This window comes from Chrysemys picta, chromosome 12 (genome assembly GCF_011386835.1).
Source record: "Chrysemys picta bellii isolate R12L10 chromosome 12, ASM1138683v2, whole genome shotgun sequence".
Lineage (NCBI taxonomy): Eukaryota > Metazoa > Chordata > Testudines > Emydidae > Chrysemys > Chrysemys picta.
In genome coordinates, this window is record NC_088802.1 from 43254748 (window position 1) to 43308074 (window position 53327).

Below are 53327 nucleotides of genomic sequence, written 5' to 3' on the forward strand. Positions count from 1 at the left end.
CCTGTGACAAGTGGGTGTGAGGATTCAGTTTCCAGCCAACCTTGTGTAGGCTAAGTTAGATGGGCTTTTGAGAAGGGGACTAATATTAGAGAAGAAAAATCCATGGCAAAAGACAAGGAAAAAGGGGAGCAGTATCTATGGTGAAAGAATACTGGGACAATCTGAAAGGAAGGTTGAGTTTTGCTGGTGAATCAAAGTTCTCCTATTTGACATTATACAACTTTTAATGTTTTAGTCTGTGCAATTTTTGTCATTATGTATCTGCTCCTAAAATGCACCTCCCACAAACTTTATGTATTAAAAATGTACACTTTTTTTTTTTTTTGCTTCATAGCCCAAGTATGTGTTGAAAACAGCTGGATATGATGAAAACCATTGTATTAGCAATACCTAAACTGTAAAGACTCAAGATCAGCTTTGATGGAACCTATCCAATAGCCTGAGACTATCAACTGTAGGTCTCACATGTGCTAACATCAATGCCATGGGTGTCCCCCATCACCTCGATAAATTCTTGGATGAATTTCCATATGGCAGCTGTGACAACGGTCACTATCAGCCCTTTGGATCCAGCAAAATATACTGAGATGACATTGGTTCCCTGATGTGTACCTGGATTTGAAATACCTGAATATCCCTGGATATTTTTAAACATGGCAGCAATGACTTGAAAGGGTCAAATAATCAATAGGATTCACAATAGAATACTTTACGTTAGTCCCAGTAGATCTGTTAAGTGATTTTGCCAAATATCATATCACATTCTTCCCCAGTTCAAGGATCTGAAAAATAAACGGTTTGAAATTGAGTCAGATTCTGCCTGGGGTGTACAGGCAGGATAGGCCCGATGACTATAGCGGAAGCTACTAAATTTGAAAGAATTAACCTCACCAGATTTGATTTATGCCTACAATTTCTTGAGAGGAAAGCCAGGACAGAATTCCTTCAGGTAGGAGAGTTCTGTCCTTCACAATTGAACTAGCCCCTTATAAACATTTTATATAATGTACTGGTCCCTTCACTAGCAATGGGATAGGGTGAGACTAGAACAGAGGTTCTCAAACATTGTCAGCAGACCACCAGTGGTCTGCAAGCTCCATCCAGGTGGTCTGTGGATAGTTCCCTCTAAGGTTCGTGTCTGAGTGGCCGCACATGAGAGAATGAATGGCCACCCATCTAATTAGTGGAGGCATGCAGGTGTGGCTCCACTGATTAGTTGCCTGGACCTTGGAGAAGACGCACATGTAAGGTGAGGTGGTGACCTTGGGGGGAATAGAGCGCAGTAGGGTGAGAAGAGGGAGTGGGGAGAACTTGGGATGTGCAGGGCTGTGGCGACCAGAGAAAGAGGTGACATTCCAGGGCTGCGGCTGCCGGGGAGAGACAGCCCTCCTTCCCAGACTCAGCTTGGGGCTGCCGCAGCAGGGAGGAGAGGGCACATCCAGCGCATTAGAAAGGTAAGACTACTGATATTAAAATATGAGTTGTGTGCTTTTATTTGTAGAACAAAAAAAGTTAATTTTGGGATTTTTTATAGAGCGCTTTTATCCAAAGTGCTTTACAATAGTTAGCTAACAGTACAAACAACATTTGGAAAGATCATTAAGTGGTCTGCTGAGACCCTCAGCAATTTTCAAGTGGTTTGTGGACAAAAAGTTTGAGAATCACTGGACTAGAAGGTTTGAAGAGGATCAGTGTAATGATACTATGTAGGGACTTTGCTGCCCTAGGTGGTAATACTGTGAGAGTGTGGGGGAATAATATAGGAGTAAATGGGAAGAATTATAGCATTACAACCACGAAGTGGCGTACAAGGCCTGGTCTACATTAGAATTTACATCGGTATAGCTATGTCTCTTAGGGGTGTGAAAAATCCACACCTCTTGAGAAATGTAGCTATACCAACCTAACCCTGGCTGTAGCCAGCACCAGTTCAATGGAAGAATTATTCTGTTAAGTGTTAATGGCTCTTGAGGAGGAGGACTACAGCGGGTGCAGTTGTAGTGTTTTAGTGTAGACAAGGCCTAAGTGAGAGTTATATGGAAGAGGCACAAGGGGGTGGCTGGGGGCAGCAATGATGGGTGGGTGTGTGGGTGTGTGGGTGTGTGTGTGTGTGTGAGATCTCTAAAGGCCAGGGACTGTGTGGTGCTCCACATGTGGGTACAGGGTGGCATATAGAAAATGTATGTAAGGGTGTACATACCTATGTATGGGGATGCAGGTGTACCTAAGGGGCATAGTGGTCCGAGGATGGCTTTACAAGGGGGCAGACAGAGGACTGTGTAGCAAAGATGGGGGAGGGTGGAGGAGAATTGAGAGCCTACACGGTGCTGTGCAAAGGGGCCTGAATAAGGGGGTATGGGACACATAGAAGTGTATGAGGGCCACAGTAGAAATGGGGATAGGAGGCCGGCTAGGGATACAGTTGAAGCAGGGGCTGTGTGTGGGCCCAGAAGGGGAAGTCTATGAGGGGAGTGTGGTGACCCTTGGAGTGACTTGTGTCAGGTGTGGGGCCCCCTTGGCACATATCTAGGGGAGTTCAGGGGGCCCACCTAGGTCCAGACATGCACAGTGCCCAAGGCTGAAGAAGGCTGCTATGGGAGGGTGGAGGGATGTGTGGTGGGGCACCTGGGCAAATGGAGGCCGTAGCAGCAGACCGGCGGCCATTTTGAGAGGACAATACACTCCGCACGGGCACGGCACAGCCCATTGCGCCCGGCGGGGCGGGGGACGCGCACGCAGGGCTGGGAGATGCCCGTGCGCGCGCACGCTCCTTCTCTCGGCCGTGTTATGTAACGGATCAGCGCGCTCCCGGCGGCCGGACCCAATGAAGCCTGGGCTGGGGGGCGGCGCGGGGGCGCGCACGCAGGGTAAAGCGCGGTCCCGCGGCAGTGCGTGCGCGCTCACCCTAGCCTCCCCCTCTCTCTCTCTTCGCCTCGCTCGGTCTTTCTCCCCCCTTTGTGAAGCGCTCGGAGCGGCCCGGACCCTGCTGCCTTGCCATGGCCGACGAAAAGCCCAAGGTGAGGGAGGAACCCCCGGGCGGGGGCAAGGAGAGGCCGGGCCCGGCCCCGGCCTGGCGCGGGAGCAGCCCCGACTCTGCCGCGCCGGCTCTGCGCGCCATTTTCCTCCCCCCTCCGCAGCAGGCCCGGCCGCCGTCGCGCTCCGTTCTCCAGCCCTCGCAGGGCCGCCCGCCCCGGCCCCGCTGTTTCTCCCGGTGGAGGACCTGGCTCCGTTCCAGGCGGATCCCTGGGGGCCGTAGCGGGGCGAACCGGAGCTGTGCTTCCTCCCCTGCCCCGGGAGGCAGGCCCAAGCGCGGCTGCGGCCCCCACCTCCCCGAGGGGCTGGATCCCCACCCCCCGCCCATGTGGGCCCGGGCCTGGCTTTGCAGGGGGAGAAGGGCTGCAGCATCCCTCACCTACCCTGAGCTGAGGCAGTTCCCAGCCCTCCCCCTCTGATAGCGGGGCAGCTCAGCCCGGCCCTGGCCTCCCCTGGGGAGGAGGGACCCTGAAATAGCGCGACGGTCCCAGCCTTGCTCTTTTGTGCCTCCTGCTGCCCAGCGCCCCCTGCCCTGGGCGGGTCTCTTGAGGCTCTGAGCGGCCTGGCGGGGGGGGATGGGAGCAGCATGGAGCAGCCTGTGAGTCCCTGCTGCTGCTGGGTTTTCATTTTAAATGGAGTTTGAAGGCGCCAAAAGCCTCTCCCATTTAAAGGACCCATCCTCCCTCCCTCCCCTCCGGGGCTCCGACTGTGGCTCTTCCTAGGCAGCAGGCGGTGGTTCTCTCTCCCTGCCACCCCCACCCCTTTTGCTGGAGTATCTGTCACATGTAGACCTGGCCCCCTGTTTGCACATTGTTGTCTTCTGAAATCTTATGTGAGGCTGGGATTGAAAGGACTTGGTCCAATAGTGTGGTATGAGGTGAAGCTGGAACACAGCTCAGTGTCTCAGGTATCGCCTTTTTATTAAAGGCAAAGTCCTCAAAGAGCTGTCTATAGCCAAAGGACAGATGCTTCGTTTGAACTGACTAGTGTTGTGTTGTTATTACACTGGGTAGCTTTTTATCTTCGGCATTAAAGAGCGCCCCTCCCATTCCGCCCCCAAATTATTTGGAAATAAGGCATACATTTTTAACTGAGAGTAATTAACCATTGGAACAAATTCCCAAGGGTCATGGTGGAGTCTCCATCATTGACAAATTGTTAACTCAAGATTGGGTGTTTTTTCTAAAAGATAAGCTCTAGCAATTATTTTGGGGGAATTCTATGGCCTGTGGAGGCCAAACTAGATGATCATAATGGACCCCTCTGGCCTTTAGAATCTATCAATGTATGAAAATAAAAACCCTAAAGTAGTTTTTGCATTAGATGTGTGTAATATGTTTTTATTGAAGTGGAAGGTTTAAATTGTTTATTTCGACTTGTTTAAAAAAGGGTAAAGCTGCTAGTTTCAGGACTTAATCACTTTAAAGGACTCTCATGGAAGTCTAACAAGATGCAAGGTCTGACTTGTTTCCTTTTGAGAGCTGTGGTATTGAAGTTAAACTTAAACTTTCCTGTAATCTGTAAATTGCAGAAATAGCTTCACTGGCTTAGTTGAAATAAAGTGAGAGAGAGATTTTATAGGATATTTGAGATTACAATCCTAAATGTAAATTTAGTTTTCTTTAAAAGGACAAAATGTACTATTGTATATGAGCATGTGACAACAATATTCTTATTTCTTTAGCTTTGAATAATTTTTACAGTTAAACAGCTAGTATGTGTCTGTCTTCCTTTCAGGTTTATCTCTTTCATCACCATTGTTTGTACTAATTAATTTCAGTAGCCCTTGACAGAACTTGTTAATTTCAATACTGTTGAGTTTTTGCTTTTCCAAATTAGGAAGAGTTTCACACTAGGAAAATTGAAAAACACTAACATTATTTCATAAGTCAAAGTGTAAAGCTTGTAGAGGCCTGTTGCCACATGGTAAAATGTTAACTTATTTCATACTTTTTTTTTAAATCATACCTCTCCTTTCTTTCTTTTCTCCTCAACAGGAAGGAGTGAAGACTGAAAACAATGACCACATTAATCTGAAGGTGGCAGGGCAAGATGGGTCTGTGGTTCAGTTTAAGATTAAGAGGCACACACCACTTAGTAAACTAATGAAAGCCTATTGTGAACGACAGGTGAGGCACTTGTGTGAACACTAAAGGAAGCAATGCCTATAAGAGGGGTCATCTTCATTAAGGTGGATGAGAACAGTAAATGTCTTATCACAGTATTGCATATTTAACAAAACTCATCATGTTGCAGAATATGTACTGCTTCAAGGGTCTTTTGCTAAATAGACTGGGAGAACATTTTCAAGAAATGGATAAATAAAGTTAAATTATTATCTTTGTAAAGTCTCCTTTACAGCCCCCTCCTGTTGGAAGGCAGCTTTAATATTGCTATCTCCCAAAACATGGAGAGGGTGTGGTAGAAGGAAGTGTGGCTAGGCAGTTGAACAGTAATAATGGTACCTTTATAACAGTTGTTTGTTTGTTCTTGATCTTATCTCAGACTTCTGATTTATGGCCTTAGTTTTACTGTACTGAGATAGAAAGTGACAATGGCTGGTCATAGATTTCTTTGAAATGTAAAATTGTATGGGGGTGGGCTGAGAGTGATCATGAAGTCCACATTTTCTGTTTCATTTTCTCTAGTGCAGTGGTTCTCAAACTTTTTTTTTTGTGTGGACCACTTGAAAATTGCTGAGGGTTTCAGCGGACCACTTAATGATCTTTCCAAATGTTGTTTGTACCGTTAGCTAACCTTTGTAAAGCGCTTTGGATAAAAGCGTTATATTAAAAAAACCCTTAATAAACATTTTTTGTTCTACAAATAAAAGCACACAACTCATATTTTAATATCAGTAGTCTTACCTTTCTAATGCGATGGATGTGCCCTTTCTCCCCTGCCGCGGCAGCCCCTGAGCTGGGGCTGGGAAAGAGGAGGAGTCTCTCCCCAGCAGCTGCAGCCCTGGAGCTGGGGAAAGTCACCTCTTTCTCTGGTCGCCACAGCCCTGCACGTTCCAAATTCCCCTCACCCCACTTCCCCCTCTTGCCTACCTGCTATTCCACCCCAAGGCCACCACCTCACCTTGCATGTGCATCTTCTCCAGGATCCAGGCACCTAATTAGTGGCGCTATGCCTGCATGGCTCCACTAATTAGGTGGGTGGCCCTTCATTCTTTCATGTACTGCCGCCCAGGCACGCACCTTAGAGGGAACTATCCACGGACCACCTGACTGGAGTTCATGGATCACTGTTTGAGAACCTCTGCTCTAGTGGATTAGTTGTCTAGTGGATTAAGTAACTCATCTGAGTAAACAAGTCTTCTGATATCATGCAAACAACTGAGCCTTCCTCTAACTTGCAAATATTGGAAGAAAGGAGTTTTCAAACAGTGGTTGCAGAAATAAGAATGACACCAGAGAAGCTATTTTTTTTGATGAGTTGAATGCCTAGAGCTTGAAAGATCATCTTATTTTAGGAAGTCCCTTCTCTAAAAGGCTTGTTTTCAACATTAAGTTAATCTGTACACACAAGCTGTACTGCTTTAACAATATTGGTATAGTTAAAACACCTTTATACCTCTATAACTCTCTGCACATTGCGTGTTGTGCCAGTATAACTATTTCAGTAAAAATCAGACTCCTGCCCGAAATAGATACATTGATACAAGCACTGTTTAGGCCAGACCTAAAACTAGCAATTCTGTCATTCTCATGCTGAGATGGGATTATTTCAGGGGATTTATACAATAAGATCAAATGAAAGCTATTGTTTTATTTAAATTATTCTGCTCTAGTTGTATGATTTCAATGTATAACATATGATCAAAGGTGCTTATAATGTACTTTTCTCTATGTCTGGATTTGAGCTACTCTTGGGAGCCTCAGGAAACCTAGGTATTATGCAGGAGGAGTTCATCAGACTTGCTTAATGGTGAGAGTGGATTTGGTTTGAGTGACAACTACACTTGACAGTCAGAATCAGAGATTATTTTGAATGATGAATACTTTCACTTAGGAATACTACTGCACTATAAGCACCCTGTCTTAGTATGTAAGGGAAGGAGTGCCGTCCCTACACCTTCCTTACCCCGCTAGGTGTTATGAGGATAAATTAGTGAATGGTTGAGTCTGTCTTTTTTTTTCCTAGCCCTGTCAATGGCTTATTGTTATCTTAGGTAAGTTATCTGACCTCAGTTTTCCCCATTGTAAAATATGGATATCACCTCCTTCATGGTGTGTTGTGAGGTATATCAAACTGCTATAAAATGGGTTGAGAATTCTGGATAAAAGGTAATATTAAATATGTCTAGAAAGTATCATTCATACCCAAATTAGTCAGTATAAAATGCTTGCTGAGTTTATATTTCTTTAATTTAAAATTCATGCAAGAAACTCTGGCTTTCCCATAGAAAAAAAATCCATCAGAATACTACAAATATAGGGCTGGAAGGAACCTTAAGTTGTTATCTAGCCCATCCCTCACTCTGAGGCAGGATGAGTACTAGGATTTAGGCAATTTTTGCAATGAGCAGAAACCAGATTTTGAATAAACTAACATCCAAAATCCTGTTAAAGTAGGAAATGAGATATGCAACTATTTTAAAAGGTTCACAAGTCAAGGGCAATGATTTTCAAACTTGAAGGCCTAAAAATAAATACCCATTTAAATATTTAAGCATCTAAACAGGTGGGCAGATTTTTCATAGGTGCTTTCATAGATCCCACAACTTACATCTGAAGTCATTGAGGACTGTGAATGCTTAGCACTTCTAAAAATCAAAACTTACGTGCCTATCTGTAGACTCCCAAACTTGAAAATTTTGGCTAAGAAACATAAAGTTGAAGCAAAAAAACTCATGCATATTGAGGAGACACAAAAACTAGTCAATGCAGAGGACTAGATAACTTTAAAGAGTAGAAGTCATGTAGTGTATATAATAGTCTTCAGATATAGGTTCAGAAGATCAAGACTATTGAGGATCATTGTTTCTGGGAAGAATGTATTACTGGAAATTGTTCCAATATATTGAAGTGCAGAAAAATCCATATCTTTGTGAGATTGTAGTTCTCAAATGTGCACTTTTCTGTTAAGTCTCACTTGGGACCTGTACAAAATTGCCAAGAACCACTACAAAATAACTTAACATTTTCAGAATGCAACATATAAGATCCACAACATCAGAGAAAGTAGTATGTTATTTTTCTCTTGGGGGGAGCCCCCAGATTCCACATCTTGTTAGTCATTCCCCTCAAATACTCTATTTTAGTAACTAGACGAGGCCAGCAACATCAGTTGCTTCATCCCAAGGGCTGAATAAGCTGCCTATATGCAGCACTCTGTCCTTTGACAGTGGAGCTTGAACCAAATTCCTTTGGGCAGCAGAGGGTTCTGGAGCCACTTTGCTGTTTGGTCAGCCACAGGCTTATATCTTAAATTTAGATGAGCTTATGGATGAACAATACCAGAATCTGAAGACTTATTTCAGTCCTTCAAGATGAGATGTTGCCCTAGTGGGGAGATTCCTTCATTGTGAACTATAGCTGGTAAGATTTTACTAATCTGAATATTCTTGCTAAAACATCTTTCCTGGCAACACAATCCCCCCCATAACAAGTGATTAATATAACAGATTTCTGTTTCCATTCTATATCTGTTCCAGGGCTAACTGAGGACTTAATTCATCAGGGCTGTCAGTCCAGCACCTTCCACCACATTAACCTCACTTGAAAAACAAATTATCTTGATGAATGTCTAGGACTCCTACAGGAAAACTAGACAGTATATATTAAATGGAGGACAGAACTGGAAGGCAGAGACAACAGAGCTCTGCCATTGACTGTATCCTTTCCTCACTCATTTGGGCTATGTTTGCTCTAGACAGACACAGTGGACACTGACAGAAGGAGTTATAGGTTATTGTAGGAACACCAATTCCCCAAACAATGTTGGCTATACCAACAGAAGCCCTCTTCTCTTGGCATAGTTGCATCTTCACAAGGAGTTATAGCTATGCTGACAAGTTGCTCGGAGGTGTGTTTTTTTTCACACCCTGACCGACATAGTCATGCTGCTGTAAGTTTTAAATGAAGACCAACCCTTAATCTTTCCCTATGTGTAGAATGGGGATAGACCAGCTGAAGGGTGCTATTAAGTTTAGTTTGTAAAGCTCTTTGAAAACAAAGTGCAGAGTGGTGATTACTACTTAGACTGAAAACAAACTAGCTATCAACCCACATGAGAATGAGAGTATTTTGGGGGATGGAAAGGGTTACCAAATGATTTTAGTGAGAGTGATAATAGAAATTTCTTAATTAAAATTATCTTATCTGGGTAGTCTCCCTCTGAAGGTAGATGACTTCCTTAAAACCTAACTTCATTTGTTCTCTGAAATGGTTCATTCTGCTGGTTTCTTATCTTGTGTGTGTTCTAAATAATCCAGTATCAGGGGGGTAGCAGTGTTAGTCTGAATCTGTAAAAAGCAACAGAGGGTCCTGTGGCACCTTTAAGACTAACAGAAGTATTGGGAGCATAAACTTTCCTGGGTAAGAACCTCACTTCTTGCATCTGAAGAAGGGAGGTTCTTACCCACGAAAGCTTATGCTCCCAATACTTCTGTTAGTCTTAAAGGTGCCACAGGACCCTCTGTTGCTTTTTACTAAATAATCCAGGTTCTGTAATTTCATCTCATGTGTCCCTTAAATTCAATAAGGAGGTTAGACGTGATATCGGCATTAGATGCTGGAAGTTTAAATTAATTCAAAAAGTAACTATTCAGGATTAATCAGCTACTTATTGAGTCACTTCAGACTAACAGATTGATGTGGGCTTTCCATGAGGAGAAGCAAAGGAGTCCTATAATGTTGCTGCTTTTAGAGAAGGTGAAATCGAGCTGTGCTAACATTTGAGCAGGGATGTTATTCCCCTTGTGACACTTGCCACCCAAAGTGCTATTCCTAACTTTCCTCCAACTGAATTATTTAAAATTCTTGTGTAAAAAGAAAAAAAAAAGAAAAAAATTTTTTTTCAGTGGCTTCTGGCCTTCAGGACTTGATTTGGGATTTCTAGTACACTTTATTTAATGTCTAGTTGGTAGGGACAATGATGCATCTTTTAGAAATTAAACATGTTGCAATTTGTCATTCAAAGCAGGGCATAATCAAAACATAGCTCCAGTTACAAGTCAAAGTGAGGACTGAACAGTGTTTTAACATGTCACTTATTTCTCTTTGTGCCAGGGTTTGTCAATGAGGCAAATCAGATTCCGGTTCGATGGGCAGCCAATCAATGAAACAGATACACCTGCACAGGTAAAAATTATGTTTAAAGCTTGCTGCAGGAGTTAATAGTTGTGTATAACACTATTGCTACAGAGAAACAGCTATGTAACTATTAAGGCTTAAGTAATATACCAATGGTCAAGATCTAACTTCAGACTTTTACAGTAACTAGTTCAGAACTGTTGGGAATAGAATAACACTATATTCTGCATCTAGAATATTAGACTGATACCATCACAGTGCCAGATAAGTTGATTTACAGCTTCTACTGATGCTAAGTCCTGTAAGGATATTACTTTATGGATTACAGTGATTGTGGTGGATTAATAGTCCTGGCAGGTAGGTATTGGAGTTCTCCTTCAAATAATAATTTTAGTGTTTGTTAGCATATTGACAGGCCTGGCAGGTGACAGTTCTGTATTGTAGAACTGTATGCTGCAATGTGAAAATTATTGTCCAGTATCTCTAGTTTGTTCGTATCTCAGTAATATAAAGTTACCAAATGTTGTGCAGTTGGGCTGGTTGAAGTATGTAAGTTCAAAACAAAAATCAGACCCAATAATGTAGGATGTTGGTTCACTCTGGCAGTAATTGGTGGTGATGCCCAAGAATGTCTTTCGGGAGTGTTCTGCATAGTTGCATACAAGCAGTTACCCCTGAATTGCATGCTGTTTAAAGTTCATGCTTTCAGCATGCCATCTCATGGTAAATAAGGGACTTCACAATTTTGCCAATGTTGTCATAGAATTGTTGTTTCCAGACTTTTGCTTCAAAGAATATGCCACCCTATCTGTTTAACTTTAAACTTTTGGTTGAACCTGAAATGCTGAGAATTAAAATCCTATGCAGTTTGTAATCCTCTCCATGCATGCTATGTTAAAGCTAAATCAGTTTACTGAAAACAGCAAACACTGTGGACTTCTGATAGATGCAGAATCTGGCCCTTAGAACTACACTAGAAGTGCTGCAACAGCTCTGACGTACTGTAGTCCTGATCTCTTAGACTTGCTCGGACGGGCCTCTTTTGCAGTGTAAACATACCTGTAAGGGCCCCAGAGTGCCAGTTGCGAGACTTCTGTTATAGAAAAGACTGCTATAATAATATGGCCTGCAGTTCAGTACTCTGGTACTTGTTTGTTTACCATACAACATGTCTAGAAACAGTCTCTATCATCACATTCTTAGTGACCGGTATCCCATTTTCTTTTTTTGTTGTTACTTATTGGATGTAGGGGCTTTGGCCATAATTTGCTTTCTATAGTACTGTAGATTAAACCACTTAGATGCTGTGCATTTAAACAACCACAAAGTGGGACAGAGGTGGTGTTCTAAGGGAAATAGCGGGGATGAAGTGGTCTGATGGAGCAGGCAAGAAGATTAAGACGTAATGTCTGTGAGGCCCTTAGAGAGGAGCAGATCAGTATACTCGTGGATCTTACTTTATTTTAAATAGTCAATTATCCACCATTCTTTATATCGCTCTTTAAGTTTCACGTTCCCATGAAGCAGGGTGAATGCGTTAAATTGGGAATTTGTTCTGATTTTAAGTTGTGGTAAGAGGTATACGCGAAGATGTGAAACTAAGAACATTTCAGATATGTCTAATATTTCATCAGCTGAGTTGAAACCAGTTCTTTCTTTCTGATGCAGTTGGAAATGGAGGATGAAGATACAATTGATGTGTTCCAGCAGCAGACAGGAGGAGTCTACTAAAAAGAGAACCTGCTACTTTCCTCTCCAGAACTGTGCTCCCACAGACGACACCTTCACAATTAGAAAAATGAGACTTGGTTCAGCCACATCCTGACTACTGCAGTATAGTTTTTTCTCTTCTCTCTTTTTTTCCTCTTCCTTCTATTGTACATAAAGTAACTGGTGTATGTGCACAGACACAATGCATATTTTTTTTAACTAAATGGCCAATGGTATGTTTTGATCAACATGGAATGGAGACGGGGTGGGGAAAAAAAACTGGTTCTGTGAAAATACCCTTTTCTCCATCGTGGCATGCTCCTTCAACTTTTATCTTTATATTCCAGTAAGTTATTTTGCTCTCACTGTTGACAAACAAAAACATTGCATACTTTGTTTGATTGGATAATTTCAATGTTTTTCTTTTATCATTGTAAAACCAAGGACGATTTTATAACTTTTTTGTACGTAGCTGTTACATGTAGAGCAATCTCTGTCTAGGTAAGGGTAAATTACTCCAAAAAAACATTGATCCTAGATAGTTTTCCCTTCAAGTAAAGCGTCTTGTTGTTTAAATAAACTTCTTGTTTAAAATAATCAGTTTTCTTTATTTTTCTGCATAGTGATAATACTTAGCACTTGTAGCTTTTTATATTTCCACAACAATTTACAGACTTTAATCCTCAAACACCTACACCTGTATGGGTATGTCTACACTGCAGCTGGGAGCCAGCCTCCCAGCCCAGGTAGAAACTACTAGCTCAAGCCCCGCTCGCGTGAAATAGCAGCTTGGCTGTTGCAGCCCTGGCAGAGGCTCAGGCTAGCCACCAGAGCTCAGACTAAGGGGTCATCTTGAGACACAACATCCACACTGCTATTTTGAAGCGCCCAACTTGAGGTGTGCTAGTGCGAGTCTGTCTATCCACACTGTGAGGTTTGCTTCCAGCTGTAGCGCAGACATACCTTATGTGGTAAGCAAATAAGTATAGTCCCTGTTTTACAGATGGGGAAACTGAGATAGGAAGTGTGTTCAGTTTACATGAATTTGGATTAAGGGTGATACGTTTGGAATACCAAAGTGAGAATCCAAGAAGTATAGAAGAAGAACAGGAGTACTTGTGGCACCTTAGAGACTAACAAATCTCTAAGGTGCCACAAGTACTCCTGTTCTTCTTTTTGCGGATACAGACTAACACGGCTGCTACTCTGAAACCTGAAGTATAGAAGATAGATCAGAAACTTGATCTCTGTTCATGGGTGCATTCAGTTATTGTAAAGAAGGTTCCAAACCCTGCTTCGACACTATGCTGTGATACTGGGTGAAAGAGGAAAAGTTCAAGCCCCATTTAAGCACTCAGTCATATATCAAGGAGAATACAAAACATGAGGGTACAGTGGAGTGGGGCTGTAATCCAAGATTTAATGAAAGACCACTGAGATCTTATTACTTCCTCCCTTTACTGTCCGTATAGAATGTTCCTGTTTGGCTTTAGGTCTGTTCTACTTCACCAGGAATCTCCTAAGGCTTTCAGCTAGTCATAGGTACTTTATTCATAAAGGAAGTGGGAAGTAAAGCCCTGCTCCTTGATGACCAGCTTTTGCAAGAAGACAAATCGCCCCAAGAGTTGATTGTTGTGTGAGTGATCCCTTTGCCCGCTGCCCTAGCAAACAAAATAATTTCACTCACAATGATTCCATGTATGGTAGAATGAAATAGCCTCTACACTTTAGAAAAGTTAGTTGATTGAATGGTGTTTTCTCACATCCCTGGTAACACATTGTTACCCACCTTCATAAACATCTGGGAAGAATAAACTACTGAACATGCCTGTGCTTTGTGGTAATTTTCAAATAACTATTGGGAGTATTAGTCTCTGGTTGTAGGCCACTTCAGTTAATTTTAAGGAATCCCCAATCCTAGTAAGCAGAGTATCTCCTTCCTCAGCATGCACTTGTTCTGGACTGCACTTCTGATCTACACTGTCCTGTGGAGATTAATTGCTCTTTGCTGCACATATTTCTATATGTGGAGCCACAGGCAAAATTATTCCTTTAAAAAAAAAAAATAGATAGTTCAATGACTCTGTTTAGTCTTAGTTTCCTCCTCCAGATTCCTATGTGGGATTCTGAGAATATTTTCCCCTTTTGGCTTCAGAAGCTCTGCCATTCAACCTTGCCAGGAAAGACTTGTCTAGCCCAAGATTTCTGAAAACCCACCCCAAGTCTCTAAAATTCTTTCAGATGGTATTATGCCAAGACTTTGTTCTTTGGAAGAAGCTCTCTGTTCATCCGGAAGAGATCTGTTTGAACTTGCTTCAGCTTCTAAAATAGAGGATGAGGTCTCCTTACATTTCATTTCTTGATCTCTCCCGCCTACAGTTAGGCTGAAAACTTCCAGTTGCATTTTGATTTATGTTCCTTCTTCCCTAAGGGGATAGGAGTAAAAAAACAGGCAGGGAGCACCCGTATGTTTTCAAAAGTGGTATGGTATCTCTTAACCTCATACAGAAGTACAATGGTGCTTCATTTGTCATTAACCTGCCCATTGAATTCCTGGCAATATCAAGGGGAGTTGCATGGTTTGTCAAGGAAACCAGACCCTTTAAAATGGGTTTATACCCAATTTACAAATGTTTCCCTTTGCAAAAGAGGGAGGAAAAATATATTCCTTTGTAGCAATGTCAGGTGCTGTAGCTTTAAGAATATCCCTCTATTCATCTTATGTTAAGTCCTTGCAGAAGGATTTCAACGTGTTATCAAAACAAAAGACCCAATCAGTTAACCTCAATTCCTTTGTGTCTAGTACTTCATTCTCCAGCTGATGTTGCCTGAAAGTGTCTGCTCAAACAGCTGCCTTCAGTAGTACTTGAAGATGACTGAGTACAAACTCCTATTGTCTTTAAAAGATTTGATAACCAAAACCATTATTGTCCACAAATCCTTCAGAGAATTTGTTTCCTCTCAAGTAGTCTAGAAACTGGTCAATAGAAGGTGCTTATTCATTCCAACATATAAAATGTAGCAGGGGTACCATACCAAATCCTTTTAAAGTCCACAAACTCATCCTTAGGACCTTTGTCCTGGTATGCTCTTGCAGTTTGTATCCATTTGACTTAAGTGATACTTCCTTTGTAGACTGCCAGCACTGCTGCTAAACTGCTTGGAGGTTTTGCCATTGAGTACTGCTCCCCACACTCTGAATGTGCTGCCTGTGTGAGGAAAATAACCTATTGCTGATGATGGGTGTCAGGAACAGGTTCATCTGGACATGGCTTTACTACCAATGTGAATCAGGACAGATGTTCAGCATTGTTTAAAAAAACTGGTTAAAGCTGCGTCAGGGATGAAAATGGTTTGGTTGCTAGGTCCAGACCCCATCCAAATGATTTTCCTGTTTACACTAGCAGCCAAACTGTTTTCAACCCCATTTGAAGAACGTCAGAGAGGATTGGTCGACAGATGCTTTTCCTAGTGCGGACAGCAGTCTTTCACAGGTATGATACATTTGGGATCTTCAAGGGACTTGGTATTTTGAGATTTCACTCAAACATCTAAATACCACTTATTTTAAAGTGATTGTCATGTAGTTTAGCCCCCAAATTTGTTTTCTTAATGAGGATATGAAGTCGATAGAACCATAAAGGATAGAAATGTTACAGGCAATGCATACTAGCGACGTACAATAGGGACCGCATGACCACCTTCAATACAAAAATGTTAATGCAACAGACTCCTCATTAGATCCTCAGTAAGATACAGTTTAATTTTACTGGCCCTTCATAAACCATGGCTATCCCACCAAATAATATGCAATGTCAATTTTTGGACACCCTAAGACTTATTTTCCCATAACTGTTGTCTTAATAAAAAAGTGTGATCTAGGAGTTAAAATAGGGCACTAGGAACCAGGACTCCTGGGTTCTGATGCAGTCTTGTCTTTGGGCAAATAACCTATGCCAACTTTTTCAAACTTGGGTGCCTAAAATGAGATATTTAAATCCATATATAGGGACCCTAAAGAAAAGTGTTTTGAGTTTGAGGTCCAACTCCCATTGATTTCAATGGGAGCTTTGGGTACTTAATACAGTTTTATTCAGGCCTCTAATTATGGATTTAAGTATCCATCTTTAGGCACACAAGTTTGAAAATGTTGGCCTTAACTTCTGTGCCTTAGTTTCTCCATCTGCAAAATGGGGATGATGATAATACCCATCCACCTAACAGGTGGTTTGAGGATTAATGTTTGTTAAATGCTTTGAGATGTTCATGTGAAAGGGGTTCTAGAAGTACGAAGTATTATGACATGCTTAACGTCTGAATGTTCTGAAATGGAACATGTTGAATGGCTAATAACTTCTAGGGGGCAAGGAGATACCTCAAGAAGACTATCTCTTTTATATCAGATCGTACTGGCAAATAGAGTGTTCTCAAGTTGGCTTTCAGGTAAAAAAGTTGATTAAATCAAGTAATACTAATAAAATATAGCATGTTCTGATGCTGCAAAATATGTACAAAGTCAAAGCTAAGATACTGATATAAAATAAACATCTTGGCAGAAGATAGCTAATCTCAGAGCAGATACTTTTCTTGCAAAAATATTCTTTTCCAGTAACTTCACTTCGTTACTCATAAGGCCTAGCCAGGGTAATGTAAGTGCTGTCGTTTTGTCTGATGGATGCTGATTATATTGTGACCATTACTGCACCATTCATGAAAAGATATTTTATGATTAGCCCAAAGAATTGACTCTCTGTGCTTCAACCAATCAGAAACTAGCAGATTTCTAAGCATCTAGTTGTTATTCGTTTTCAATGCTAAAAAGAAGATTGTAATTTTTTGATCTTCACATTTTAAATATAAAGTGAACATAAAAATGGGAGATTTTGTTAAGATAGAATTAAAGATTGTGGCCTCTTCTCCGTACTTGTCTGTATCCCCTGGTGTGATCGACTATTCTGGAACAATAAAACAAAGTACAATTTAAAATAATTTTTATTACTTCCACATTGAATCATGTTTTAATTTCATACTTTTCTATATGTAATTATTATTGTATTTTATTTACAGTGTGACAGGGTGGACTAGGCCCTGAGGCCTCCTCCCTGCTACACCCTATCCCAGAAAATGTCAGTGGAGAGGGACCCCCCCAAGCTCCCTAGAGCAGCTGAGTGGGATGAAGCCAATCAGGAAAGAGGCTGCCGGGAGTAGCCAATCAGGGCCCAGCAGGCCTGTATAAAAGGAGCTGTGGGGCCAGCATAAATTCAGTCTGCTGTGGACTGGGGCAGTAAGAGATGGTTCTGGCTGGCTGCAGGAGCTGATAGGGACTAGGGGAGTAAGGAAAGGACTTCTGGCTGGCTACAGGAGCTGCAAGGGCCAAGCCAGGAAGTTGGTGCTAGGAACTAGGGGAGCAAGGAAGGTGCTCCTGGGTGGCTGTAGGGACTCAACAAAGATAAGGGCTGTGGGGAAATGGTACTGTAGTTATTTAAAGGGATGTGGCTGCTACTTAGAGGATCTCTGGATTGGGGCCTGGAGTAGTGGGTGGGCCTAGGTCACACACTCACACTCACTCTCTCTTTAGACAGGCTCAGGGAAGGGACTGAACAGACGGTGTTTAGACAGGCTCAGGGAAGGGACTGAACCTAGAACTGTTATCCCACCCCTAGAAGGAGGCTGGACTGAGACTGACCTAGCTGGAGGGCCAGAAGACTAAAGGTCAGGTGAAGAGTCATAGACTTGTAGGACTGGAAGGGACCTCAAGAGGTCATCTAGTCCAGTTCCTTGCATTCATGGCAGGACTAAGTAGTATCTAGATAATCTCTGACAGATGTTTGTCTAACCTGCTCTTAAAAATCTCCAATTAGGGAGATTCCACCACCTCCCTAGGCAATTTATTTAGTGCTTAACCACCCTGACACTTAGGAAGTTTTTCCTAATGTCCAATCTAAACTGCCCTTGCTGCAATTGAAGTCCATTGCTTCTCGTCCTACCTTCAGAAGTTAAGGAAAATAATTTTCCTCCCTCCAACTTGTAACAAACCTTTTAAGTACTTGGGAGGAAGCCCTGGGGGTACTGCTCCATCCTAGAACAGGAACCTGTGCACATAAGCATGCCAAGTCAGGTACTGAGATAGGTCCTGCTGATCAGACTCAAGGACCAGGGAGGGCTGCAGAGATGTTGCCAACGGAGGGGTAAAGTGATGGGTCTTGTTGGATTGTGAAGGTACTGAGCCCAGAAAGAGTTGCAGGACGTTACGGAAGACTTTGAGATAGGTCCGGTTGGACAGTATACCCCAGGAGGGGTTTGTTTAGTTTAGTTTTGTACATGGACTATATGTGACTTGGATGGAGGGTTGAGTCACTGAAGACTCGCCTGATGACTCTGGCAGCTGATGCGGGGGGCACTGAGAGCAGAGGAAATTGAAAAAACTGCAGATGCATTTGACCAGAAAGGGTGCTCACAAGAGATGGGTGCCACACCACTACACTCAGATTAATCTCTGCTGTAACTAAGTCACCAAAGTCAGTGTATTCAGACCAGAGATGCATACTGTTTTTTTGTTTGTTTTTGATTATTATTACAGGAAGAATGAGGGACAGTGATAAGGAGGCCATGTAGTTGAGTGAGGCACATGATTTTGGGGGTGGGAAGCAGAGAAGCAAGGGGAACTGGAAATTTGGCTTCTGATCTCCATTCTGTGTTCCTGTGATCTTTGTCAAGTCATTTAGCCTCTCTGTGTCCCCATTTCCCCATCTGTAAAATTGGGCTAATGCTCCTGATCTCCACCTCAGGGGTGTTGGGAGGTTTAATCAGTTAATATTTATGAAGCGTTTTAAATGTTTGGATGGAAGGTGTTATAGAAATGCTATATGTTACTATTAGTTGAGATTAGACAGATACAAAGTTCTAACCTATGTAACTATAGCAAGTTATTTACCCAGGATGGAGCACTAACTAGCCAGTCAGGATTTGCATTTTCCAAATAACATATTACCAGGTGCAAGGTCATTCCAGGATATCCATTCACACTTGGTACTTTGTGAGATGTCCTGAGAGAATAAACACATGACACACATTAGTCATGTTTCTTAATGCACTCCTGGACGGTGCTCAGATACTATGGTGATGAGCATGGTATAAGAACCTATACAGGATAGAACAGAATCTGGTTTGATGCAGTGCCAATGTATTGCAACAGACGGAGATTCTGAAATAGCAGCATCTCACTACATTATCATGTGGATATTTTGACAAAATCACTCCTATATGTTACATTTTGAAGTACGGTTGTAGCTCTACTTGTATGGATGTTTGAGGCTGCACTATGATTATCCTGGCGTGATCAGGTTTTGAGGTGGTGCTCTCTTGTGGTATCTCATCACAATGTTTTGAGGTGTTACCATTGCATTGCAGCAGGACATTTTGAGGCAGTGGGTGTCATTGCTTTGTTACAGCATGATGATAGTCTTAGGTGGGTATGGTGGTGTAATTGTTTTGAGGTGGTGGCCTCACATTGCATCACAGGAAGATGACCTTTGGAGGCAATGACATGGCATGAGATCATGATGTGGTGACCTTCTGAGATGGCACCAGCAGTATGAAAGCAGTTTTGAGGCATTTGGTGCATGGTGATGATGGGGTTAAGGATTGCATTTGTGGCCCACACCTCCCACTGTAGTGCAGCTAGGCCAGACCCAGTCACTCCCTGTGTGGGGATCCAACAGTTCCAACTTTGCCCCCTCCTAAGGTGAAAGCTGTGGAGAGAGACTGGATATTCATCTGGGCTTTGTAGTTGAGCCAATCAGAACCGAGTCAGGTGAGTGACAGACAATCTTTCCATTCAGCAACAAAGGAACACCGGCACCAAAGGCAGACGACCCTCTGTCAGAGAACGTATTTCTCGACCAATCAAGTTTAGGGGCAGGAAAGAGGGCGGCCTTTTACCACTCAGAATAGAGGCTGAGGCGGGACAAAGCAGAGAGTGGCGGCTCTTCGCCCAACGGCGGATGGGATCGGGTTTGAACCGTCCAATGAGATGGCCGGAGGGGGGCGCGTCTTTTTGCGGGTATAAAACCGGCTGCTGGGGCAGGGGGCGGCGGCGGCTGCAGCAGTTGTCACCAGCAGCGGGGAGTGGAATTCATCTCGCCGGACTCTCGCTCGTCTCTCCCCGCCATGACCACCACGACCACCTACAAGGGCGTGGACCCCAACGGCAGGAACAGCTCCAGGTCGGTGATATGGGGGGAGGGGAGTGAGCCGGGGGGGGGTATCAGTGCGGGGCTCCGGGGGGAGTGGGCCCGGGATTCGGGGGGGGGGGGGTGTCAGTGCGGGGCTCCGCGGGGAGTGGGCCCGGGATTCGGGAGGGGTGGGGGGTGTCAGAGCGGGGCTCCGGGGGGAGTGGGCCCGGGATTCGGGGGGGGTGGGGGGTGTCAGAGCGGGGCTCCGGGGGGAGTGGGCCCGGGATTCGGGGGGGGTGGGGGGTGTCAGTGCGGGGCTCCGCGGGGAGTGGGCCCGGGATTCGGGGGGGGTGGGGGGTGTCAGAGCGGGGCTCCGGGGGGAGTGGGCCGGGGGGGGTGTCAGTGCGGGGCTCCGGGGGGAGTGGGCCCGGGATTCGGGGGGGGGGGGTGTCAGTGCGGGGCTTCGCGGGGAGTGGTCCCGGGATTCGGGAGGGGTGGGGGGGTGTCAGTGCGGGGCTCCGGGGGGAGTGGGCCCGGGATTCGGGGGGGTGGGGTGTTATCAGTGCGGGGCTCCGGGGGGAGTGAGCCGGCGGGGTATCAGTGCGGGGCTCCGGGGGGAGTGGGCCCGGGATTCGGGGGGGTGAGGGGTGTCAGAGCGGGGCTCCGGGGGGAGTGGGCCCGGGATTCGGGGGGGTGTCAGTGCGGGGCTCCGGGGGGAGTGGGCCCGGGATTCGGGGGGAGTGTCAGTGCGGGGCTCCGCGGGGAGGGGGACAGGGCTGACTGCCCTTTGGGACCGTTTGCCCGGGGGGAGGAAGAGCTGTGGCCGGGCCGTCAGAGTGAGCCAGCGGCGGGGGGCCGGGCGCTGAGGACTCCCCCTCCCTGGGGTTATGGTGATGGGCTCCCTCTCCCGAAAGATGAGGGGGTATCCGGGGTTCAGGGGGAGGCAGGACGCTTTACCCCGTCTCTGGGGTGGGGGGCTCCGGTCCAGCCGTGCGGTGCCTTGACTGCTCTCCCGGGGTTGGCAGGCGGCGGGGATGCGGCCGCACCCAGCCGGCATGTGCTGCCCGTGGGATTCGCTTTTTCTCGCTGCGAAGCCCTGACGCAGTTGCCTGGGGATGAGCAGCAGCAGGGCTGGGATCGCGGCAGACCCGCCCCGGGCTGCTGCGGGCGGCTGTGACTGCTCTCCGAACAAAGGAAGGAAGCTCGCTGCCCAGCCACGCAGCCGGATTCGCCTCTCAGTCCCTCCCCAAAACCCCGGCACCGTCCTCGCTGCGGTCCCTTGTGCCGCTTGGCTTCTCCAGTAGTATCTTGTTCCTTACTCCAGCGGTGCTGCCCCGTGAGGGTTTCCCATACTGGGTGGGGCTGGAGCAGGCTCTATTGTCTCTTGTCTGTAGCCTCTCTACCTGTTAACCTTAGCAGGGAGCAGCGGTACACTTGTAACTCATCACGCATTCATCTAAGAGGCTGCTCCGATTCGGAGACAATTGCTGTAACTTTATGGAAGATTTTATCCTGCCAGGGTTTAAGGTGTCTCTATTGTTAAGCTCATTGTGTCCCGTTATTTCAAATGGATTACAGGCAGCTAGATCTCAAAGAGCATGCTCCAGTGCTGGGGGAAAGTGAAGGCACTACTTCACCGAACATCCTTTCTCCGCTGATCAAAACCCGCAGTGTTGCATTGGCTATTCTTGGAGGGGGTTCCCCACATAGGGAGCCATTTTGAGGGGGCAGGAAACAAGGTCTGTGAGACTGTTGTAGAAAAAGGGATGAGGGAACAAGAAAGAGCATGGTTTGTCTAGAAACAAAGAACTTAATGCATAGCATTTCTTAAGAATCGTCTCAAACTAAATTGAACTCGTGTATTTCAATCCTGCAGTGTATAAATCATGCTCTTCTGGGCAGGGTGGAACTGAAGCAGATTTTCTTTTTTGTAAGCCATTGTTTTAAACACGCAGAAATTTCCTATTAAGCATTTGGGAATTTAAAAGGTCTCTCTCTGTTGCAAGAGCATTTTCTTCATGGAGGTGAGGTTGGTTTCTCAGCCTGTTACACATTTCATTGGATTTCATGCAAAGAGCAGTGCCTTTCTGAAAGTGTGGCTGTCAGCTGTTGCAGGGTGAATGCAAAATCCTGGGGTTGGGTGATGACTAAAAAGCTTTTCAGTTCACTCTTAGCTGGGTGACTGAATAGAATATCAGACCTTATGTTGAAGCTACTCTTAGCAGTTTGCTTGGCTACCCTTTTGTATTTCTGCTTGATTCACCAGGCTGTCTTAAGTCTGTTTGACATCAGTCTGCTGAAGAAATGGTTGTCACTGCCCTGTCAAGCAGGGGGAGATATGGGTTGTAGTTGCAAGCCCTTGTTTGAACACTCTGCTCTAAGAACTAATAAATGTGGCAACTGATGATATGTAAAACAATAATAAAGTTTCCACATTTGAACACTTTCCCTAGAAGTATAATTTCTCTCTATCAAATATAAGATTAAATAGATTATTTTTAATTGACTATCTGAACAGTTATACCGAACTACATACCTCAGAAAGGGGGAGTAGGAAATCATAAAGGTATATGTGGATTCTTAAAAGCTGTTACTTTTAATCTACTTGGTCGTCTGGATTTCCCTACTGTATGTTCAATTTGTAGGGGAGAATAGGATTCTATACAGAATCCCCACCATACACTAAGGAGCAGTGCAACTGTTAAGTATTCCCCTCTAAAGATTTCTTATAAATAAGTTTTAAAAACTCAGTTCAGTTCTAGGATATTAAACAAATGAATTCACACCTACATAGGTGTTGTGTTGCTTGCCATTATGCTGCATTTGAGGTTAGCAGGGTAAAGAAGTGATTGATGTCTTGTGTTCTGCCTTTAGTATAGTAGGCTTAAGGTCTGGAAAGATCAGAATTAATTCCTGGCAGTGGTCATCCATGAGTCAGAGGCTCACTATTCCAGCTCTGTTGTATTTGTGTTTGAATTTTTGCATAGTGAGACTCTACAGACCTTTCTACTATGAACTGTAGGCTAAGGACCAAAAGTTTGTGAAACTGCACTAAAAAGGATTGGGATGCTGTCCACTTCACTATTATAGAATCATAGGACTGTCCATCTTTCATAGCTTGAATCTGAACTTTATGAAAGCAACTTCATTTGATAATCTGAATCGACAACTTTGTCAGTATTTTGAACTTCGGCTGAGCGCTGTTCATGTTTACCACCACTTATGAGGCTAGATGAGACTCTTCTGAGATTTCTTTGGTTTTCTTAGCTGTCACTTTTGATGAGATAAAGGGATGCTATGCTGAAGAAAATAAGCTTTGAATTCCTTCAGCCATAAGTGTTGCGCTTTCTTGCTTTCACTTCTTGACTTTCAGGAGGAGGTACCAAACAGGTTTCTTCATGTGACTTCCTGATCAAGATCTCTCTGTGTGTGTATATATATAAATGCTTTTTTTTGAAGCTCTATAGACATGCCCAGGACTCTTTTGCTTTGCAGCTAAACTCTGCCCCTTAATAATCCCTGCTCAATACAGATGGCACTCAAGCAATTTTTACTTTAAAGCTTTTTGGCTCATCTCTTAATTCAGGAACCTGCTGCATGTTTGGGTTTTAAAAAATTTGGAACAGTTCCAAATAGTCTGGAACCTAGACATGATCAGTGGTACAAATAGTACAGTGGTTCATGAGCCCAATGTTGGTCTTTGCCACATTGCTCATTTCAAGATTAATTTTGATGGGGTGTTTTAATGAATTTGGCTGTTTAGTAGTTGAAAGATTGGACTCTCAGATAAATAGAAGGCTTTTTTGGCTCTGAGTTTGAAAAATGTAGCACCTTTAATTGATCCAGGACACAAGGATAAATGGAACTGACTGTTCTATTTTTCCTTGTTTGGCTGTCTTTAATATTTAGTGTTGTGAATTGTAGTCTCTCTTCAGTCCTCCGATTAGCCACCAAAAATATGAATAGCAGTGACCAAACAAATGTCTTTGTGCTGTCCTGAAGTATGTTGTAGGTCCAGGAGTGAATTACAAGTGTAACCCATTCTTGGTGCCCATCTAGTGCTTGACTTCTGAGTGCCAACAAGTACAGTGCTGGTCAGTGTTATTCACCTGTCTACTGTGAATTGATTGTGAATCTAATTGCCTTATGAGTAGCTTTAGAACACTATGAAACTGGGCTGAATTTAACCCATTGTTTAACCCATGTAATTCTAGTATATTACAGTTCTCAGAGACATCAATCCCTTTGCTTACCCAACTACCTTTTGTATAATACTTCAGTAACACTGGTGGTAAAATTCTTGAAATATAAGATTGTCACATTGAATCTCTCTGCAGGGTACTGCGCCCTCCAGGTGGAGGTTCCAATTTCAACTTGAGCTTTGATTTGCCAAAAGAGCAGCCGGTGCGAAGGAACAAAATGGCATCCAACATCTTTGGTCTTCCTGAAGAGAATCCAATTTCTAGGGGTGGCTCAACAGGTAAAGCTTCACTCTGGTTTCAGTGTCTATTCTAATGTCTAGTGACTATTCTAATTTTGTAATGCTTTATGGAAAAGGCTGAGAGTGACCCCTTGAACTGTGGATCAGAATCATTAGCATCCTGTAGTGGATGCAGCTGATGACTTCATAGTACAGAGGAAAGATGGTTTCGTAGTTAAGGCACTGGACTGGGATTTGGGCAATGGGGACTAATCTCCCATCTCTGCCACACATTTTCTATGTGACCACGGACCTTAGTTTCTCTGTGTAAATCAGAAAAAACAGTACTTCTGCCTCAGCGGTGAGACTGAGGATAGATTCACAAATGTTTGTGAGGCATTTTAATATGGCAGTGATGAGAAGCCTAGATGCCTAGGATGAAATCTTGTCCTGCTAGGATTTTGCTAGTTCATCAGAAATAAAGCTTTGGATGACTGTGCCAGTCTGCTTTCTTGTAGGCTGACTTTACATCCTAACTAAGACAAACTTCTGCTTTCAGGGGCCATGCCCGGAGGTGTCCGAGAAGATTCTGAACCATCTGGACCACAAAGGATAAACGCTTCTGATGCAAACTGTGGGGACTTTGTAGATCCAAAGGTCAGTGACTATCAAAAGCTTGTGCTGTGCTTGTGGCTGCTTAACCACTGTTAGTAAGATTGTATGGTAGGAAAAGGGCCTAAAGGCAGGTAGGTGGCTTTATTGTGGCCTCTTACTTTCTACCTGGAGAAAGAGGTGCAGGGAGATTTCATACTAACATGCTGTGGGCAATCAAACTAAACACTGAGTTATAGATTTTTAAACTGGGTGTTCAGTAACATTTTCTGTCTTGTCCCATCGCAAAAGTCTGGTAATGGTGAGGAAATCCCATGCCTTAGCCACAAGTTCAATATCATTACCAGCATTTGCTTGTAAAGTTCAAGCTGCAGTGCTTTTTAATCAACGGGGGGCGGGAAGGGAAGGGAAGCGTTGGGGATGACAGCTCTGTGCTGGAGTGTAAAACAAGTAGCCTGGATGCTTGTGTAAGGAGTTCCCTGGATGTCATCTACGGGGGCAGCAGATGCATTAACCTCTGTACGTGGTCTAGCTTCTTGGGGGGGACACAAAGAACCATGCTATTAGCACAGGTTTTTGCTTAGTATGCGATTTCAAATCCTGGAGAAATAAGAGAGAATAGTAGCTTCTCTGCACATAGCAAAATTGGGGAGGCTAAAGCAAACTTCACATCTGTGATTAAATTCTAAAAACTAGTCATCTCTCCATCTAAAATTCGGTAATTTTCAAGAAAAGATAAACTGGGCAAAGTATAGCCCCCAGGTATGATGACAGGGCAACAGATAAGTGTCTGGAGACCTACTGTTACTCATATTTAAATGGCATCTAAGTCACAAAGACAGATTAAAGTTGACTTTTCTGATCCACAACAAGACTTGAGTGTAGGAAATGTCTTGTTTGCTGAATTGGAACGTAGTGACTGTCCATTTCATCTGGTGGTTACAGCAGAAAACCAAAGTAAGCTGTTTGATCTAATTCCGTTAACTGTTTAATTGAATTACATATTCTGTAGCCTGCAGAGGCTGACTTTGTGAACATAATTCCTATCCCACAGAATGCTTCACTTGCACGGTAGCTGTATCTGCAAGCAGTTTAAACTAGTGTAGTGTAGTCCAGTCCAGAATTTAAGAGGTACATATACATGCTTCAGCCTGACTCATGTAATTCTATTGACGTCAGTGGAGCTGTCAGCTTACACCTGAGCACCAGGCGCACAATTCTGTTAAGATTCATTAGCTCACTGTTAAAGGGCTGATCTGCATCAGGGAAATGACCTAGTACTGTATCGATTGCCAGCAACAGTTTCATTTTCAGCCCCAACCTGGTGTTAAACGATCTATCTGCTTCAGTAAAGAAATTTTCAATGCTGTTACAGAAAATGTAATTGGGACTGAGTGGAAGGTGAGCCACCTTTTGAGAGAGCCAGTGTCGGGGGGGGGGGGGGGGGAAGAGCGGGTAAGCTTCCTAGAGCAGAGGGGGACAAACTGAAAATAATTACCTACAATATATTAAAAACTGACTTCATGGCTGTAAAATGTAGCTCGTGTAAAATTATCAAAGTGAACTCTTTCTAATGAAATGCTAGATGAACAGTGTTGGACTAGTGCTCTAGCCATCTGGCTCCTGCACATATGGGCACAAGACAAGTTTCCATGCCATTGTAATTCTGGCCTCTAGAGTGAGAGTAGCATCTATGCCAGAGGTGGGCAAACTACAGCCCGTGGGCCACATCCGGCCCAGGGAATCATCCTGCCCAGCCCTTGAGCTCCTGGCCGGGGGCGCTAACCCCCAGCCCCTCCACTGCAGCTGTTCCGCTGCGCAGGCAGCAGTCTGGGTTGTGGGGCTGCGCACTCCTGCAGGGCAGTGCGACAGCGTGTCTGGCTCTGGCCAGGCGGCACAGCTGCCAGACATGCTGTTCTGAGCAGCATGGCAAGGGGGTGGGGAGCGGGGGGTTTGATTAAGGGGTAGGGGTCCTGGGGGGCTGTCAGGGAGCAGGGGGCGGTTGGATGGGGTGGAGGTTTGGGGGGGCGGGGGCGGTCAGGGGATGGGGAAGGGGGGTTGGATAAGCATGGGAGTCCTGGGGGGCCTGTCGGGGCAGGGGGTGTGGATAGGGGTTGAGGCAGTCAAGGAGCGGGGGGGTTGAATAGGGGGTAGGGTCCGGGGGGGGGGGTTGGGTGAGGGGTCCCAGGAGGGGGCGATCAGGGGACAAGGAGCAGGGGGGTTGGGGGGGTCTGGGGGGGCAGTCAGGGGAGGGGTTGGATGGGGGTGGCAGGGGCCAGGCTGTTTGGGGAGGCACAGCCTTCCCTACCCGGCCCTCCATACAGTTTTACAACCCCAATGTGGCCCTTAGGCCAAAAAGTTTGCCACCCCTGGTCTATGCCCATTCAGTTCTTACCAATATGCTCTTATAAATGGACATGTCTGTATTTAAAAACACAGATGTCTAACTCATTTCTCTGATCAGTTGGCAAAATGTCATTGTAGAAATTTGGTTGAATAGACCACCTCCATAGACATGACTTGCAATGTTTCTTCTGATCAGCAGAATACATGCATTGTCCACAGTGCCACCTTGACATCTGATCTGGAAAATCCAGCATCCCAAGATTGCTTCCTGTTTCTGCATTTTCCCCCCAACTCAGAGGGCTCTGTTGGCATAGAGAAGCATGCTAGACTAGCTTTGTTTAGCAGTTGTTGCTAGGTGGGGCCTAGTGTTCAGTGCTGCACACTGTATCTAATATTGAAAATCCATTGCAAAGTACAGGAAATAATGTGTGTTCTCTCTTCTAGGATGGGGAAAGTGGTGAAACTTTTGGTGAGTAACTCTCCCTTTCTGGTGTCTAACCTGTAAGAAATCTTTCAGGAACAAATGAAGTTCTGGTGTATTTGAGGTGCTGGAAGGAGATATTGAATATAATCCAGCCTGTGGTGACCTCTTAGATCAAAAGGGTGGTAACTTGAATATTTCCAGTATTTGGTTAGATGTAGATTGTAGAATGCCTCTGTTTTTGGTTTTTAACCCAGTGAATTTGGGGTCACAGCCTGTTCCTTTGCCAGCAATAGAGTTAGTGCCAAGAAGTCTGCATTTGGGACTAATGGATTAACTTGAAACCCATGTTACAAGGGAAATGGAGTTGGGGGAGGGACAATCCTTAGATGTATTGACTGCTGCACTGCACCATTTTAAGTTTAATACCTGCATTTTATTTAACCTAAATCAAATAAATTTTAATGTGTGGCTATGGGAGTTATGAAGTTTTCTAAGACTTATTATTAGCATCCTTAATTATCGGGGATGCCACAATGGATCATTAGTACTAGGATTTTAAAATCAATATAGATGAAGCTTTGTAAGTGACTTTAGTTTCTGAACCTTTTGCTGACACTTCAAAGAGACTGAGTTCAAACGCCATGTAAATATTAAGTTGTGTCTTTAGTTTTGTTTAGAGTAAATTCAAAATAAAGTGAGATGAAATGTGACTAAGTCTTGCTGATCTTTGTAGCTATTTATCCAGTATATGCCGTTATACAGGCAAAAATGGTCTTTTAGCTGTTGAGCCAAGTGCACAATAAATGGATAGACTTTGTCTCAGAGTGAAGGTAATTGCCAGAGTGTCCCGAGTTGGCAGCAATCACAAGAAGCAAAATCCATCTGTTAATAGTCAATGACTACCTGCAAAATGTGGCACTTGCGACTCTGATCCAGAATGAATAAGCAGCTCCTAACACTGTCCTCTGGTCAGACAGGATTTGCACACTTGAACATGAGTCAGTTACCTGCTTCCAGAAGGGACTTTCAGAGCGTTCATAAGGTTCATATTTTCATCAAAGCTGAGCTTTCTTCACTAATCCAAATGGATATTCAATAACAATAGGGATTTGTGTGTGATTCCTTAGGGCAATGGTGTCTACCCTGTGCCCATTAAGGCTCTTAAGTGTGGCCCTTGAGGAGGGTGACTGTTAAGTGGAATTGGTATTCGATTATAAATTGAAAGTCTATTAATATTCATGTAATCTTTTGACAAGCCTCTTGGAAACCCTAGGCTCGCTCTTGTTTCATGTGTATTCATGACATTTTTAATCTGATTCCAAGTTCATTAAGCTAATAGTTTTTCTCTTGGTCTAGCACTCAACTTTATTGGACTATCATCTGAATAGCCTTGCTATTCATGCACTGAGGATATCTTCCTCCGGAGAAGCCGAGTTACAGTGCTTTTTCTCTATCTGGAGGTCACTGAAAGCCTTGTGGTCTGTCATTCGGGGCATGGGCAGCTTGAATCTCTTAGTTCCTCAGTGACCAAGTAGATTTAGCTTCAACTCTGTTAATCGATCTTTTGGCAGGGACCTCTTCTTAAATGCTTTACCTAAAACCTCTTCAGGATTGGGCAAGCCTAATGGTACTCAAGTCAGAAACAACTTGCCTTTCCTTGTAGAACAAAAATGGTTACCATCAAATTAAACAATACTTGTAATAAGTGATTGTTTTCTATAACCTGATAAGCTTTCTGTATTTTAAATTTTGTGTATTGGATGGCACTTGGTAATTTTCACGGTTATACCAGTATAGTTAGGACCACATGGAAATGGAAACTCACACCAACAGATTTCTTTAAAAATAGATACGATTGCCAAAAAACAACAAATTGGCAGGGAGACTCAAGGACAAGTATAGTCGTAAAGTGATTCTTAACTCCTCTTTATTTCAAGTGCATGGTGTCCTTTTAATGTCTTTTATCAACTAGTTTTGCTGAGCAGGAGTTTATTAGCAAAATAATCCATGTAAATATGGAAAAGCATTCATACCTTCGATCATGAATAGTCTCTTCCTCCAGGGTCTAGGTGAAGTCTAATGCCTTTCCCACCTTCTTAAATTTACACTAGAAATAGCCCATTTCCTGATTAGAACAAATATTCATTTCTTTTTACCCCAGTACTTCTCTCAGTGCTACTTTCCACACCTGTAAGCTTTAGCTTCAGGATGAAGATCAGCAAAGCTGTTAACAGTTACATTTCCTGAAAGGACTTCTCCTTAAAAGTTTTAGGAGAAAAATCTTTTCTCCTTCTTAAGTAGCAGCTATGGGCTGGGCTTGACATCTGGTAGCCAAACAGGAAGTGTTGGTGTGGGAAGAGTATCTAATGCCCCTGACTCAACTATGCAGCTTTCCTTAATGTTTTCCTGTGAGCTATTACTAATGTGGTTTAATTAGCATTGCAGTGCTGGGCTCTGAGACTAGGGTTAGAAACTATTGAGGCAAGAGCATGAGTTTCAATATTTTTAGGAATGAACTTTCTTTCTCTTTTGCCAACACCATTACTAGCAGCAAATGTGACTGGTACAAAATATTCATGTTGTAGCTCTGCTCATAATTGAACCCCCAGGGCTACTGGAATAGTTACTTCTAACTGCACTGGATAGTCAGTCAGCCAATTTCTCACTTCTTGGTTTGCTTCTTGTAGATGGCCATGTCAGTGAAGTAAACAGCCATTTAAGCAGCAAGTGAACTGGAGTTGGTTTTCCTGACACAACATTACTGGAAAGTGTTTTGGTTTAATAAATTGTTGTCTTCACAACTTATTCTGACCAGCCACAAGCAAACCACTCAGACTTAAACCGAATGCTATTGACATGCTTTGGAAGAGAGTGTAAGAACCTCTACAACTCAAAAGCAGAAATGCTAGGAAGGCACCTCCTGAGTGTGAAAAGTCCCTTGTGAACCCTGGCAAATCACTGAATTTCTCCTCTTTTTCTCTCCTCCCCCCCCCCCCCCCCCAATCTGCTGTGGCAAATAGAGTATGGTCAGAACTGCACAGCACTGTCACTGAGCTATCTCACAATGTCTCTTGATACTCCTGTGAAATGTTACATCAGTCATGTAGGTGAATGTTCCATGTCCCATGTTGCTCATATTTCCAGTCTTGTTCTGATATTTATTGTATAATGTGTCTTTGGTTTTTGAATGGTTCATGGAGGAGGGAGTTTAGACACCTCTGAAGGGGAAAGCTTTCTGCATTTAAAGTTCACTATCTCAGTTTGGGGTGGTGTTACAGGCACTAAATCCTAATGGGTAAGTGTCTTCTCAAAGGATACTCTCTCTAAAATGGATCGTATTCAAATCTAGTCCATCCCCATCCTAAACAATTCTGTTCACTCTTCTGAATTAAGACAAGCTGCTTTATGACGAACAATGGTGCTTTTACTAAGCACTCAATCTTCAGATTTTTACTGGTTTTAAATTGATCAGGTACACACATCTTCAGGATAAAATCTCATTGGGTTCTCAAGGAAAAACATGTTTTCAAAAGGGTATAGTCTGTCTGCATTATGGCTCCCAGAACTGGGTTCATAGGATTCATTTACTGTTCACTTAAAGTGCAGACAATAGAGCATTCAGTTCTTAATATGAATCAACAGTCTGTACCATAACATATCTCAGTTCTGCTGAGTAGGCTGGCAGGTTGGTTGGTGTGCATGAGTTAAGAATGGTGTCAGCCTGAGGATTCCATAGGATCTAGAAGTCTGCTGCCTGGTTTCAATGTGCCTATGAGCTAATGGTTCTGGTAGTATATCATTATATTCTAGATTCTCTGCACTTTAACATCCAGATTTGCTCTTTCAAGTAAATGTCTTATTAGTATTTTAACTAGGGCTATTTTCTGACACTGTCAGGAAGAAACTGTCAGTGTCTACTTAGTTCAGTGACCAGTTTGGAGCCATTGGCTTATCAGTGACCTGGAGAGCTGCTGGATCTCACTTCCAGCTGATACATCAGTGTAAACTGCTTATCCACAAGCAGTGGCTCCAGCTGCCATAGGGGTGTTGATGAGGCTATATCCAAGATATGATCAAGACTGGAAAAGCTTGAGAACACCATTGCAATAAACAGCACTTGACTTACATGTACATAGTATTGCAGGGGTCGGCAATGTTCGGCACGCGGCTCGCCAGGGTAAGCACCCTAGTGGGCTGGGCCAGTTTATTTACCTGCTGACGCGGCAGGTTAAGTGATGGCAGACCCACTCGCTGCGGTTTGCCGTCCCGGGCCAATGGGGGCGGCGGGAAGCGGCACGGGCCGAGGGATGTGCTGGCCACAGCTTCTCGCCGCCCCCATTGGCCCGGGACGGCAAACTGCGGCCAGTGGGGGCCACGATTGGCCGAACCTGCCGCATCAGCAGGTAAATAAACTGGCCCAGCCCGCTAGGGTGCTTACCCTGGCAAGCCGCGTGCCGAACGTTGCCGACCCCTGTACTATTGTATGTAGTGCATTGGTCTGAAACAGTGGTTTTCTAATCTGTTTCAAGCTTCTGTTGCTTCAAAGGAATATGGATGCATTCTGTAAAGTGTAGGCAGGGCCGGTTCTAGGTTTTTTGCCGCCCCAAGCAAAAACATTTTTGGCTGCCCGTCACCCCAGCCCTGGGATCACTCACCTCCCCCCCCCGCCACCCCAGCCCTGGGCTTCCCACCCGCTCCCCCCTCGCCTCCAGCCGGTCCAGCGCTGGCAGGGTTGGGGTAAGCAGCGGGGCTCCCGGGCCACGCCTCAGCCCAGGGTCCCTCCACCCTGGGCTCCTGCCTCCAGGACCAACCGTGACCCGGGAGGGCAGAGCTGAGGAGGGCTGGGGCAGGGTAGCCCCAGAGGGAGCAGAGCCCCAGAGAGCGGGACGTGGCCCCCACCCTCTATGGCCCCGCTGCTGCTGCTTCTGGCCGCAGTCCCTGGGCGGCTTGGGCTGCTTCACCCAGCCCCAGCTGCGGCACTGGGGCGTGGTCACCTGCAGGCGCCTCCCTGTGTCCTGCAGGGCAGCCCCCAGCCCGAGTGTCTCCCGCTCAGAGCTTGCCCGGCCCAGCCACACCACAAGGTGCGGCGCTGCTCCCCCACGGTGCAAACCGCAGCGGCCCCCGGGCGCCCCCCATGCACAACATGCTGCTGCTGCTGCTGCTGCCAGGGCCGGCTCTAGGCTTTTGCTGCTGGAAGCAAAGCCTCCCCCCCCCGCCCCAAGCCAGAATGCTGCCCTTGAAAATGTACCGCCCCAAGCACATGCTTGGTTTGCTGGTGTCTAGAGCCTGCCCTGAGTGTAGGATCCATTTATCCAGTCCGTTTCTAATCATGCATTGTTACTTCAGATTTTACTATATAAAAGAAGCTTAATCTCTTTGCTGGATCATTGGGAATTTTATGTATTTCTGATGCATCAACATAAGAATTAATTCTCTTCCATTGGTCTCACATAGGTGAAGTTTGCTTCAAGATGTTTAAAATGCCCTGCTCAAAGTTGTGTTTTTGATTAGTTTGCTGACCAAATATTTTTCATTTAGTCTACAGACCTGAATAATAAACTTTGTCCAACAGGAATCTTTCATCAAAACAAGACTTGATTGACTTGTCAAAAGGAGTGTGTGTGTGTGTGTGTGTGTGTGTGTGTGTTACTACTGATGCTTATTGCCACTTAACCGTGACCTATTCTGTTTAGTTACAGCAAAGCCCACAATCCTCTTCATACTTCCCAAAATTCTGAAATAAACTTAAGTAATCAAGACTAGACCTCTGAATAGCTGAGAATTTGGGGGGGAAGGGTACATTTTCTTGAACTTCACAGCGCACATGCTGGATTTTGAGCAAACATGTGATGCCATTCCCCTGAAATTCCAATAAATTTTCCCACAAATAGTAGATGAACTACCTGGATTGTCCTAAGAAAGCGGAGGGTCTGCTGTTCTGGGACAACTAGATGGAAGCTGTCACAAGCTGCAGCAGAAGCTAATTGAGGTGCCTCACTCCTTGCACAAAGATTCACTTAATTAAAACTCCTTTCCCAGAAATGTCAATGGCTATGAATGAGACAGGCTGGATAACTGACTGTAATGAATAGAAAACTCAATAGAGTTGAATCCCTAGCAAGCAAAATTTTAATGAATGTGCTACGTGTGTACAGTTCCTGCATGTGAGGGCATGTTTGTTTTTTTTATTTAGGGTCTTTTAACAGCATTAGAACAAGATGAAATGGTGCACTCTTTTCAAGAGATGTAAGCTTCAAGCAGGCCCACACACTTGAATGTGAATCTATTGAAGGCTTGTAGACAAACTGTAAACAAAGACCACAGAGGTTTAGGAAGGGATTAGGCATTTTATCTCATTCAACCTAGAGTCTGTGGCTCCAGTTTGTGTATTATGCTGTGAATATAACATTTAAAACTGTTAAAGGCAGAACTCCCGTTCAGACCTGCATTGTAGTGGCTTAGTATTCAACGCATGCTGAGACTTTTCACTAGGAGCCATTAACAGGTTTGATGATCCATAACATGCATGACCACAGGGGTGCTGGAACAATTTGTATAGTGGGGGTGCTGAGATTCATTGAAACAAACTGTAAACCCCATATCTGATGGAATCCACTTCAAGCCAGGGGTGCAGCAGCACTAGTTATAGCACCTATGCATGATCATACTAATTGTGATTACTTCTTGCCATGAATTGCTGGCAAGTGCAGTTTTGATGGTAATTGAACTAAATTGGTCCCTAAATGACTATAGCAGTGACTGGCAACCTTTCAGAAGTGGTGTGCTGAGTCTTCATTTATTCGCTCTAATTTAAGGTTTCGTGTGCCAATTATACATTTTTAGAAGGTCTTTCTATAAGTCTATAATATATAACTAAACTATTGTATGTAAAGTAAATAAGGTTTTTAAAATGTTTAAGGAGCTTCATTTGAAATTAAACTAAAATGCAGAGCCCCCCCTGGACTGGTGGCCAGGACCCGGGCAGTGTGAGTGCTACTGAAAATCAGCTCGCATGCCACAGGTTGCCTACCCCTGGACTATAACCAAGTGTAAGATGTGATAGTCTCTCAAGGAAATGTATTTGTTATTCACCAAAAAGTTAATGCTGTCTTGCCAGCAGATGTTGAAGCAGAACTTGGGGGAGGGGGGACTACCTGAGAGAACTGGAGATTTCCCTTTCTTCTTTTCCATATCAAACACCCTAAAATCTTTTCTTCTAGAAAACATTGAGGCTGACGTAGAAGCTGCTCCAGGCCAGAGTGAAGAAAAAACCCTGCCTGCTGCACCTGTTCCTAGTCCAGTAGCACCAGTACCTGCACCATCCAGGAGAAATCCACCTGGTGGAAAGTCCAGCCTAGTCCTCGGTTAAACCTGTTCCTTTCTGACTGTTTTGAACTCGTGTCTGTTTCTTTCCCCCATGCTTGTGAACTGCACAACTTGAGCCTGACTGTACATCTCGAATTTCTTTCATTAAAAAGAAGCACTTTATGTACTGCCATTCTTTCTTTTTTAAAAAAGAACAAGTTTTTTCCATTTCTGTTTAGTCTCCCCTGGATCTACTGGAAGTGACATGAGTGTTTTCTAGTAGTAAACATGAGGGAAAGCAGGAGGGATAGTGATGTATTTCAAAGGAGACTAGATTGGTTCTAAGTGTGCTTAGAGGGTTTTTGTATGGAGATTTTTAGAACCTCTTATAGTCAGCTTTACAAGGGTTTAGAATTCTAGTTGACCAGGTCAGCAAACAGTCAATGAGAGCAGTCCCCTTCACCGCACACAACTGTTGGTTATCCAAAACTGAATTGACTTCCATGTGGTAAATGTCTCAGAACAGTACAGAAGTGTGATCTAGTATACCATGCTGCCTTTAACAAGGAGTATCTTAGAGTTGGGCCATTATGAAATGAGGCATGTGCCATATTTAGGGCTGAGATTCCTGTCCTAATATTGGGGAGGGATTTGGGTGTACAGCCGAATCTTAAGCCAGTAAAGGTGGAATGAGGTGTGGATCATACAAGAGTGGTTGTTCAAGTAAAAATTACAAGGGCATTTTATTATAAATGACTCAATGCTGTGCATGATCATGCTGGTGCTTGACCATGAGGTGAAAATCTCATCCTTTTAAAATGTGTGTTGTAACTTCACAAAGCTGGACTGTTGCTTAAAAGTAAATAATATAGAAGTTTTGAAGCAGTGTTTCCTGTGTGGGTTTTATTTCAATGTTTTCATTTGTATTTTGCCTCTGTCTAGTATGGTACAGCATGCCTGATCTTTCCTTTGAAATGCTTCCCTTTGTTGTTATAGCAATAGTTTAATTAACCTATGTGTAAATAAACAAAAACACAGGGGGGTTGTAAATCAAGAAACATCCCACAGGCGTTCAGAGTGGAAGGGTCATCTCTGATCACCCTTGTGCTCCACCTCCTCAGTATCCTGTCAGCCAGGGCTAGCCCATGATCTGAAGCATGATGGCTTACGTTCCTTTAAAAAAGGTAACTAGATGTGTAATTCTCTCAGAATGGCACTAAGATCTTATCCAAATGACAATTTGTGGCAATGAGTGCCACAGGCTAAATACTTCTCTGCATGCCATTTTTCTGTAGGATGAGAGAGGAAGTAAGTGCCGGATGGACCAACTTTATACCAGTCACTATGTTCCAGAGGCAAGCATATCATGACTTATTTTGTTGCTATTTCCCCCCTCTTTTATATATGCTAACTTATTTTTTTCAAATGGAGCAGTGAAAAGGGGCTCCAGTATTACTTGTCTAGCACCATCACTTTGAAGTTCCTTTGCAGGGTTCAGATTTACAAGCCTGCTCTTCCATCACTATACAGGCATGCGTTACACCCAGCAAGAGCAAAACAAATTTTAGTGTTAAAATCTGAGCTTGCCTTGATTTAATTTTTGGACAGACTGAGAAAAGTCAAGTAATTATGTTGAGACTCTCCAGGTGCTGTGAATGGCAAAGACTTAAAATAAACTTGTTAGCTCTCCAAACAAGAAGGGATAGTGCAGCTAGTTCAAACAGTGCAGGGATCAGCTGGTGTAGGTGAAAAGCTCTAGTTCTCTCATCTACTTATGGGTACAGCAATCACCAAAAAAAAAAAAATTGGTGGGAGGCCTCCTACACCCCAGCCCTGAAACGGATTAGGCCTAAAGTTCAGGCACCTTCAGGCCAGGCATGGGCAAGAAAGCACTTATAGAGCTGATCCTAACAAGCCTGCGTCCTTCCTCGCGCCCCTGCAGCACAGACCCGGCTGCGCTTTGGCACTCGTTCTGCCGCAGCTTATTGCAGAGACGGAGGATTTTCCCCAACACTGCTCCGGAGCCCAGGCCTCGCCATCGCTTTGGAACCACTTCTGCGCGCGGCCCGCGCAATCCCCAGTGCCGCGAGCGCTGAGATCCCTGCTGCCGCCGGCTTGCCAGGGACTGATGAATATTCATAAGGACAAGCTCCGCCCAGTCCTATTGAAGAATAGCTACTGGGGGCTCTAAGGCGGCTGCCGCCGCGCGTGCCTGCTACCACGTGGGTTCTATTCTAGACGCGGCCGCGCTGCAGCCGGCCCCGGGCGCTATGGCGGGCTCTGCCGCGTCCCGTCTCCGAGTGCTGGTGGACATGGACGGGGTGCTGGCTGACTTCGAGGGCGGAGTGCTGCGGGCTTTCCTGGCCCGCTACCCTGGGGAACCCCACGTGGAGCTGGCGGAACGAAGGGGCTTCTCCGTCCGGGACCAGTACCGCTGCCTGCGGGAGGACCTGGCGGTGAGCGGCCGGGGGCTGGAGCTGGATCGAGGGCAGTGGGACTGGGTAGAAGTATTCCCCAGCATGGCATGTGGGAAAAGGGGGTGCCCCAGCTGGCCGATGCACTGCGCGGTGGGGCCCGGGGCAGTGTGCCCTGGCTGGGCAGACGTGCTGCAGGGGGAGGGTGCTAATGCGGGGTAGGTGTGTCACAGAGCAAGGGGGGCAGAGCAAGCTGGTACATGGCTGATCAATGGCTCCAGGTCTAGTTGGCAGCCGGTATCAAGGGGAGTGCCCCAAGGGTCGGTCCTGGGGCTGGATTTGTTCAATATCTTCCTTAATGATCTGAAAGATGGTGTGGATTGTGCCCTCAGCAAGTTTGCAGATGATACTAAACTGGGAGGAGTGGTAGATACATTGGAGGGTAGGGATAGGATACAGAGGGACCTAGACAAATTAGACAAGGGGTTCTCAAACTGGGGGTCGGGACCCCTCAGGGGGTCATAAACTGTCAACCTCCACCCAAAACTCCGCTTTGCCGCCAGTGCTTATAATGGTGTTAAATATATTAAAATGTGTTTTTAATTTATAAGGGGGGGGGGTCACACTGAGAGGCTCGCTATGTGAAAGGGGTCACCAGTAAAAAGATTTGAGAGCCACTGAATTAGAGGATTGGGCCAAAAGAAATCTGATGAGGTTAAACAAGGACAAGTGCAGAGTCCTGCACTTAGGACGGAAGAATCCCATGCACTGCTACAGATTAGGGACTGAGTGGCTAGGCAGTTCTGCGGAAAAGGACCTAGGGGTTACTGTGGATGAGAAGCTGGATATGAGTCAACAGTGCGCCCTTGTTTCCAAGAAGGCTAACGGCATTTTGGGCTGTATAACTAGGAGCATTGCCAGCAGATCGAGGGATGTGATCGTTCCCCCCTATTCGGCATTGGTGAGGGCTAGGGTGACCAGATGTCCTGATATTATCGGGACAGTCCCGATTTTAAAACATTTGTCCCACGTCCTGACCGCACATCAGTCGGGATGCCCTTCGTCCTGATATCGGGGACTGCTCACCATCACCACCAAAGTCCTGGGGCTGGCGTGGCGGCGCTTCCTGGGGCCAGTCCCGGCAGTGCGCCCGCCTGCCAACAGGAGCCTGCAGTGCTGGCGGCCCCTAGGCACAGAGGGGAGGGAGTCTCCACATGCTGCACAGGTTCCCTCCTGCCCAATCAGAGCTGCGGGGGTGGGGCTTGAAGGCAGCAGTGGGCAGAGAGCCCTCCGCCCCCCCACCCCACCACCCCGCCCCTAGGAGCCAGAGGGACCTGCCAGATGCTTCCCGGGAGCTGCCCCAGGTAAGCACCGCCGGGACTCCCCACCTCACCCCCCGGCAGGTCCCTTAGGGTCGGGGCCCCATGCGCGGCCGCCATCCTGGGAAGCGCAGCGAGCTGGCACGGCTGCAAGCTGGGGGAGAAGCCCGCCCCGAAGCGGTGGCGCAGCGCCATTGAGGGAGCCGCCACCTACCTCCTGGCAGCTGGAGGGGGCCCCGGCGCTGCCCCGCCCTGCAGACCGCATAGCTCTGCTCCCCACTCACTGCGCGGACAGCTCCCTGCAGTGTGGGGGCTCCGTTCAGTGCTGGGTGCCGCGCATGCCAGCGGGGTAAATAGCTCCCCGGCCCCTGCCACGCTGCCCCCACATGGCTGCCTTGCCCGGGCCACTGCCCGCCAGCAGCCGTGACCCAACGAGGGTGTTTGGCTGGGGATTGCAGCCTGCAGAGGCCGGAGGCGGGAAGGGCATCAAGGGGTCCGTGGCAGAGAGCAGGGGCGGGTGGTGCCTCGATGTGGGGCAGTTTCCCATGTGCAGCAGGGGTGGGGGTGGTTATAAAGCCAGGCGGGAGAGTCACTGGCCACTTTGGGTGAGTCTGCACCACAGTTTAAGCGCAGGGTTAGTGGGACTTGAGTCAGCTGAGCTGTGTTAGGGAGCCCTGGGCTTAGGGTGACCAAAGGTCCCAATATTAGAGGCTTTGTCTTATATAGGCAATTATTTCTCCCCACCCCCCCAAAAAAGTGTCCCGGCTTTTTACACTTGCTCTCTGTCACCATAGTGAGGCCTCATCTGGAGGGCTGGTCTGTCCTGGCCAGGACCTTCATTCGTGCCCCCTCCCTGCCTCCACTCTGTTCCAGAATAGTCCCTGCTCCTGTGGCTGCTGGAGATGGCTTTGCACCTGGTGTAAGGTTCTCTGAGCTGGGTGTTCTCCAGAGTGGCCTTCTACATGCCTTGCAACACTTCTGTTCTCCAGCCAACTAGCTAGCAAAAGGGGGCCAGAACACAGTGATGATTCTGTCCCTTATTTACTTCCAGAAACAGACAAGAAAAGTCAGTCCTGTTATTTATTAGAGCGGCAGCATGAGATGGGGAACAAGGACCTCACCAGACTGAGAGCCAATTCTGCCGTTTGCAGTGACCACAGACAAGTGCTTTTAACCCCCATTTCTTTATCTGTAACAATCAGGCTAAAATCTACTCACAGTGGCAATGAGGATTAAGGACCACAAAATGCCCTGTATTACTGAAATGTCTTTGTAGCAGCAAGTCACAGGAGGAGGCTGCATTATATTAAAAATCATACTCATCATTGTGCAGCCTGGTCCTTTTCAGCCTCTAAAATCAGGCCCTTGGCTACAGGTATATGAAACAAACTGTCAGTGACAAGCCTGTGTTCAGCAGAAGGCATCATCTCTGGTGCCTTTCAAAAATACGAGTAAATAAGCTTTGAATTTCCTCGCTTTGGTCATTTTGCCACTAACTTAAACATTTTAAAATAGAATTTGCACTGATGTTATCACCGTGGGGAAGCTGTCGCACTGAAGCCAGAATCTGCTCTTAGACATTTTAATTTTGTTGCTTGAGGCCTTAGAGAGCACATATACAACAGCATGGAGAGCAACACAGCAAACCTCCCTCCAGTATGCTTCAGTGGTCTGGCAGGATCGACTGTAAAGAGTGAGGATAACTGAGTCTCCGTGTCCCAGTCTGACCTTGACCCCTCTGCTGACGGTGCCAATTATCATGGTGTGGTGTTCTGGGGTGTTGGTTTGGTGGCATGTTTGTTTGTTTGTTTTTGTAATGAGGTGGATATATATCTACTAGGAACTGGAATGAGATCCAACAACTCACTTCACACAGGCCACCAGATGGTAACAACTTTCAGGCAGTAGCTGCCTGGCCTGGATTTGTCCTGGCAACCAGTGGGTGAGACTGTGACCCATTACCAATTATCTCAGCCACTTGGTCTCCGAAATGTGGACAAAATAGGTCCTTTTGATGGTGAATAATACCCCCGGGGTAAATTCAATAGCTATTATGCAGAAAGCTACAATAAAAAAAAATACTGCTAATTCTCCTCCTCTCTCTTCCAGGCTAAGGTAGCGAGTGTCTATGAGTCACCTGGCTTCTTTCTGGGGTTGGAGCCAATTCCAGGAGCCATTGAAGCCATGCAGGAAATGATCCATATGCAAGAGTAAGAACACTTTGCAGTACACAGCCCTTTTCTATTCTCCATGTTTGATGACTACTAATCAGGGCTGTTTCTTTTTAGCACTGAAGTTTTTATTTGCACGAGCCCCCTGCTGAAGTATGAGCACTGCATCCTGGAGAAGGTTGGAGATCTTCCCCCCTCCCCCCTCGTTTTAAGACTGCTATTGCAGAATCCAGCCCCTTTCAACTGTTAGTACGTGCCCAAGTACCATACCAATATGTGCAAAGCCAAGCTGCAGCCTGTGAAGTCTGCAGGACCCAGCATGCAAAAATACTCCATCTGAGTGGCACCTTTTCAGACTGAGGAAGTATTAAAGGCCAGAAGTAGTGCTGTGTCATGCCTTTTGCAAGGCATCTGGAGTCTTATGCAATGGAAGCCAGAATATAATACTTAAAAACCAAACCAGACAAACAAACAAACAACAACTTTCAGCAGCTCATACCCACAGTACCAAGAAATGGCATGGGAAGAGTGGGGGAGGGTAAAAGAACAGATGCAATATGGTCAAGTAGATGCAGGCTTGACTCACTGCATACTCCAGAGGCAACCAAGGGGTGTCTGATGCACTGCACTGGGAAGGGACTGCATGCCAGAGGCTCCTGTGAAAAATCCTGACTAAATCGAGAGATGATCACTGTCAGGCAGGAATGCAGGGAGAGAGGGGTTTCTCAAGTACTTTGGGGTTAGATAATGAAGGGTCTGGTATATGCCATAGGTTGACTCTCCTCTCATGCTGCTTTACACCAGTGTAACTTCATGGTACCCAGTGCAGTCATGAGTGAACGGCATTGAAAGTACAGTTCACATTGGTCCTTTTAGTGTCCTGCACCACGGCCCAATTGCAGGGTTCATAACACTCCTAGAAGAGATTTGGGCCTGTAGCATGAGATCACTATGTTATAAACAGTCAAACTTGTTGCTAAGTAAAATTCTTCTAATGCTCTACTTCCTCCCCAACAGTACAGCTGGGTGGAAAAACACTTGGGTCCTAAGTTCGTGGAGCGACTGATTCTGACCCGGGATAAAACAGTTGTGTCAGCTGACCTCCTGTTCGATGACAAAGACACCATTAAAGGTTTGGGAAACTTGAGGTGGAGATTTCACAGCAGATGATTTACTGTTGTTGGGGGAAAAGAACGACTAATTTCAGCTTTCCATTCTGGCTCTTCTCAGGTGCGGAGCCTAAGCCGAGCTGGGAACACATCTTGTTCACTTGCTGCCATAACGAGCATCTAGAGCTTCAGACCCCACGTAGGCGGCTGCAGTCGTGGGCCGATGACTGGAGGGGGATAGTGGAAAGCAAACGCAGAAGTAATGCGGAAAAAGAATGCTATGCTAGTCTCATTGCCAATGGAAATGGACAAGTTGGGAACTGGCAACGAAATCCCATTTAAAGGAAGCGCGCTGACCTGGGTAGGGGCAGTTTTAAGGGCCAAAGATACAAAGCTTATTTTTTAAGATTTGCATCTTCTTTAGACTATTTGGAGGGAGAAACTCGACAAGAGATGAGCAGCTGCTTATAACGCTCGGTAGAATGTTTTGGGTTGGCAGGAAGGGAGGATGAAGAAATTAGAAAGAGGAAGTTGGGCTGTAAAACTCCATGAAAGCACTCTGCCCTCTGTCCCACTCACTGAAACTGTAAGTATGAGGGACACAGTCACGTTAGGAAAGGAAATCTTGTTTTCAACAGTTTAACAATCTCATATTCTAAACCAGATTGGCTGTTCAGCACCCATCCACTTTTTCCCCTGCTTGGCTCATAATGAAAGTAGATAGTTTCACTTCCTGGTTCTCCTGCATGAATGTGAGCTGCTAAGGTTTGGGTTGCAAATGCTGTACTCAGTGAATGTCTGATCCAGAACTGTCTACACTTAATGTTTTATTCAGAGTAAGTTTTACAAAAGCTACTACAAGACTGGTTATCCTTCTGAGCTGCAGTCTGCTGTTAGTATTCCCTTTTAAATCTTAATCTGCATCTTTCCCACCAGCTATGTTGTGGTGAATACATTATTCCTATTGATATTTAACATCAGTGGAGCTAATTAACTGGCCAGGTGCCCGTGGTATGAGGATGCTGGCTCATACTTAGTCCTGAGGTATGTGATCAGACTGCAAATTGTAGGGGGAAGAAGGTGCGTTCTCTCCTACTGAGAAATAAAGAACATATGATTTAAACATATTTCAAAGCTATAATTGAGAAGATGGGCAGCAATAGCTGCAGCTAGGGTGATGGTGATGCAAAAGAATTGTGTTGGGTTTACATTACCTGACAACCACACTGGAAATGGTAACATCAGAAATGGTTATTTGGATGATGGTTCAGGAGTCGCTTGTCCTGCTTTCTAACAGCCATAATTTGTTTTGTAGCAGTTTAGCTTCTAATCCTGTCTTCTGGACCCATGGCCCGGCTCCCCATCTGCCCCTTTCAAACTGAGGCAGAATGTTAGGAATGTCTTTCACTAGTTTCACCAGCCTCTTGACCTATCCTGCAGGTGGAGGGGGCTCTAAAGATAGAGTCAAGACTATTTCTTCTCATTCAATAATAATCTTAAACTACTCCATCTGCCCTGCATAACATCAGTCCTTTGGGAGCGGGATCCCTACAGCTGTATGTTTGCTCAGGTTCCTGGCCTCCTCCACCTGCACAGGAGAGCAATAATCCTCAAGGAAGACCCTTGCTAGGTTGCTTAGCCTCCTGTTAGCTGAGAGGGAGAAACGTAACATGCACTCCACCACCGCGAACGCTGTGGTCTGTTGGCGAGACTGTGGTGTGGTCAAGTACATCAGAGTAGTGACTGCCGACATCACTGTCTCCTCATTTGAGCTGGATAAGCAGTTTATTACAGGTGCCACCCCATCTGCCTCCAAAATATAGTCCTTGTTTGTTTTATCCAGACAGAGATTACAAAGACCACCTGAAACAGAAAGGAGAGAGTGTGTGGTACCAGCTACCACCACCTTAGATCACCCTTAACACCTAACTAACTCCCTCTCGAGGTTCAAGTGGCATTGCTGCAACCAGGATCCTCAACTCTTTCTTAGGGCTTGTCTACACAGTAACTAAGATCAAAATAACTGATCGTTGCCGTTCATGCCTTTAGTTAGTTCAGAGCAAGTCTAACACAGATAGTTTTCTTTAAAAACAAAAACAACCTACTTATGTTATATCACAATAGGATGCTCTTGTGTGTCCATACACAGACTTGCACTGAACTAACTACAGGTGTGAATTCCACCCAATTTAATGTGCTCATTACTGGTATATAAAGTACATACAATATCAGAAACAAAATACTGGTTTGCACTTCACTGAGACCCTTGTCCCCACATAGACTCAACTGGCCAGAATATTTTTATAGTAGGTGGAAAACTGTCCACCCTGCTCCCGGAATAAGTTTATTCTCAAAAGTCTGTCCTTCCTTCCTCAAGGTGATTTTTCAACCAAAGCACTCATTCCCCTATATGACATTAGGGGGCGCTAAGGTCTTAGAGGTAACATCTTTCACAGGAGATTAAACAAACACAGAACTTGTCATTTAAAAATCCTCTGGTAAATTTTTCAAGAGTGGGGTTAAAAGACTTGGTTTTCTGTTAAGGAAATGCCTTATTTCATCTCTGAGGTGGCTACAATCCAGTAAAGAGTGAGAGATTCCTAGAAATACTCCCTGTGCTGTACAGAAGGTATAGCGAGATTTTAATTAGTTATGAGAGGTGCTATTAGAAGTAGCATGGCATTATTAATACTAATTAAGATATTGTAAATATGATTTCTATTACTTGGTGCAAATACTAATACGTATCCTGTCCTAACAACACTTTGCACTTAGGGTGCAGCCATACTAGCCTCATTTTGATCTATGACATCCCCAGTGCAGCTCTGCTAGTGGAAGCTGTAGTAAGTACACAAGGCTATGTGTATTCAACCGTCACATCATCTAACCCTGCTAACCATTCAGGATTTGAATTTGGCATGTCTGGCTCCCAGTTTGTATTGAATCCACGCTGACTGGCTCTAATGGGATTCCTCAGAAGACTTCATTATATTATTTAGAACAGGTCCTTTTAGAGGATTAACTGTCAACAATAACAGTAACACAATATTGGACTTGCTCATGCTCTATGGCAAAACCTTAGTTGTTCTCAATGACTGTATCATTACAGTAGGGATGTGGGTTAAAAATTATCATTAAACTAGATTTTTTGTTCCAATATCCCGGGTTTTACCTAGGCTTAGAAAGTAAGTTTGTTTATTTTTCAGCACTGCAGCATGTTAGTGAAGCGAAAGGGAGACTTGTCTTAATGTGAAATAATTCACTTCAAGCCCCTAGCCTGATGTCTCTCACCTGTTCCAGCTATTCTATTCTATATAGGTTTTTATACTGCCCTCATCACTGTCACATCACAGGACATTGTCAATACCGCATTGAGTAACCGAGACTACCGACCAGGGAAATAACTCACTTCCTTCCCTGAAGGACCAAGGGACGCGCCCCACCCATGTACTTATCCGCTACACCGATACTGACTCAGACTCCTTATTCATTCCATAGGTGGCGTACCCGAGCCCACTTATCCACTGACACTTTAAAAACCCTTGCACCCCAATCTGGGTCTATGCAGGTTATGCGATATGTATGTATCTTCTCATCCTTGCAAACGATACCTGTAACCCCCCATAACCCAAGCCTGACCCCAGATGTACAGTACCTTGCCTCTTAACTCATGTATATTGCATTATAAACATTAATAACATTTAAATCTGAGGCCCTTCCACTAGTGCATTAAGCAGTTTGATCAACATTTGTCACAGACAGTTTGTCATCTGTGGTTGATCCTCTCTCCCAAATTCAAGTGGACTACAGAATCAAAGCAGCGAGGCTAGCATCCCCTGACCCATCAGTACCCAACCAGTGCTTGGAACTACTATTGTTCATTTTACAAATAGTTTTAAATCCACTCCTTACCAATTGCAAACTCCACAAGGATCTCATTGTCCTCTGTGAGCATATCCAGGAACAGGTCAAGGACTTGAAGCTGTCGGAGATATTCATAGTTCTTGGGATCGTAGGCGAAGTTGGCTAGATTAGCCAATACTTGCTCCTTGGCTTCTGCAATACATAAGCAGCATTTAGGTGAAGAAAAAGACAGCTGAAGTGGGCTGGGCTGTCTAATTCCTGAAGGAAAAAAAATCAACCAGCAACTGATAAGCCAGTTATGATCCTGACATTTGGAATATACTTTCAGAAAAAAATTATAAGCTCACCTGGACTCTCTGTTACCTGGAACTCGGTGACCAGCGCTTGTAAGTATTCAAGCCGCCCTAGTTCCAGCATATCCCGCTGCTTTTGGGACATGGTGCTAGAGAGAGAAAATTAAGTTTTGTTCATGATGTCCTGAATGGCCCCAGTTTCACTGCAAGGTTAAAAACATTCTAACAAGTGTAGAATATTCAATTGATTTTCTTTTCCCTCCCTTCAGACTCACTGAGGGAACTGCAAGTGGCAGTATTACAAGCTCAGGCCCTGTCCATGTTTGGATCAGAACCATGCTAGCTACAATGGGGTTTAAACATGCCTTATCTGCACTGAGAATCATTGACAATTGTCCCATCTTCGATCTAGCATTGGTGCAGCTCCATTAGTGGTATCATAGACTACTCATGAGTATTGGGAGCATAAGCTTTCGTGGGTAAGAACCTCACTTCTTCAGATGCAAGAAGTGAGGTTCGTACCCACGAAAGCTTATGCTCCCAATACTTCTGTTAGTCTTAAAGGTGCCACAGGACCCTCTGTTGCTTTTTACAGATTCAGACTAACACGGCTACCCCTCTGATACTCATGAGTGTTTTTACTATAGTGTCTTCTAAGCCTTTTCTGAGTAGGGCTAGATGAATGCTGGTAAAAACTCCTGATCCTCACCTACACTACAGTTTCCATCATTGCAACCTTTGGTGAATTTGTTATGGTGATTTTCCTAGAGTAGATGGGGCCAGTTTGAATGGGGCGGAAGCGGCCTCTATGCTTAAAATGCACTGTTGCCAATCCCAAACATTCAAAAATAGAGAGTTAAGGTGCACAAAATAACGAGACTGGTTTAAAAACCACAAGATTTGCAAAGAAAATAATACATTTTTGTTTCTATTTGCCCTGAGGTTTCCGAACCTTTAGGCTGCACTGGATCAGATTTTCATGCTTTTCTCCACAACAAGGGCTAAAACCTGACTTTTTTTTTAAATGAAAGATTCTCACCTAGTCGCAGGACTCCAGGAGCTGGGGCTTTAAGAACCCTTAACTCCAGTTATTGCAAGACTCCCACCGAAAATCAGAAGAGCTAGCAACACTGTGCGTGGTCCAGGTGCCTCCTGGCCGGGATATAGGAGGACCCTCCGGCTTTACAATCCAGCTCGGGGCTTACACCGCCGAGGACGCCAGCAGTGGGGGTTCGGGGGCTGTGGGGCGCAGCTCCCAGCGCGGCAGGGCACAGCCTAGGCGGGCAGGGACCCGGGACGGGACCTACTGCGCTGCTACCCAGGCCCCTCGCTCCGCAGCCCTGTCACCCAGCCACCCCCCCGCCCTACCTTCACGCGCAGCGCGCCCCGCGGCGTCACTAACCGCTCCTAGCGCCACACGGGGCATAGACAAGGCGACCCAAGCAACGGGGCGGAAATGACGTAGAGGGAAAACCTGAAAGAAGGGCGGAAATACTGAGAGCGGGGCCGGACGTGACGTTGGCGGAGGGCGGGAGGCCCCGAGGCTTGTAGCGGTGCCCCGCTGCTGCCCGCCATGGTGGGCCGTATGTCGGCGCGGAAGCGGCTGGCAAAGCCCCTCCTCTTCGGCAGTATCCTGTGTGCGCTGGCCACCGCCTTCGTGTACAGGTGCGGGGAGGAGGGGCTTGGCCGGCAGAGAGCGGAGGGGAAGTGCTGTGGGGCTTAGTTGGGGGGAGCGCACTGGAGGCCTTGGCTGGCAGGGATTGGGGGGCAGGTGTGGGGGGGCACTGGGGGCCTTGGCCGGCAGGGATTGGGGGGCAGGTGGGGGGGGCACTGGGGGCCTTGGCCGGCAGGGATTGGGGGGCAGGTGTGGGGGGGCACTGGAGGCCTTGGCTGGCAGGGATTGGGGGGCAGGTGTGGGGGGCGCTGGGGGCCTTGGCCGGCAGGGATTGCGGGGAGCTCAGCTGGGTGGGGGGCGCTGGGGGCCTTGGCTGGCAGGGACTCAGCTGGGTGGAGGGTGCTGGGGGCCTTGGCAGGGATTGGGGGGGCTTAGCTGTGTGTGGTGGATTTGGGCAGGGGCCCTCACTTCACTGCAGTGACCATCTTTCTCTGTCTCAGGCACCGCTTCTTCCCTGAGGTGGAGGAGCTCCGTGCCAGGGAGTACGAGCACTATGAGAAGAAGCGCCAAGACGTGGTGGAGAGGCGCCAGAAGCAGCTGGCTGAGCTGGCGGCGAGAAAAGCTTCCCCGTAGTCTGCGATAGGAAGGAGAGGCTCTGCTCCAAGGAGCCTGCTCCTTCAGTGGGCATGGGGAGCTGTGTTGGGAAGTGAAGAATGTATGTATATAACTCTCCCACATGGCACACGGCTCACGTGGACTGGGTGAAGTTTCCATCAACCTGGCAGGGATGTTGGCTGGTGACTTTCCTCCCTCAACTTGCTTGATATGCATGAGTGATGGCTTCAAATATCTACCAGGTGGTATCATGGTCTATTTGTCAGATCAGGTCTCTGACAGTCTGGAGGTGTGGGTTCAATTCCTAGCTCTGCCAGTGATCTGCTTTGTGTGATGTTGGGCAAGATACTCAACCGCTCTGGGGTTGTCTCCGCTAGGAAAAGTAGTTGAGTTTAGATTGGACTTAGCTAATGTGCGAGCTGAGCCTAACCTAAATTTGACCCTTTTCCTAGTTTAGACACCTTTAGCTAGTCATATTGTAGCCTAGAAGATGTTACCCGGCATCTACACTAGGAAAAAAAAAAAAGTCAGGTTTCGCTAACCTGTATTAGCCAAGCCTGATCTGAACTTGACCACTTTTCCTAATCAAGAAAAACCCTCTGTGCCTCAGCTTTCTTATTTGTACAGTGGGGTAATAATGCTTGCCCACTTGTATGAAGCATTCTGAGATCCTTAGATGAATGGTGCTATATAAGTGCTAAAATAACTGACAGGTGGTAATATATCTGGGCTAATTGCCAGGTAGGGTGTGAGGTGTCCAGAATTCTTCTGGATCTCTTCAATGTAACAACATTGTATATCTTATCTAAAGTGATTTTTGTAATATGTTGTTTCTGCCATGAGTGTTGCACACCACCAAATAACACTTTAACCACAACTTCTGTCTGATAAGTAATCTTTAAGAGTGACTGACGAGCTTAAGTTAGGTATAAAATGACCAATCTCTGGGTACAACCCACTGATTATTTATTGCTCTGAGTGGCATTCACAGCAGGCTTCTTACTGTTAATTGGAATGTTTTCTTCTCTATATTTTATGCTGAAAAATGAAGGGACCACTCTCCCTTGAAATTACAGATATAAATAAACAAATACCATAATGTCTAACGCTTCCTGTAGTAGAGAACCTTGGATAGGAGCCTTTTGTTTGCTTTAGGAAGGGCCTAAACTTTCCCCATGCGATGAAGAGTTACCCACACGTAAGGCTTTCGCTCATTAACTTTGTATTTCGGTACAACAATATTTTCTAAATCCCCTGTCCTGTCCTACTTCCCCAAACTGCTGTAATATCTGCATTCGGAAGAATGGCCATACTTGGTCAGACCAGTAGTCCATCTAGTTCAGTGTCCTGAATTCAACCTGCTACTAGAAGGGCAAACAGCTTCATTCCAGGCTGTACCTGTGTTGACCAGCCTTGTAGACAAGGACAACAAATTTCATACCTACTCTGGACTCAAATGGAATCTGTTCATCCGCCCCTTTTGGGTTTGTTTACTCTGGTAAATTATTAGACATGCTGAGTTGCAAAACAGCGGTAAAAGAAAAGAGTGCATGTGTGGGAATAAAGTTTTGAGACCCTTGGGAGAAGAAAGGAGAGAGAAAACATACAGGAGATGATAGAGAACAGAAAATAAAGTAAGGAAAGAAAGAGGAAAAGGGCAAAGTGGAGGGAAAGAGAATGAAAAGAGGGAACAGCACATGTACAGGAAGTTACATGCTTTATAAAAGAAAAAGAAAAGTAGAGTGAAGCCAGGAGCGGGAGGAACATCTAGCAAAAGGACAGGGGATAACTCTATGCCAGGAGTACAATGTCCTGGTCTAAATGCAAAGTTGCACAGTTTTAACCAAAGGTGTGATTCTAAACCAGTTTACTTAAACTGGTGCCAGCCGAACACTCTTAAATGGACTTAAACCTGGCTTGTGTCCATTTAGCTTACACCTATATTATTTACTTATTTATATTTCATTTGTATTACTTGTAAAGTTACAGGTGTGAGCTAAATTTGATATAAACCGTCTTAAACTGATGAGTGCCCACACAGGTTTACACTGTTTAGTTAAATTGAGTTTTAAACCAATTCAAGTTAAACCAGTGCAGCTTCAGTAGACAAGGCTTAGCCTAGGAGTTGGAATGAACTGATTAAATAGAAAGATGATTGCTACAATTAAATGCAGCACCCAATCATTTTAAAATTATAGGGGTGTGGCTGTGTGCAGGTATTTTCACCCTACGCTTGTAGGTGTAGGCCAGGTTTGCACTAGAAACTTTTGTCAGTGTAGCTGTTGGGTAGTGGTGTGTGTTTTGTTTTTGTTTTTTGTAATGACACTTTTATATTGGCAAAAACCCTACTCTATAACCACTGCAGTTATACCAGCATAAACATGCTTTTGCCAGCATAGCTTATTTCACTCAGGGAACTGGTATAAGGGAAACCAGCAAAAGCACTCTTTTGGTGGTATAAGCAGCATCTCCACTAGGAGGGTTTGCTATTATAGTATACCAGCAAGCCTTTTTCTAGAGTCCACTTGGCTTGTGTCCTTAAGGTAGTAAGTAGTTGTAGTATTTTCAAGCCCTACCCATCTGTAAATGGAGTTGGGGGGAAGACCGTAAGTGCAGGGGAACTAGCCAGTGTTTGAATGTGGAAGGGTGGGTGGGAAGAATATGTGAATGAGGGGAGAGAGATGGAGGAGGATTGAGGGAAGACAGAGAGAAATGATTAAGAAGAGTTAAACTGAATGTAGGGGATGGAGAGGAAACATGCTGAGAGGGTGAATAGGGATGAAGGAGCTGCACTCAGAAGTATTAAATCTGTGCTCAGTCAGCCTGTAATTCTGCACACACAATTAGAAGGAACATTGCCCTGTGGCACATACTGGTTTTGCCCAAGGAACAGGGTTTGTGGAAATGGCTTGTGTCCACTAGCTGAAGCTGAATGTGCGTACCGTAGGGGCACACTGTTCAGTTCATGCTATTCACTGCAAGACTGGTGGGGGAATAAGGCAACAAACCATCCATAATATCAAGAGAAACCCAACTTTGCTTGTCTTTTTGAGACCTGCTAGTTCTGTTTCCTCTGTCTGTAGTCTTGCTTCAGCATAAACCCAAGTTGGCCAGAAGGTGTGGGAGTGCTTTTTGCATTTAGTAAGGAGGAGCTGTGTGGAGGTGAGTTAATTGTGTCCTCCTAGCTTGTGAGTCTTGTGAGGTTTACATAGCAATTGTGGGAGGGAATTCACAGACCACACTAGTACTCTGTGACAGGACCCTTTTTGGGGCAATCCAGGTGCTTATCACCTTCAGGCTAGCTTACAGCAATGAGCTTGACTTGGTTACACTTGAAGACCATTTGTCAGCTTCGGCTGGTGCAGAGTGGTCCTCTGTGAACATGTCACTCTGATGCTCTGTGCTGGCTGTTTACTTATAGTTGTTGGGTATGTTCTCTAAACGTCCGAATGTGCAAAGTACCAGGTAGTTGACAGGATCATTAACATCTACTGGGATAATATTGCTAACAGAGCATTTACAACTGAGGATCTGTACCCGTGGACCTGGTTTCTGCTGGTAGGCTACCAGAGCTGGAATTCAGTGAGTTTTAGGTTATAACAGGCATATGCTCATTAAGGATTCAATGCTTAGAAATCACAGTGATGGGTGCCTAAACTCAATAGGTTGTGTTGTAAGGATCTGATTGCAATACCCATTGTTACAGGACCACAGCAATGGGTACATTGTTTAAATATCTATGAGAATGTTAAATTTGATCATAATCATGAAATATTCTTACGTCTGAACGCCTAATCTGTACGTCATAGCAATAAACAAACTGGCTTATTGCAAAAGTGCTTAGCCCATAAAGGTGGATGAGACCTGCAGTGACGGTGGGATCAGGGATGTGAATTTATTTCTGGACAATTTTGCCTGCTCTGACAGTACTCAGTGGTTTATAACCTGGCTGAGGTAATAATGTTTGGATATAATTAAAACTGATTTCACTTTCCTGTCTTTAGGAAGTCGGTAGAAACCAGTTGTGCTTCAGGGGAGAGGGGGTAGTTAAGCTGCAGCTGCATTGCATAATTGGGTAACCTTAAATCGAATGAAAGAAATCTTTGTTACCTTATTTTCTTATGACCTCAAGGCCCTCAGGGCTTGAGTTCTAATCTTACTGTTCTGCTGTATCGCTCCAAGGGGGGCATTTTTTAATTATTCCTATTGCATCATCAGTGTGCATGGCCCTTTACGAATAAATACAAGGACCCAGCCCAGAGGAGCTTATAGTCTAGGTTGAGAAAAGAGGCAGAAGGGATGTGGATTAATGATGGGGGAGGAGGACAAGAGCTATTGTTTCACCTTTACAATCTAGCCATCAGCCAAAATCCAAGAGGAGCTGTGATCCCTGGCCCTATTAATCCATAAAGAAGAGACATGAAGCCTGATCTCACATGGCAGCATAGTAAGGAGCTGAGTCAGTTACCAATCATGAATTTAATATGCCATCTCTTAACTCTATAAACTCTATTTTTTCCTAGAAGAATGTCTCAACCTGTATGAAAGCCAATCCAAACAAAAACTAGGGCGCTGTCCTTGTAATTTAGGAGTAGAGTAGCAAAACACAATTCCCTGTACTTGTTTCTGGATAAATGTATC

At 45.2% G+C, this 53327-nt stretch overlaps 4 protein-coding genes across 5 annotated transcripts; 3 read left to right on the forward strand and 1 right to left on the reverse strand.

Annotated features, from left to right (window-relative positions):
- Nucleotides 1-2710: 2710 nt before the first annotated feature.
- SUMO2 (small ubiquitin like modifier 2) lies at nucleotides 2711-12602 on the forward strand. Its single transcript, XM_005297470.5, has 4 exons — nucleotides 2711-3017; nucleotides 5031-5162; nucleotides 10272-10343; nucleotides 11964-12602. Exons 1-4 carry the CDS (start codon nucleotides 2997-2999, stop codon nucleotides 12024-12026), a joined length of 288 nt encoding a protein of 95 aa, XP_005297527.1. The 5' UTR covers nucleotides 2711-2996; the 3' UTR covers nucleotides 12027-12602.
- Nucleotides 12603-20071: 7469 nt separating this feature from the next.
- On the forward strand, nucleotides 20072-36168 carry JPT1 (Jupiter microtubule associated homolog 1). Its single transcript, XM_005297468.5, has 5 exons — nucleotides 20072-20230; nucleotides 24517-24659; nucleotides 25159-25256; nucleotides 28002-28026; nucleotides 35202-36168. Exons 1-5 carry the CDS (start codon nucleotides 20175-20177, stop codon nucleotides 35348-35350), a joined length of 471 nt encoding a protein of 156 aa, XP_005297525.1. The 5' UTR covers nucleotides 20072-20174; the 3' UTR covers nucleotides 35351-36168.
- On the reverse strand, nucleotides 35201-47870 carry ARMC7 (armadillo repeat containing 7). Of its 2 annotated transcripts, none has more exons than XM_065562769.1 (4): nucleotides 47825-47870; nucleotides 46511-46605; nucleotides 46212-46355; nucleotides 35201-44162 (listed from the first exon to the last, which is right to left on the reverse strand). In XM_065562769.1, exons 2-4 carry the CDS (start codon nucleotides 46599-46601, stop codon nucleotides 43825-43827), a joined length of 573 nt encoding a protein of 190 aa, XP_065418841.1. In that variant the 5' UTR covers nucleotides 46602-46605; nucleotides 47825-47870; the 3' UTR covers nucleotides 35201-43824. The 2 variants fall into 2 exon arrangements, with proteins under 2 accessions (XP_065418841.1, XP_005297523.2); XM_005297466.4 differs by lacking the exon at nucleotides 47825-47870 and adding an exon at nucleotides 47496-47541.
- Nucleotides 37557-49789, forward strand: NT5C (5', 3'-nucleotidase, cytosolic). The gene is made up of 6 exons (XM_005297464.4): nucleotides 37557-37742; nucleotides 41129-41229; nucleotides 41308-41368; nucleotides 42208-42322; nucleotides 42421-48121; nucleotides 48572-49789. The coding sequence occupies exons 1-5, from the start codon at nucleotides 37557-37559 to the stop codon at nucleotides 42639-42641; spliced, it is 684 nt and encodes a 227-aa protein (XP_005297521.2). The 3' UTR covers nucleotides 42642-48121; nucleotides 48572-49789.
- Nucleotides 49790-53327: the final 3538 nt, after the last annotated feature.

What these genes read in the sequence shown, in the direction of transcription:
- ARMC7 (XM_065562769.1), bottom strand. Translation starts at nt 46,601, where the DNA reads ATGTCCCAAAAGCAGCGGGATATGCTGGAACTAGGGCGGCTTGAATAC. An exon ending in CCAGGTAACAGAGAGTCCAG is followed by an intron (nt 46,356 to 46,510) that starts GTGAGCTTATAA and finishes TATGTATTGCAG; the next exon opens with AAGCCAAGGAGCAAGTATTG. An exon ending in CCTTGTGGAGTTTGCAATTG is followed by an intron (nt 44,163 to 46,211) that starts GTAAGGAGTGGA and finishes TTTCTGTTTCAG; the next exon opens with GTGGTCTTTGTAATCTCTGT.
- SUMO2 (XM_005297470.5), top strand. Translation starts at nt 2,997, where the DNA reads ATGGCCGACGAAAAGCCCAAG. An exon ending in TGGCCGACGAAAAGCCCAAG is followed by an intron (nt 3,018 to 5,030) that starts GTGAGGGAGGAA and finishes TCTCCTCAACAG; the next exon opens with GAAGGAGTGAAGACTGAAAA. An exon ending in AAACAGATACACCTGCACAG is followed by an intron (nt 10,344 to 11,963) that starts GTAAAAATTATG and finishes TTTCTGATGCAG; the next exon opens with TTGGAAATGGAGGATGAAGA.
- JPT1 (XM_005297468.5), top strand. Translation starts at nt 20,175, where the DNA reads ATGACCACCACGACCACCTACAAGGGCGTGGACCCCAACGGCAGGAAC. An exon ending in GGGACTTTGTAGATCCAAAG is followed by an intron (nt 25,257 to 28,001) that starts GTCAGTGACTAT and finishes TCTCTCTTCTAG; the next exon opens with GATGGGGAAAGTGGTGAAAC. An exon ending in GGAAAGTGGTGAAACTTTTG is followed by an intron (nt 28,027 to 35,201) that starts GTGAGTAACTCT and finishes CTTTTCTTCTAG; the next exon opens with AAAACATTGAGGCTGACGTA.
- NT5C (XM_005297464.4), top strand. Translation starts at nt 37,557, where the DNA reads ATGGCGGGCTCTGCCGCGTCCCGTCTCCGAGTGCTGGTGGACATGGAC. An exon ending in AGCACTGCATCCTGGAGAAG is followed by an intron (nt 41,369 to 42,207) that starts GTTGGAGATCTT and finishes CCTCCCCAACAG; the next exon opens with TACAGCTGGGTGGAAAAACA. An exon ending in TGACAAAGACACCATTAAAG is followed by an intron (nt 42,323 to 42,420) that starts GTTTGGGAAACT and finishes GGCTCTTCTCAG; the next exon opens with GTGCGGAGCCTAAGCCGAGC.